The sequence below is a fragment of the Aulonocara sp. 'chitande type north' Nkhata Bay genome, linkage group LG23 (genome assembly GCF_057382095.1).
Source record: "Aulonocara sp. 'chitande type north' Nkhata Bay isolate Kocher_YH1m ecotype deep benthic linkage group LG23, A_spYH_male_GT1.1, whole genome shotgun sequence".
Lineage (NCBI taxonomy): Eukaryota > Metazoa > Chordata > Actinopteri > Cichliformes > Cichlidae > Aulonocara > Aulonocara sp. 'chitande type north' Nkhata Bay.
Genome location: NC_141365.1, coordinates 922,593 through 994,681, shown reverse-complemented (window position 1 = coordinate 994,681; position 72,089 = coordinate 922,593). Strand labels below are relative to the sequence as shown.

The window sequence follows — 72,089 nt, the reverse complement described above, 5'->3', positions numbered from 1 at the left end:
TTCAAACTCTGTTTTGTACATTCTACTTCCGTTTTTCATTCAAACTCTGTTCTGTATATTCTAATTCTGTTGTTTTCATTCAAACTCTATTCTGTACATTCTAATTCCGTTGTTTTCATTCAAACTCTGTTCTGTACATTTCAATTCTGTTTTTTTATTCTAATTCTGTTGTTTTCATTCAAACTCTGTTCTGTACGTTCTAATTACGTTGTTTTCATTCAAACTCTGTTCTGTACATTCTAATTCCGTTTTTTTTCATTCAAACTCTGTTCTGTACATTCTAATTCCGTTGTTTTCATTCAAACTCTGTTCTCTACATTCTAATTCCGTTTTTTTCATTCAAACTCTGTTCTGTACATTCTAATTCCTTTGATATCATTCAAACTCTGTTCTGTACATTTTAATTCCGTTGTTTTCATTTAAAGTCTGTTCTGTACATTCTAATTCTCTTGTTTTCATTCAAATTCTGTTCTGTACATTCTAATTCCGTTGTTTTCATTCAAACTCTGTTCTCTACATTCTAATTCTGTTGTTTTCATTCAAATTCCATTGTTTTGATTCAAATTCAGTTCTGTTCATTCTAATTCTGTTGTTTTCATTCAAACTCTGTTCTGTACATTCTAATTCTGTTGTTTTGATTCAAATTCCATTGTTTTTCCATTGAACTGAATTTGAATGAAAACAATGGAATTTGAATGAAAACAACAGAATTAGAATGAAAACAATGGACTATTAATACATTCTAATTCCATTGTTTTCATTCAAACTCTGTTCTGTACATTTCAATTCTGTTTTTTTAATTCTAATTCTGTTGTTTTGATTCAAATTCAGTTCTGTTCATTCTAATTCTGTTGTTTTTTTCTAATTCCGTTGTTTTTTTATTCAAACTCTGTTCTGTACATTCTAATTCCGTTGTTTTCATTCAAACTGTTCTCTACATTCTAATTCTGTTGTTTTCATTCAAATTCCATTGTTTTGATTCAAATTCAGTTCTGTTCATTCTAATTCTGTTGTTTTCATTCAAACTCTGTTCTGTACATTCTAATTCTGTTGTTTTGATTCAAATTCCATTGTTTTTCCATTGAACTGAATTTGAATCAAAACAATGGAATTTGAATGAAAACAACAGAATTAGAATGAAAACAATGGACTATTAATACATTCTAATTCCGTTGTTTTCATTCAAACTCTGTTCTGTACATTCTAATTCTGTTTTTTTCATTCAAACTCTGTTCTGTACATTCTAATTCCGTTTTTTTTCATTCAAACTCTGTTCTGTACATTTCAATTCTGTGGTTTTGATTCAAATTCCATTGTTTTCTTTCAAATTCTGTTCTCTACTCTAATTCCGTTGTTTTCATTCTAATTCTGTTGTTTGTTTTAATATTCCATTGTTTTCATTCTAATTCTGTTGTTTTCATTCAAATTCCGTTTTTTTCATTCAAACTTTGTTCTATACATTTCAATTCTCTTGTTTTGATTCAAATTCCATTGTTTTCTTTCAAATTCTGTTCTCTACATTCTAATTCCGTTGTTTTCATTCAAACTCTGTTCTGTACATTCTAATTCCGTTGTTTTCATTCAAACTCTGTTCTGTACATTCTAATTCTCTTGTTCTCATTCAAATTCCGTTTTTTTCATTCAAACTCTGTTCTATACATTTCAATTCTCTTGTTTTGATTCAAATTCCATTGTTTTCTTTCAAATTCTGTTCTCTACATTCTAATTCCGTTGTTTTCATTCAAACTCTGTTCTGTACATTCTAATTCCGTTGTTTTCATTTAAACTCTGTTCTGTACATTCTAATTCCGTTGTGTTCATTCAAACTCTGTTCTGTACATTCTATTTCCGTTGTTTTCATTCAAACTCTGTTGTGTACATTCTAATTCCGTTGTTTTCATTCAAATTCCATTGTTTTGATTCAAATTCAGTTCTGTTCATTCTAATTTCGTTGTTTTCATTCAAACTCTGTTCTGTACATTCTAATTCTCTTGTTCTCATTCAAATTCCGTTTTTTTCATTCAAACTCTGTTCTATACATTTCAATTCTCTTGTTTTGATTCAAATTCCATTGTTTTCTTTCAAATTCTGTTCTCTACATTCTAATTCCGTTGTTTTCATTCAAACTCTGTTCTGTACATTCTAATTCCGTTGTTTTCATTCAAACTCTGTTCTGTACATTCTAATTCTGTTGTGTTCATTCAAACTCTGTTCTGTACATTCTAATTCCGTTGTTTTCATTCAAACTCTGTTCTCTACATTCTAATTCTGTTGTTTTCATTCAAATTCCATTGTTTTGATTCAAATTCAGTTCTGTTCATTCTAATTCTGTTGTTTTCATTCAAACTCTGTTCTGTACATTCTAATTCTGTTGTTTTGATTCAAATTCCATTGTTTTTCCATTGAACTGAATTTGAATCAAAACAATGGAATTTGAATGAAAACAACAGAATTAGAATGAAAACAATGGACTATTAATGGTCCGTGTACTTTTCGGTATTTGAAGTTTTGTTTCAGAAACCAAAACGAAAAAACGATATTTAAAAGAATTTTCATTTTTTAAATTTTTGATAAAGAATAAAATGGGCGAAAATAACTTGTTTTTTCATTCGGTGGTAACAAATAGCCATCATACACTTAAAATTAGACGTGCTTTTTTGGATTTCTTCGTGATTCAAATAATGAAAGTATACTAGCGCAAAAACAAAAAAATAGACGCATTTTCAATGTCTGAAACGGGAAGTACTTCTTCTGCGCGTTTTTTTATGGCGCGCGCACACCGTCCCCCACACAAGAGATCGACGGCCTTAAAGTTACACTGGAATAAACAGAGGATGGACCATTACGTTGTTTTTAGGAAAACTAAGAGAGTGACACTCCGGGACGAAGACATGACTGCAGAAAAACTGGGTCGCATCTTTCAGGTAGATATGTAAACTTCGCAAACTTTGCTTTCAGCAGTTTTTTTTATGAACGTTATTGTTCTTCCTTACTGCGGAACGGCTAACGTTAACATTTGGTGATTTCATGTAGGCCTACTTTTACTAATACTATGTCTAGCCGTCTTCATTGTGCTAATATGTGAATTGTGCACATGTGCTAATGTGTAAATAGTTATTCATTGACTTTTACCGGCTACTAGCTAATAAGTAAGCCTTTAGAGCCTATTAACCGTGTGCACAGGAGTAACACGTTAGCAGAGCAACGTGATTTACGGAAACTTTTCTTAAACAGGTATCCGCGCATACTCTGTACATCACGGATGATTCAAACGTGGCTATGTTCCCCGGTGCGGTCTCTGGTGTTTTCAGCGCATTAGACCTTACACCCAGAGGTCACTATGAAGTCCACGGAGAAGACATGGAGTCAATTCCAACAGCAGGTTCCAGCGGGCAGCGTTTTGCATTTATGCGAGCACCAGCTGTGGCAGCGTCTGCACCTTCACGTTCACAGCAGGCTACTTCAAGTTCCCCTATGTCCTCCAAAACATTTCAGAGGTAGGATGAGTCTGTGTTCTTGAATATTAAATTACAGAACAGGCAAAATAAAAAGAAACATAAGGTGCATGGATAGTTGAATTGTTAAGAATAGCAAAGCTGTTTTAGTACAATTTGCCTATAGCAATCACTGAATGGATTTGTGGCCTGCTGTCTTTTACAAGATATGTAAAATTATTATGTTTTGTTTTACAGATCAGTGTACTTTGCAGATGTAGTTGGTGGGAGGTTGATTCCCAATAGAATGGTGGTTGTACGATTCCTGGAGTCTGAGGCTACGCTTCAAGGGATAGTAGGAAAAGTGCAAGATGCCATTGGTAATTACAACCCAATAATTTTGACAGATGCACAGGGCAATGCAATTCTGGAGTCGGAGGGCACAACAGGTGAGCCATAATATTACAGCTAAAGCCCATATCTTATGGAGAGACATGTCTTACCAGACTCTTTGTAATATTTATTGGGTAATATGGTATTGGCTTCTAAACAGGTTTCTTTGGTTTTGTTTTTCATCTGTAGGGTCACAGTACTGGAGACAAAATGCACGAAAAATTCTTGCTGTGCCTGAACAAGACTTTAATTGCCTCCAGGGAACAAAGAGGAAGAAACTGAGGTATGTGAATAAATATGTATATACTATAGGATGAACATCAATATAGAAGAATTAATTTGATTTAAATCCTATAATAGCAGTAAGACATCACTACATAAATCATCATCTATCAGTAAGTGATGTGATGTTTCTTTAAGCCAGTAAGTAGCTTTGACATCTGATTATCCATTTTTATTTGTAGCAGCCATAAAGATGATGACAGTGCCAGTTTGGGAGAAGTGAGTGACAAAATAGAAGAGTTGGTGTTGGCATCTCAAAGTCTGCCAGCTGTCACAGCAGCAATCAAAGAGCTCACTGATCTTGCAGTTGCCCAGAAAGTCACAACCCCCAAGCTGCAGACACTCAAGGAGGGATTTAGCTGCGTGGTTTGTATGAGTATGTTCAAATGTTGCTTAGTAAATACATTACATCTACACTAACATTTTAATTACAATTAAAACAATGTCAAACCACATTCAATCATTACTTTGGACAAACATTTTTTTACCAAACATAGGCTCTTTATTCAGCAGTGTCCATTTAAATACTTAGGCACAGACAATCAAGATGCAGGTCTACTGTAACATAACATTCAAAAGTTTACATGCACATTTAATTTGGGTTCTCCTTGCAATCTTGACTATGAAAGTATAGCTTTTCAAATTGATTACAATGTCAGTATGGGTGACGGTACACTGTTCACAGTAATGTAAAACTAAAAAGTTCACATTTAAAATGGGACTGTAGTTGCATATATTGAATCAAGTACCTGTAACTTTTTCATTTTTCTTGCTTGCTAATTGAGAAAATGTACTGATTTTGCCCCTCATCAATTATAGACAAAAATATAGACAGGGACTTTCTCAGAACAGCGTGAACAAGAGGAATTACAGAATAACCAAAAATATTCTGCATGCTGTCTGTAAATTTATGTCAAGACTGACTTTGAACCTATAGTTTGAACTAAATTCAACATAAATGGATAACAGTCTCACTTATCTGATTTACTTTTGCAGACATCATTGAGGATCCAGTGTTCTCACTGTGCTGCAGAAGCATTATTGGCTGCAAGACATGTGTGGAACAGTGGCAAGAGACATCACAGCACTGTGCAAAATGCAGGGAGAGTAACAACGGAGTTCTACAAATTACTGGTCTAACAGCTGCATTTTCTGTATTGAAATCTTTTTTTGCAGAGGAGTAATGTAGTGTGTACACACAAATGTTTACAGTCAGTTGATTTTTTTTTTTGTCTGTTCTGTACAGTTTACAGATGCAGTGGTTCATACATTTCTCTGAGTTATGTTTATGAGACAGAGCAGAGCTTCTTTGTATGGCATAAAGTCACCATTTACGGCTCTAAAAAACAAATGTGAAATATCAGGATATTTTTCTGCAAAATGACTCTCTGTTCTAAGTTTGTCCTGTTCGGTTGTGAAGGGATCAACTCCAAAAGTCGAATATTCTTTGAGTGCAGATCCCAAGTGCTGCCTGTAAAGGTCTGCTGCTTCAAGTGCATTTGGCAAGAGCTCTGGAGAAATTCTTCTTTTACACCCATGTTCTGCAAAGTGATTTGGTATGCCTTTTCCTGTAAAAAATAGAGGAGGTGTTTAAATGTTCATTATCAGGGTTGTAAGCAATCTGACTTTTTTTTTTTTTTTTTTTTACCTGGGATTCTATGAGCATTCCATGATTCTACCACACTTGCAAGACCAATGTTACACAGCTGACAGGTTAGATTGGACACACAGTATCGCACAAGGTTATCCTCCATATCTATCTCCTCCTGGTCCATCAGCTGGAGTAGGGCAGTTTTTAGTGGGTAGTTGACACGGTTGTTGATTTCAGGCCAAATCCTTTCAACTGTGTGGTTCTAAAAGAGTTAAAAGAAACATGTCTTAAATGTACGTAGTAGTACACGTAATAGTATAAGAATTTCAGCTGATGTTAATGGTACTTAAATCTTACTCTTGTGGATGAGGTCTGTAAATAAGGCAGTCTCTCCTGATTGAAGCGATGATGTGACAGCATCTCTTGCATGAACAGTGTTAAATAAAATTCCTTTCCATGGTCTACTCGCACCTGGTCCCACATACCATAGGTGATCACTGCAGGTCTGGTACAGGAAAAATAAAGAACATTTATTAACTATTTTGCTTTAAGACCAGCAAAGGTGTTATTATTTTGAATGTATTCATTCATGTTTTTTTTGGGTAATATTTTAGTTGTAGTAGGACAACATATATTTCTTAAGTTTCTTTGCAATGTCACTGTCATGCTCAGACTTTAGATGTATGTCAGAACAATTGAAAGATATGTGGAAATCCAAGAACCTTGTTCCATTCATAAATGAACACTGATTAATTGCAATAAAGTAGTTAAATGATTCATGTGCAATTCCATTTTATTTATTTTTACATTAATAGAAAATGTTGATCAAAATGTTTGGTAAGTTCTTAATATATTATATTCAGGAACATAACCAGACCCATCTGTTGCATGTCTAATTTAAATTCAAATATTGTAAATTTGGGTGCAGCTCATGTCCAATATGACTAACATGTCCATCAAAACACTTAAGATGAAATAAATGGTTTGAGAGGTTGTATTACCTGAAAACATATTCATAGATGCTCAAGTTGTTTTTGATTGGCATTGTGGAATGACTCACAATCTTTTTACTGAATCCATCTACAGCTAAAACATGGGTGACTCCAAACATTACAAGTTTCTCGTTTTGGTCCAGGTGAACCTTGTGCCCCATGCATTCAGCATGGTACGGTGTGGGATTAAGATTCCGAGCTCCCTTACAAAAAAATCACAAAAATAAATGACAGCTGACTGGATAAAGGCAGATTTGATCATACGTTTGAGGAAGAGTCAAGTAACTGTTAAAGCAGGGCGTACATCTGTTAAACAGAATTAGGCCCTACCATTACATGATGTATATCACAAATATGACAAAGAACATTGGAATACAGTTCTAGTGGAAGATTAAATAACATAGGCTACCTGGCGTCTTGCTTCATGATAAGGTTGATGCACCTCTCTTAAAATTGACCCAATTCGTCCCTCTGCAGCATGTACCCCTTTTGTGGACAGATAGCCCTTCATCATTTTGCGGCCATATGTTGGGCCCACCTGTTTAAAATAAAAGATCATGCTACTACTAGAACAACAAATGTAAAGTAGCTTATTCTGAAAGCAAATGTGTAAAGCTAAAGTATTGTGCTAATTAACTGTACAAATACCAGTGAGAGACATCTTTAAAATAACTAACGTTACCCACCACCCGCAAGACGCTAAAACGCGCGGGCGCGCGCACACAGTCTAGACTAACCCCCTTACAACCCAGTTAAGACAACCATACACAGTCATAAGGTGAAGGAAGAAAGTACCTTACCTCATTTATAGCTTGTGTCACCTCAAGCTCCAACCGTGTGTCCGAGAGTCGACAGCTAGTGATTTGCTCAGCACAAAACTTTCTAACATTTCTCGCAGAAAATCCTCTCACTTCCCCGTGTTCATATGACAGACGCTCTGATATAATTTCCGATGACAGGCCTTGTTTTGCCATCTCCATGATCACGTCTGAGTATTTTTCCAACGTCATGATGTCCACACTACAGTGTTTGCCATAAGTTTGCGCATCACTTGTACAGGTTGTTGACCTACTAAAACTTCCGGTTCAGACAAAATAAATAAAGGGCCCTTTCTCGTTCTTTTTTCTTGGGTTTTTCGTTTCTGATGTGCGAAAGGACAAAATGAAAAAAACAATTGTTTTACGTTTTTCATTTTAGCTTTTTAAGTTGAGAATTAAATAAGTGTCTCATTTTCTTTTTTAAATTATACTTTCTGAAACGAAACTTCAAATACCGAAAAGTACACGGACCATTAATACATTCTAATTCCGTTGTTTTCATTCAAACTCTGTTCTGTACATTTCAATTCAGTTTTTTTTATTCTAATTCCATTGTTTTCATTCAAACTCTGTTCTGTACATTCTAATTCTGTTTTTTTCATTCAAACTCTGTTCTGTACATTCTAATTCCGTTTTTTTCATTCAAACTCTATTCTGTACATTCTAATTCCGTTGTTTTCATTCAAACTCTGTTCTGTACATTTCAATTCTGTTTTTTTTATTCTAATTCTGTTTTTTTCATTCAAACTCTGTTCTGTACATTCTAATTCCGTTTTTTTCATTCAAACTCTGTTCTGTACATTTCTATTCTGTTGTTTTGATTCAAATTCCATTGTTTTTATTCAAACTCTGTTTTGTACATTCTACTTCCGTTGTTTTCATTCAAACTCTGTTGTGTACATTCTAATTCCGTTGTGTTCATTCAAACTCTGTTCTGTACATTCTAATTCCGTTGTTTTCATTCAAACTCTGTTCTCTACATTCTAATTCTGTTGTTTTCATTCAAATTCCATTGTTTTGATTCAAATTCAGTTCTGTTCATTCTAATTCTGTTGTTTTCATTCAAACTCTGTTCTGTACATTCTAATTCTGTTGTTTTGATTCAAATTCCATTGTTTTTCCATTGAACTGAATTTGAATCAAAACAATGGAATTTGAATGAAAACAACAGAATTAGAATGAAAACAATGGACTATTAATACATTCTAATTCCGTTGTTTTCATTCAAACTCTGTTCTGTACATTTCAATTCAGTTTTTTTTATTCTAATTCCATTGTTTTCATTCAAACTCTGTTCTGTACATTCTAATTCTGTTTTTTTCATTCAAACTCTGTTCTGTACATTCTAATTCCGTTTTTTTCATTCAAACTCTATTCTGTACATTCTAATTCCGTTGTTTTCATTTAAACTCTGTTCTGTACATTTCAATTCTGTTTTTTTTATTCTAATTCTGTTTTTTTCATTCAAACTCTGTTCTGTACATTCTAATTCCGTTTTTTTCATTCAAACTCTGTTCTGTACATTTCTATTCTGTTGTTTTGATTCAAATTCCATTGTTTTTATTCAAACTCTGTTTTGTACATTCTACTTCCGTTGTTTTCATTCAAAATCTGTTCTGTACATTCTAATTCCGTTGTTTTCATTCAAATTCCATTGTTTTGATTCAAATTCAGTTCTGTTCATTCTAATTTCGTTGTTTTCATTCAAACTCTGTTCTGTACATTCTAATTCTCTTGTTCTCATTCAAATTCCGTTTTTTTCATTCAAACTCTGTTCTATACATTTCAATTCTCTTGTTTTGATTCAAATTCCATTGTTTTCTTTCAAATTCTGTTCTCTACATTCTAATTCCGTTGTTTTCATTCAAACTCTGTTCTGTACATTCTAATTCCGTTGTTTTCATTCAAACTCTGTTCTGTACATTCTAATTCCGTTGTGTTCATTCAAACTCTGTTCTGTACATTCTAATTCCGTTGTTTTCATTCAAACTCTGTTCTCTACATTCTAATTCTGTTGTTTTCATTCAAATTCCATTGTTTTGATTCAAATTCAGTTCTGTTCATTCTAATTCTGTTGTTTTCATTCAAACTCTGTTCTGTACATTCTAATTCTGTTGTTTTGATTCAAATTCCATTGTTTTTCCATTGAACTGAATTTGAATCAAAACAATGGAATTTGAATGAAAACAACAGAATTAGAATGAAAACAATGGACTATTAATACATTCTAATTCCGTTGTTTTCATTCAAACTCTGTTCTGTACATTTCAATTCAGTTTTTTTTCTTCTAATTCCCTTGTTTTCATTCAAACTCTGTTCTGTACATTCTAATTCTGTTTTTTTCATTCAAACTCTGTTCTGTACATTCTAATTCCGTTTTTTTCATTCAAACTCTATTCTGTACATTCTAATTCCGTTGTTTTCATTCAAACTCTGTTCTGTACATTTCAATTCTGTTTTTTTTTATTCTAATTCTGTTTTTTTCATTCAAACTCTGTTCTGTACATTCTAATTCCGTTTTTTTCATTCAAACTCTGTTCTGTACATTTCTATTCTGTTGTTTTGATTCAAATTCCAGTGTTTTTATTCAAACTCTGTTTTGTACATCCTACTTCCGTTTTTCATTCAAACTCTGTTCTGTATATTCTAATTCTGTTGTTTTCATTCAAAGTCTGTTCTGTACATTCTAATTCCGTTGTTTTCATTCAAACTCTGTTCTGTACATTCTAATTCCGTTGTTTTCATTCAAACTCTATTCTGTACATTCTAATTCCGTTGTGTTCATTCAAACTCTGTTCTGTACATTCTATTTCCGTTGTTTTCATTCAAACTCTGTTCTGTACATTCTAATTCCGTTGTTTTCATTCAAACTCTATTCTGTACATTCTAATTCCGTTGTTTTCATTCAAACTCTGTTCTGTACATTTCAATTCTGTTTTTTTTATTCTAATTCCGTTGTTTTCATTCAAACTCTGTTCTGTACATTCTAATTCCGTTTTTTTCATTCAAACTCTGTTCTGTACATTTCTATTCTGTTGTTTTGATTCAAATTCCATTGTTTTTATTCAAACTCTGTTTTGTACATTCTACTTCCGTTTTTCATTCAAACTCTGTTCTGTACATTCTAATTCCGTTGTTTTCATTCAAAGTCTGTTCTGTACATTCTAAATCCGTTGTTTTCATTCAAACTCTGTTCTGTATGTTCTAATTCCCTTGTTTTCATTCAAACTCTGTTCTGTACATTCTAATTCCGTTGTTTTCATTCAAACTCTGTTCTGTACATTTCAATTCATTTTTTTTTCTAATTCCATTGTTTTCATTCAAACTCTGTTCTGTACATTCTAATTCTGTTTCTTTTTTTCATTCAAACTCTGTTCTGTACATTCTAATTCTGTTGTTTTCATTCAAAGTCTGTTCTGTACATTCTAATTCCGTTGTTTTCATTCAAACTCTGTTCTGTATATTCTAATTCCCTTGTTTTCATTCAAACTCTGTTCTGTACATTCTAATTCCGTTGTTTACATTCAAACTCTGTTCTGTACATTCTAATTCCGTTGTTTACATTCAAACTCTGTTCTGTACATTCTAATTCCATTGTTTTCATTCAAACTCTGTTCTGTACATTCTAATTCTGTTGTTTTCATTCAAATTCTGTTCTGTACATTCTAATTCCGTTGTTTTCATTCAAACTCTTGTTAAGGTTCAAAATATTGGGGATGGACACCAGAGCAAAACCCCACAATAATAATACTGATCCGGCCGGGTTGAGTCAAACGATGATTTAATGATCACACACGTGGGAGATGGACACTGTATGCAGACAGTCTCAGATCTCGTCTCAAAAAACACATCACCATAGTTTCATGAAATCAGGGTATTAGAACGCCCCTTCATGCGTAGTGACAGGTGTAATACAATCAATGTTGACAATTTTATTTAACACAAAGAATAACATTGTCTCCTTCCCGAGGGCAGACGCTGACTGCCCCCGTCTCCTGGAACCGTCTGTACCCTGCTAAGACACAACATGGCAGCTACAAGGACTCTCTCATTTATTAAGACCATCAGTGTGTATTGCTCTAAATCAAGTATATAATATTAACTGAATATTGCTGGATCAGCTATTTCTACTTAAAACATATTAAAACATGACTAAGCACAAAATCACCAAGAATAACATCTTATAAGTGCTGTGTAAGCGCGTGCGGCCTTCCAAGCTCAAAGCCTTTGCCCTCCATAGATCAGCCAGACTCGCGCTGGCTGTAGCTTTTAACCTTTAATTAACTTGAGCACAACTCTAGAATAAGCAACGAACTGCAATGTGTATGGAATGATCATGGTTACATCTGCAATGGAAAATCATGTTATTATTCTGGTACCTGTAAGGAAAAGATCAAACTAAAGTTATAACAATCACTGTAATGCAAAGGATAATGTAAGGTCAATTTATGTTTAATGCAAAGCTGGTTATATACTTCTGATGAACTAATAATGCCATATTAAAATATTAAATGATAATGAGAAAAACATCCCCTCCTTATTCTACAATTCCCTCTGTTGACCTCTGGAGAATCCAGAGGTCACAAACAGTTGTGTCCCTCCTTGGCCTACACATTCAGTTCTACATGCATCATTGACATCATGGACATTGGAGTAATGACTCCAGGGTCCACTGCCCTCACAGACATACTTTTGACCATTCTTCTGGCACAAGGGATGAGACAACAACAACAAATAACCATAATACCCACCACAACAGACAAAGAAAACATGACCGAAGCGATAACCCCCTTCCACCGTCCGAACACTGAGGTCAGCCAGCCTTCCAACGGACTATCAACACCGGAGTGATCATGCATAGTTTCAGAAAGGCTCTTTAGGCCCTCCAGAGCCTTGGTTACGACTCATCTGGAGCAGTGTTATTTGGAATAAAGGTGCAACACTGATCGGCAAACATAGAACAAATGCCCCCTTTTTCCGCTAACAACATATCAAGGGCCATTCTATTCTGCACTCCCATTAACGAGGTCGGACCCACCTGCTCCGCCAACCCCTCCATGCCGTCTCTGGTCAGGTTCGAGAGTCTCAGTACATTATAGTGAACATAATTGATCCTATCTACGTTCTTGCGTTCTTAACCCTTTTGGATCAACCCCCGCTGTTTCCACCCCCAGAACCAAATACATAGATTGTTTGCGATGCCAATTCCCCAATGATAAGGTTAACGCGTTTCCAGAGGGGCTAAAATCCCTCTGTAGTTTAGTTTAAGCTCGTTTTCTGATCCTAATTCTAACGGTTCCCAATTTTGCCCAGTATAACCCCTTACCTGGTCCCAATTACGGCACCAGCTGTCATATGGACGATTTCCCCTCTCACAGTGCATACTCACTGAATAATCCCAACAGAGCCACACATTATATCCCCTCCAGGCCCTACAATTAACAACATCACACAGATCAAACATAAAAGAAATTGTGGGGCCAATAACATAATCTAATTCTAAACCACCATATGTGCTGAGACACTCATCCTTTTTACCAGAGACCTCGCGCTTCACTCTTGCCCACAGCTTTAAATCACTATAGATCACGCGTGATATAATTTGTGTATCAAACAACGCCGGACTGGCATGGCCTCCGTGCTCAGACTGGTTTCCCGGGTCGGTCTGCAACAAACAAATCAAAAAACAAATAGCCATGATTAGCAACATAATTGACATCAAACTCATAATAATTTTGAACATTGTGATGGCTTTTGAAACTCTTCTTTCATCACCAGTGTCTGATTGTTGTGATGGCATGGTTGTATGTGAATGTTATGGTGTAGTAAAAAGTTCAAAGCCCTTTATCAGAGCCTCTCTCTTGTTCTAGGTGTTCAGTGTGGTACCGCTCCTTTTCGTTGGCGCGGCGATCTCCTCCTAGGCTGCTCTTCTTTCTTCGACCTTCCGGGTAGACCACCGGTCGGCCCGTTGCACAGGTGTGAGGGTTTATTCTGCCTCTCAATTTCACCTGTGATGGGTGGAGATTGATCCTTCCCCACCAAGCCCTCGTGCGCGGCCGCGCACTGCGTCCAGTGATACCAGGTGTCGCCTTTCCCCTTCAGTTGGACCGCTGTCGCCGTCCGAGCCGATACCTCATATGGCTCAATCCAGCGGGGTTCCTTCCACTTGCGTTTGATGACTCTCAGCCACACTGTTTTCGCGTCCGGGACCTCTCCTTCTCCTGTGGGCCCTTTTACAAGCCGCCTGTTTTGTGAAATTGGACACAAGCGCCTTTAACTCGTTCCAGTAGTCTGCGTGGGACCGGTTCCCCTTTTTGTCCCGTTCAACCGAGCCCACCGTCCAAGGTGCCGGAAACTGTCTCCCTGTTTGCAGCTCATATGGTGTAAAACCTGTGGATTAATTAGCAGAACATCTTATGGTCATCAACGCAACCGGCAGGGCTGCGACCCAATTTAGCCCTGTTTGCGCGCAGATTTTTGCCAATTTGTTTTTCAAATTTAGGTTCATTCTTTCTACTTTTCCCTGAGACTGAGGATGATAGACCGTTCCAAATTTATGCTGGACGCCCAACATTTTTCTACTTTTGCCAAATCTTGATTTTTAAAATGGGTTCCATTATCTGATCTAATTCTTTTGGAGAACCCATGACGGGGAATGTAATGATTGATTAAACACTTAATGACAGTCTTAGCATCCTCCTTTTTTGTAGCCCAGGCCTCTGGCCAGCCGGTCAGAGCATCAACACACACTAACAAATATCTTACACCGCCAGGCCCGGAATCAATCATATCAGTGAAATCAATAACAATCTCCTTTCCCGGCCTCTCAGGGGGCCGAAACTTACCCACTTCCGGTTTTACTGCTGGCTTAGGCTTGTGTGCCCCACAGATTAAGCACATCCTGGCTTTTTCTCTTATCATTCCTCGCAGCTCAGGATGCCACCAATGACACAAGTTTCTCTCCATCTGGGCAATCCCCACGTGGGCGAGTCCGTGGGCTTCATCCACCTTCTGTTCTGCCATTTTGGCTGTCAGCACGGGGCGCCCGTCTGGCCCCCTCCACAAATGTCCATCCTGCCAGGCTCCTTTGTTTTTCCACACCCCCTTTTCCTCTGGGGATGCCTCCTCCTGGGCCTGTTTGACTTCCCCAATCAGGTCAACAGATATCTCCTCTTCTGGAGTTACCTGTATCATTTGTCTCCGTCCTTTGTAGCCTGCGGCCTCCTTCGCGGCTTCGTCTGCTCTCTGGTTTCCTTTTTCCACCATGCTGGTTCCTTGGGAGTGAGCTTTGCATTTTATAATACTCACCTCCTCTGGGTCAGCCAAGGCCTTTTCCAGTTCCTCCATTTCATGTTTGTGGGAAATAGGTGCATTGGTTGCTGTTCTGAATCCTGCTCTTTTCCACTGAGGCAGCTCCACATGCGCTGCTCCAAATGCATATGCCGAGTCGGTGTAGATGTTCACTCTCCTATTCTTGGCTAATCTCAAAGCTCGAGCAAGGGCTATCACTTCAGCTCTCTGGGCCGACTGCTTTCCCTCAATCCTTCCTGACTCTCTGACCTGATAATCTCCTTCTACTCTGCAAACCACCGCGTACCCTGCTTTCAGTCCTCCTTCGTCTCGGTGGCAACATCCATCGGTGAACCAGTCCTCAGTTCCCGGTATGGGTTCAGCCTTCAGGTCCTCTCTAATCTTTTCCTCAATCTGTGCTCTTTTGGCGCAGTCATGTGGTTCCCCTACTCCCATTAAATCTGCCATGTTAATTCCTTCATGTGTGAATGTCAAATTTTGGGGCCTCTAAGACTTTGCTCAGTCTCTGTTGTGCCCGTGGTGACATACAAAATGCTTGTGAATTCACGTATGCCACTATGCTATGTGTAGTAAGTATTTTTAGTAGGTGTTCTCTCACTACATGTGCTGTTTTTTGGATAATTCTAGCGACCCCTGCTGCATGTTGTGTGCATGTAGGATGCTTTGCTTCTGTTGGATGTAGTTTTACACTAACATACATGAGCACCTCTCTACCCCCCCCCCCCTTTTTTTCTGAAACAACACTCCATTTACAATTGAGTGTGTTTCAGAAACATCCAATTAGAATGGCTCATCATAATTGGGTGTGGCTAAATCTGAGGCCCTTGACAAATCCTGTTTTACCCTAATAAATGCGGCTTCAGCTTCAGGCGTCCAAGGCAGCTCAGCCTTAAGGTTTCGAATGCCAACTTGCTTCATTAGGCCCCTTAAAGGGGCAGTTTTGCCTGCATAATCCGGAATGAACTGCCTGCTGTAACCTGTTAAACCAAGAAAAGAAAGCATTTCTCTCACAGTTCGCGGTTTTGGGTGTGTCAGAATTTGGTCTCTGTGTGTGTTCATCAAACCCACTGATTTGTGTGTGATTACCCGGCCCAAAAAGGTCACTTCAGGGCAAACTAACTGCAGCTTGTCTTTACTTACTTTAAAGCCGCACTCCACCAACCTATTCAACACAACGAACGACGCCGCTGTACAATCCGCTGCTGACGGGGCTGCAATGAGAAGATCATCAACATATTGTATTAATGTACAATCATCAGGCAAATTACATGACGACAGGGCGTCGTTGAGCACCTGATTAAAATGCCTGGAGAAAGTGCAAAGCCTTGTGTCAACCGTGTGTATCTGAGTTGTTGGCCTCTGTATGTGAATGAAAAAATGTCTCTGAGTGACTCATGCAGAGGAAGACAAAAGAATGCATTTGCCAGGTCAATGCACGTGAACCACTTTTGGCCACATGTGATAGCTGATAAAGCTGTGTATGGATTTGGTACTGGTGCAGTGGTGGAGAGTAATATTTCATTAATGGCTCTCAAGTCATGTGCCATGTGGTATCTTCCTGTTCCATGTTTCTCCACTGGTAGAATTGTTGTGTTCCACAGTGAGGGAGAGGGCTCTAACACCCCGGCCCTTAACAGGCCTTCTATTGTTTCTGTAATTCCTTCCTCTGCTTCAGGTTTGTGTTTATACTGTGGTCTATTGATTGGTGTGTGTGACTTGAGCTGGAACAAAACAGGAGGACACTTAGCTAGGCCAACGTCCGTGGGCCCTTTTGACCATAGACTGTCGGGCAGATTTGACAGTCCAGCAACTGCGTGAGGATGATCTACTCTCTCCTCACCATGTGTTTTTGAAATTTCTTTATGTTCCAAGATCACTGTATCATCACAGGCACAAGTTATGCGATAGGTTTTACAATTTCGAGCATAAGATAAGTTAGGAATTTGGGTTCTTTGCCACCCTGTGTCGTCCAGTGCTCGCCTGACCATCGGACCTAGATCACCTGCACCATGACCTTGGTGGATCGCCAATGTAATGTGAGGGGTTGAATTTTCTTCCACATTGTACCAAAGCAGTTGTTCATCAGTTAATTTCACAGCCGCGGCTACACCTGTCATGGTTGGCTGTGTGGCAGGCGTGCAAGCAGGAGTGGTGGATCCAAAATGCAGGACTCAGACACAGAAGTTCAACTTAAAGCGCAGCTTTATTGCTGGAAACCCTCTTACTAACTAAAGGCATCAAAAGACAAACAAAAACGCTGGTGGACTAAAACACTGAAGCAGAAAACACTGAACTGGAACTGGAAACAAAACACTGGTAACACGGCGGCAAAACACACACAGCTTGTTGAGGGTACGACGCCACACTGACACAGAGAAACACAGGGTCTAAATACACTGGGAAGTAATGAGGAGAATGAGACACAGAAGGAGAGCACAGCTGGGGGAAATTAGAACTGACGAGACAAGCAAGGCAGGACACATTCACATAAGTCACGGACCTTCAAAGTAAAACAGGAAGGATCACACAGAGACGCGAACTTGACACAGTGGAGACAGCAACTAAGAAACACAGAGACATAAACCATAAGGCAGAGGACTCTAAGAACCGAGAGGCACAGAGGGGAACTCAAACATGCAGACACAGACTTACACAGAACAGAGGGGACATAGAGAAACATGAAGGGCAAGGGATCGAAACTAGAAACTCACACCAAGTACAATAATACAAAAATCACAAAGAACTAAAACGCTGGGTCAGGAGACCCAGGACCCTGACAACACCTTCTGGTCCGATGTAGATGTCATGTGTTTGCACATTCAGAATCAGAATCAGAATACTTTATTGATCCCTGGGGGAAATTATTTTTTTGTTACAGTGCTCCATTTTAAACCAACATTAAGACAAGACAGACAATACGCTAACTAAGAATAGTACAATATATACATATATATACATACATACATACATAAGTCACTTATAAATAAATATTTGGAAAAGAAACGTGTAGTTGTAGCAGCAAACAGTGTGTTAAGTGGATGCGTTGTACAGGGAGATGGCCACAGGCAGGAATGATTTCCTGTGTCGTTCAGTGGCGCTTTTCGGTAATCTCAGTCTCTCACTGAACGAGCTCCTGTGACTGACCAACATGTCATGGAGTGGGTGGGAGGTGTTATCCAACATTGTCTTTATCTTGGACAGCATCCGCCTCTCCGACACCACCTTGAGGGAGTCCAGCTCCATCCCCACAACATTGCTGGCCTTACGGATCAGTTTATTAAGTCTGTTGGCATCTGCGACCCTCAGCCTGCTCCCCCAGCATGCAACAGCATAGAGGATCGCACTGGCCACCACAGACTCATAGAAAATCCTCAGCATTTTCTGGCAGATGTTGAAGGACCTCAGTCGCCTCAAAAAATAGAGACGACTCTGGCCCTTCCTGTAAAGTGCTGTGGTGTTTTTAGCCCAGTCCAGTTTATTGTCAATGTGTACTCCAAGGTATTTATAGTCCTCCACAATGTCAACACTGATCCCCTGGATTGAAACAGGGGTCAAGTGTTTCCTGGTCTTCCTGAAGTCCACGATCAGTTCCTTGGTCTTTGCCACGTTGAGCTGCAGATGATTCTGCTCACACCACGTGACAAAGGAGTCGACCACAGCCCGGTACTCTGTCTCATCATCCCTGCTGATGCATCCAACCACCGCAGAGTCATCAGAAAACTTCTGAAGATGGCAGGTCTCTGTGCAGTGGCTGAAGTCTGTGGTGTAGAGGGTGAAGAGGAAGGGGGAGAGGACAGTCCCCTGTGGTGCCCCTGTGTTGCTAATCACCTTGTCAGACACACACTGTGGGAGACGTACATATTGTGGTCTTCCTGTCAGGTAATCAACAATCCAGGACACCAGAGAAGCATCCACCTGCATCACTGCTAACTTATCACCCAGGAGGGTCGGCCTGATGGTGTTGAAAGCACTGGAAAAGTCAAAAAACATGACCCTCACAGTGCTCGCTGGCTGGTCCAGATGGGTGTAGACACGATTGAGCAGGTAGATGATGGCGTCCTCTGTTCCGAGACGAGGCTGATAAGCGAACTGAAGGGGATCCAGATGTGGTCTTACTATGGGTCGCAGCTGGTCCAGGATGAGCCTTTCCAGGGTCTTCACGTCTGACCCTCAAGATCAGACTGAAATAATTCACGATAGGTGTCGTCACTATCTTTATCATAAAACAGATTGACTTGGTAGGGTTCGCGCGGAGGGAGGTAAACTGCCAAGCTCATTATCAAGGGTCTCCACAACTGAAATTGCCTCAGAACATCCTCTTTCACTACTCTCCCCCAGTACATGTCGGCTTTTGCTCTCTCACAGTCTTGAAGCAGATATTGAGTCTTTGAATTTGTTCCCAGGCACGGGAAATGCTGGCCCCCTGGCAAAGTCACAGATAATCCATCTGCTGAACATGTGATTGTAGCGCCCAACTTCACGAGCAGGTCCCTGCCCATGAGATTTACTGGCGCTTGCGATGACACCACATAGTTGTGTTTCAAAGTCTGCTTGCCCAGCTTTGTCAAAGCTGGGTCAGTCACTGGCAGAGTGATTGGGATCCCGGAAAAACACACCACGTTCACTGTGTGGCAGGACAACTTTGCACTGTCTGGTGCTGCTCTCAAGGTTGAATAGGTTGCTCCAGTGTCCACTAAGAAGGGCAATTCTGTCCCTTCTACAGTCATTGACAGCATGGGATCTGCCATTTCCATGCTGTTTGGTCCCTCCGGGTCCCTTCAGTACTGGTCCTCCCTCCAGTCAGACACTGGATACTGCGCGGCTGGTGCTGCACTCGGGTTTGGGGCCTGATATGCTCCCCTATAGCCATCTCTTGCTCTTGGAGCTCCACGTGCCTGGGATTGGTAGCCTCTTCTTTGATTGTTCTGACGACGTTCTGGGCAATTTCTGCTCCAATGACCCTCTGCTCCACACCTCCAACAGACATTCCAAGGCACACTGCTGAGATTCCCCGTGTTACGAGCTCTTAGTACTCCCTCCGCTGAGCCACCACGCCCTCTGTACGATCCACCGGTTCCCCAATTCCCTGTGGGTTGGTTCTGCCTTGGTGCATTGGCGGGCCATCCGTCATTAGTGCAGGGACCCGGGCCACTATCTGGCCATTCAGGCCCAGGACCAGGCTGGGTCGCAACTATCATCATTTTTTCTGTTTTTTCTTTCTCCTCTTTTTTCTTTTCGCAGGCTTTGTTTCTGGCCTCCGCCAACTGTAGTTTGAGCAGAGACGCTTGTGCCTCCCCCAACTCTTTTTTCTGCTTGTTCGCCCTGTCCTGCTCCAGCTGTAAACGATGTGAGACGTGTCTTTCCCACTGCACCGAATCTGCTACGGCAAAATCTGGATTTTTCTGTAGATCTTCTATGACCTGGTTTGGCAGCCCTGCCAGCACCGCTGAGCGAAACCATGCCCGATGCTCACCTTCCCTACTCCCACTCAGGGACTGACATTTAACTGTCATAGGCCCTTCATTATGAAACACCAGTGGTACCCTGGTGTATTCAACATCAGCTACTCCTCCTACAACCACTGCAGTCTGTCCATTTGGGCCCTGAACTTGTCCTCCCCTAAGGGTCATTACAGGCATGACATGTTGTCGTCCTACAGCATTAGATGTTAATGTGGCCCAAGGAAGTATCTCTGCTGTGTGATACTTGTTAGCATCTCCTGGTTTTGGAATCCAGTTCTTCATTTGGTCTTCCAGCTTCTTATTTTGCTTTTTCCGTTGTTTCAAAGCCTCCACTATGCTCTCCATATCTTCTGTTTCAGCTGTGTCATCCTCCTCCATCCAGGAAGATGCTCCGTTCCACAAGAACATCCACTTGCAACACTTTGCATGAGTTTGCTGTATTTTCTTGATTTGTTGGTTAATTCTCCAGTTAATTGAACGTTTCTCTGCCTCGTCATCCAGCCCTCTCTGTTGGGAAGCAATAAGCTTGCTTAGCTCAGCTTCCATTGCTTTGCATTCCTTCTCAGCTAATTTTAAAGATCCAGGAGAAGCTAAACGAATGGCTCTTTTTAACTGTTCCTGCTGCTCCTTCAGAGGCTTATAGCCTCTGTGCCCAGTAGGTGTCATGGTTGGGCTGTCAGCCATTATCCTAGAACACAGGCTTACCTCCCTTTTTGTGACGTTATACGGCTCCTCCCCTTGGGTCACCCCACAGCGTCTGCCTGTTAACATTCCGGAACTCTGAACATTTTGGAATGTTCGGAATTCCGGAATTCTGAACATTCCGGAATTCCGAACATTCCGGAACCTTGGTGCATTCCGGAACTCTGAACAGTCCGGAACTTTGGTGCATTCCGGAACTCTGAACATTCCGGAATTCCGAACATTCCGGAACATTGGTGCATTCCGGAACCTTGGTGCATTCCGGAATTCCGAACATTCCGGAACCTTGGTGCATTCCGGAACTCTGAACATTCCGGAACTCTGAACATTCCGGAACTCTGAACATTCCGGAATTCCGAACATTCCAGAACCTTGGTGCATTCCGGAACTCTGAACATTCCGGAACTCTGAACATTCCGGAACTCTGAACATTCCGGAATTCCGAACATGTTCGGAATTCCGGAATGTTCGGAATTCCGGAATGTACCAAGGTTCCGGAATGTTCGGAATTCCGGAATGTTCAGAGTTCCGGAATGTTTGGAGTTCCGGAATGCACCAAGGTTCCGGAATGTTAAGAGTTCCGGAATGCACCAAGGTTCCGGAATGTTCGGAATTCCGGAATGTTCAGAGTTCCGGAATGTTCAGAGTTCCGGAATGTTCAGAGTTCCGGAATGCACCAAGGTTCCGGAATGTTCGGAATTCCGGAATGCACCAAGGTTCCGGAATGTTCGGAATTCCGGAATGTTAAGAGTTCCGGAATGCACCAAGGTTCCGGAATGTTCGGAATTCCGGAATGTTCAGAGTTCCGGAATGTACCAAGGTTCCGGAATTCAGAGTTCCGGAATGCACCAAGGTTCCGGAATGCACCAAGGTTCCGGAATGTTCAGAGTTCCGGAATGCACCAAAGTTCCGGACTGTTCAGAGTTCCGGAATGCACCAAGGTTCCGGAATGTTCGGAATTCCGGAATGTTCAGAATTCCGGAATTCCGAACATTCCAAAATGTTCAGAGTTCCGGAATGTTAACAGGCAGACGCTGTGGGGTGACCCAAGGGGAGGAGCCGTATAACGTCACAAAAAGGGAGGTAAGCCTGTGTTCTAGGATAATGGCTGACAGCCCAACCATGACACCTACTGGGCACAGAGGCTATAAGCCTCTGAAGGAGCAGCAGGAACAGTTAAAAAGAGCCATTCGTTTAGCTTCTCCTGGATCTTTAAAATTAGCTGAGAAGGAATGCAAAGCAATGGAAGCTGAGCTAAGCAAGCTTATTGCTTCCCAACAGAGAGGGCTGGATGACGAGGCAGAGAAACGTTCAATTAACTGGAGAATTAACCAACAAATCAAGAAAATACAGCAAACTCATGCAAAGTGTTGCAAGTGGATGTTCTTGTGGAACGGAGCATCTTCCTGGATGGAGGAGGATGACACAGCTGAAACAGAAGATATGGAGAGCATAGTGGAGGCTTTGAAACAACGGAAAAAGCAAAATAAGAAGCTGGAAGACCAAATGAAGAACTGGATTCCAAAACCAGGAGATGCTAACAAGTATCACACAGCAGAGATACTTCCTTGGGCCACATTAACATCTAATGCTGTAGGACGACAACATGTCATGCCTGTAATGACCCTTAGGGGAGGACAAGTTCAGGGCCCAAATGGACAGACTGCAGTGGTTGTAGGAGGAGTAGCTGATGTTGAATACACCAGGGTACCACTGGTGTTTCATAATGAAGGGCCTATGACAGTTAAATGTCAGTCCCTGAGTGGGAGTAGGGAAGGTGAGCATCGGGCATGGTTTCGCTCAGCGGTGCTGGCAGGGCTGCCAAACCAGGTCATAGAAGATCTACAGAAAAATCCAGATTTTGCCGTAGCAGATTCGGTGCAGTGGGAAAGACACGTCTCACATCGTTTACAGCTGGAGCAGGACAGGGCGAACAAGCAGAAAAAAGAGTTGGGGGAGGCACAAGCGTCTCTGCTCAAACTACAGTTGGCGGAGGCCAGAAACAAAGCCTGCGAAAAGAAAAAAGAGGAGAAAGAAAAAACAGAAAAAATGATGATAGTTGCGACCCAGCCTGGTCCTGGGCCTGAATGGCCAGATAGTGGCCCGGGTCCCTGCACTAATGACGGATGGCCCGCCAATGCACCAAGGCAGAACCAACCCACAGGGAATTGGGGAACCGGTGGATCGTACAGAGGGCGTGGTGGCTCAGCGGAGGGAGTACTAAGAGCTCGTAACACGGGGAATCTCAGCAGTGTGCCTTGGAATGTCTGTTGGAGGTGTGGAGCAGAGGGTCATTGGAGCAGAAATTGCCCAGAACGTCGTCAGAACAATCAAAGAAGAGGCTACCAATCCCAGGCACGTGGAGCTCCAAGAGCAAGAGATGGCTATAGGGGAGCATATCAGGCCCCAAACCCGAGTGCAGCACCAGCCGCGCAGTATCCAGTGTCTGACTGGAGGGAGGACCAGTACTGAAGGGACCCGGAGGGACCAAACAGCATGGAAATGGCAGATCCCATGCTGTCAATGACTGTAGAAGGGACAGAATTGCCCTTCTTAGTGGACACTGGAGCAACCTATTCAACCTTGAGAGCAGCACCAGACAGTGCAAAGTTGTCCTGCCACACAGTGAACGTGGTGTGTTTTTCCGGGATCCCAATCACTCTGCCAGTGACTGACCCAGCTTTGACAAAGCTGGGCAAGCAGACTTTGAAACACAACTATGTGGTGTCATCGCAAGTGCCAGTAAATCTCATGGGCAGGGACCTGCTCGTGAAGTTGGGCGCTACAATCACATGTTCAGCAGATGGATTATCTGTGACTTTGCCAGGGGGCCAGCATTTCCCGTGCCTGGGAACAAATTCAAAGACTCAATATCTGCTTCAAGACTGTGAGAGAGCAAAAGCCGACATGTACTGGGGGAGAGTAGTGAAAGAGGATGTTCTGAGGCAATTTCAGTTGTGGAGACCCTTGATAATGAGCTTGGCAGTTTACCTCCCTCCGCGCGAACCCTACCAAGTCAATCTGTTTTATGATAAAGATAGTGACGACACCTATCGTGAATTATTTCAGTCTGATCTTGAGGGTCAGACGTGAAGACCCTGGAAAGGCTCATCCTGGACCAGCTGCGACCCATAGTAAGACCACATCTGGATCCCCTTCAGTTCGCTTATCAGCCTCGTCTCGGAACAGAGGACGCCATCATCTACCTGCTCAATCGTGTCTACACCCATCTGGACCAGCCAGCGAGCACTGTGAGGGTCATGTTTTTTGACTTTTCCAGTGCTTTCAACACCATCAGGCCGACCCTCCTGGGTGATAAGTTAGCAGTGATGCAGGTGGATGCTTCTCTGGTGTCCTGGATTGTTGATTACCTGACAGGAAGACCACAATATGTACGTCTCCCACAGTGTGTGTCTGACAAGGTGATTAGCAACACAGGGGCACCACAGGGGACTGTCCTCTCCCCCTTCCTCTTCACCCTCTACACCACAGACTTCAGCCACTGCACAGAGACCTGCCATCTTCAGAAGTTTTCTGATGACTCTGCGGTGGTTGGATGCATCAGCAGGGATGATGAGACAGAGTACCGGGCTGTGGTCGACTCCTTTGTCACGTGGTGTGAGCAGAATCATCTGCAGCTCAACGTGGCAAAGACCAAGGAACTGATCGTGGACTTCAGGAAGACCAGGAAACACTTGACCCCTGTTTCAATCCAGGGGATCAGTGTTGACATTGTGGAGGACTATAAATACCTTGGAGTACACATTGACAATAAACTGGACTGGGCTAAAAACACCACAGCACTTTACAGGAAGGGCCAGAGTCGTCTCTATTTTTTGAGGCGACTGAGGTCCTTCAACATCTGCCAGAAAATGCTGAGGATTTTCTATGAGTCTGTGGTGGCCAGTGCGATCCTCTATGCTGTTGCATGCTGGGGGAGCAGGCTGAGGGTCGCAGATGCCAACAGACTTAATAAACTGATCCGTAAGGCCAGCAATGTTGTGGGGATGGAGCTGGACTCCCTCAAGGTGGTGTCGGAGAGGCGGATGCTGTCCAAGATAAAGACAATGTTGGATAACACCTCCCACCCACTCCATGACATGTTGGTCAGTCACAGGAGCTCGTTCAGTGAGAGACTGAGATTACCGAAAAGCACCACTGAACGACACAGGAAATCATTCCTGCCTGTGGCCATCTCCCTGTACAACGCATCCACTTAACACACTGTTTGCTGCTACAACTACACGTTTCTTTTCCAAATATTTATTTATAAGTGACTTATGTATGTATGTATGTATATATATGTATATATTGTACTATTCTTAGTTAGCGTATTGTCTGTCTTGTCTTAATGTTGGTTTAAAATGGAGCACTGTAACAAAAAAATAATTTCCCCCAGGGATCAATAAAGTATTCTGATTCTGATTCTGATTCTGAATGTGCAAACACATGACATCTACATCGGACCAGAAGGTGTTGTCAGGGTCCTGGGTCTCCTGACCCAGCGTTTTAGTTCTTTGTGATTTTTGTATTATTGTACTTGGTGTGAGTTTCTAGTTTCGATCCCTTGCCCTTCATGTTTCTCTATGTCCCCTCTGTTCTGTGTAAGTCTGTGTCTGCATGTTTGAGTTCCCCTCTGTGCCTCTCGGTTCTTAGAGTCCTCTGCCTTATGGTTTATGTCTCTGTGTTTCTTAGTTGCTGTCTCCACTGTGTCAAGTTCGCGTCTCTGTGTGATCCTTCCTGTTTTACTTTGAAGGTCCGTGACTTATGTGAATGTGTCCTGCCTTGCTTGTCTCGTCAGTTCTAATTTCCCCCAGCTGTGCTCTCCTTCTGTGTCTCATTCTCCTCATTACTTCCCAGTGTATTTAGACCCTGTGTTTCTCTGTGTCAGTGTGGCGTCGTACCCTCAACAAGCTGTGTGTGTTTTGCCGCCGTGTTACCAGTGTTTTGTTTCCAGTTCCAGTTCAGTGTTTTCTGCTTCAGTGTTTTAGTCCACCAGCGTTTTTGTTTGTCTTTTGATGCCTTTAGTTAGTAAGAGGGTTTCCAGCAATAAAGCTGCGCTTTAAGTTGAACTTCTGTGTCTGAGTCCTGCATTTTGGATCCACCACTCCTGCTTGCACGCCTGCCACACAGCCAACCATGACAGGTGTAGCCGCGGCTGTGAAATTAACTGATGAACAACTGCTTTGGTACAATGTGGAAGAAAATTCAACCCCTCACATTACATTGGCGATCCACCAAGGTCATGGTGCAGGTGATCTAGGTCCGATGGTCAGGCGAGCACTGGACGACACAGGGTGGCAAAGAACCCAAATTCCTAACTTATCTTATGCTCGAAATTGTAAAACCTATCGCATAACTTGTGCCTGTGATGATACAGTGATCTTGGAACATAAAGAAATTTCAAAAACACATGGTGAGGAGAGAGTAGATCATCCTCACGCAGTTGCTGGACTGTCAAATCTGCCCGACAGTCTATGGTCAAAAGGGCCCACGGACGTTGGCCTAGCTAAGTGTCCTCCTGTTTTGTTCCAGCTCAAGTCACACACACCAATCAATAGACCACAGTATAAACACAAACCTGAAGCAGAGGAAGGAATTACAGAAACAATAGAAGGCCTGTTAAGGGCCGGGGTGTTAGAGCCCTCTCCCTCACTGTGGAACACAACAATTCTACCAGTGGAGAAACATGGAACAGGAAGATACCACATGGCACATGACTTGAGAGCCATTAATGAAATATTACTCTCCACCACTGCACCAGTACCAAATCCATACACAGCTTTATCAGCTATCACATGTGGCCAAAAGTGGTTCACGTGCATTGACCTGGCAAATGCATTCTTTTGTCTTCCTCTGCATGAGTCACTCAGAGACATTTTTTCATTCACATACAGAGGCCAACAACTCAGATACACACGGTTGACACAAGGCTTTGCACTTTCTCCAGGCATTTTAATCAGGTGCTCAACGACGCCCTGTCGTCATGTAATTTGCCTGATGATTGTACATTAATACAATATGTTGATGATCTTCTCATTGCAGCCCCGTCAGCAGCGGATTGTACAGCGGCGTCGTTCGTTGTGTTGAATAGGTTGGCGGAGTGCGGCTTTAAAGTAAGTAAAGACAAGCTGCAGTTAGTTTGCCCTGAAGTGACCTTTTTGGGCCGGGTAATCACACACAAATCAGTGGGTTTGATGAACACACACAGAGACCAAATTCTGACACACCCAAAACCGCGAACTGTGAGAGAAATGCTTTCTTTTCTTGGTTTAACAGGTTACAGCAGGCAGTTCATTCCGGATTATGCAGGCAAAACTGCCCCTTTAAGGGGCCTAATGAAGCAAGTTGGCGTTCGAAACCTTAAGGCTGAGCTGCCTTGGACGCCTGAAGCTGAAGCCGCATTTATTAGGGTAAAACAGGATTTGTCAAGGGCCTCAGATTTAGCCACACCCAATTATGATGAGCCATTCTAATTGGATGTTTCTGAAACACACTCAATTGTAAATGGAGTGTTGTTTCAGAAAAAAGGGGGGGGGGGGGGGTAGAGAGGTGCTCATGTATGTTAGTGTAAAACTACATCCAACAGAAGCAAAGCATCCTACATGCACACAACATGCAGCAGGGGTCGCTAGAATTATCCAAAAAACAGCACATGTAGTGAGAGAACACCTACTAAAAATACTTACTACACATAGCATAGTGGCATACGTGAATTCACAAGCATTTTGTATGTCACCACGGGCACAACAGAGACTGAGCAAAGTCTTAGAGGCCCCAAAATTTGACATTCACACATGAAGGAATTAACATGGCAGATTTAATGGGAGTAGGGGAACCACATGACTGCGCCAAAAGAGCACAGATTGAGGAAAAGATTAGAGAGGACCTGAAGGCCGAACCCATACCGGGAACTGAGGACTGGTTCACCGATGGATGTTGCCACCGAGACGAAGGAGGACTGAAAGCAGGGTACGCGGTGGTTTGCAGAGTAGAAGGAGATTATCAGGTCAGAGAGTCAGGAAGGATTGAGGGAAAGCAGTCGGCCCAGAGAGCTGAAGTGATAGCCCTTGCTCGAGCTTTGAGATTAGCCAAGAATAGGAGAGTGAACATCTACACCGACTCGGCATATGCATTTGGAGCAGCGCATGTGGAGCTGCCTCAGTGGAAAAGAGCAGGATTCAGAACAGCAACCAATGCACCTATTTCCCACAAACATGAAATGGAGGAACTGGAAAAGGCCTTGGCTGACCCAGAGGAGGTGAGTATTATAAAATGCAAAGCTCACTCCCAAGGAACCAGCATGGTGGAAAAAGGAAACCAGAGAGCAGACGAAGCCGCGAAGGAGGCCGCAGGCTACAAAGGACGGAGACAAATGATACAGGTAACTCCAGAAGAGGAGATATCTGTTGACCTGATTGGGGAAGTCAAACAGGCCCAGGAGGAGGCATCCCCAGAGGAAAAGGGGGTGTGGAAAAACAAAGGAGCCTGGCAGGATGGACATTTGTGGAGGGGGCCAGACGGGCGCCCCGTGCTGACAGCCAAAATGGCAGAACAGAAGGTGGATGAAGCCCACGGACTCGCCCACGTGGGGATTGCCCAGATGGAGAGAAACTTGTGTCATTGGTGGCATCCTGAGCTGCGAGGAATGATAAGAGAAAAAGCCAGGATGTGCTTAATCTGTGGGGCACACAAGCCTAAGCCAGCAGTAAAACCGGAAGTGGGTAAGTTTCGGCCCCCTGAGAGGCCGGGAAAGGAGATTGTTATTGATTTCACTGATATGATTGATTCCGGGCCTGGCGGTGTAAGATATTTGTTAGTGTGTGTTGATGCTCTGACCGGCTGGCCAGAGGCCTGGGCTACAAAAAAGGAGGATGCTAAGACTGTCATTAAGTGTTTAATCAATCATTACATTCCCCGTCATGGGTTCTCCAAAAGAATTAGATCAGATAATGGAACCCATTTTAAAAATCAAGATTTGGCAAAAGTAGAAAAATGTTGGGCGTCCAGCATAAATTTGGAACGGTCTATCATCCTCAGTCTCAGGGAAAAGTAGAAAGAATGAACCTAAATTTGAAAAACAAATTGGCAAAAATCTGCGCGCAAACAGGGCTAAATTGGGTCGCAGCCCTGCCGGTTGCGTTGATGACCATAAGATGTTCTGCTAATTAATCCACAGGTTTTACACCATATGAGCTGCAAACAGGGAGACAGTTTCCGGCACCTTGGACGGTGGGCTCGGTTGAACGGGACAAAAAGGGGAACCGGTCCCACGCAGACTACTGGAACGAGTTAAAGGCGCTTGTGTCCAATTTCACAAAACAGGCGGCTTGTAAAAGGGCCCACAGGAGAAGGAGAGGTCCCGGACGCGAAAACAGTGTGGCTGAGAGTCATCAAACGCAAGTGGAAGGAACCCCGCTGGATTGAGCCATATGAGGTATCGGCTCGGACGGCGACAGCGGTCCAACTGAAGGGGAAAGGCGACACCTGGTATCACTGGACGCAGTGCGCGGCCGCGCACGAGGGCTTGGTGGGGAAGGATCAATCTCCACCCATCACAGGTGAAATTGAGAGGCAGAATAAACCCTCACACCTGTGCAACGGGCCGACCGGTGGTCTACCCGGAAGGTCGAAGAAAGAAGAGCAGCCTAGGAGGAGATCGCCGCGCCAACGAAAAGGAGCGGTACCACACTGAACACCTAGAACAAGAGAGAGGCTCTGATAAAGGGCTTTGAACTTTTTACTACACCATAACATTCACATACAACCATGCCATCACAACAATCAGACACTGGTGATGAAAGAAGAGTTTCAAAAGCCATCACAATGTTCAAAATTATTATGAGTTTGATGTCAATTATGTTGCTAATCATGGCTATTTGTTTTTTGATTTGTTTGTTGCAGACCGACCCGGGAAACCAGTCTGAGCACGGAGGCCATGCCAGTCCGGCGTTGTTTGATACACAAATTATATCACGCGTGATCTATAGTGATTTAAAGCTGTGGGCAAGAGTGAAGCGCGAGGTCTCTGGTAAAAAGGATGAGTGTCTCAGCACATATGGTGGTTTAGAATTAGATTATGTTATTGGCCCCACAATTTCTTTTATGTTTGATCTGTGTGATGTTGTTAATTGTAGGGCCTGGAGGGGATATAATGTGTGGCTCTGTTGGGATTATTCAGTGAGTATGCACTGTGAGAGGGGAAATCGTCCATATGACAGCTGGTGCCGTAATTGGGACCAGGTAAGGGGTTATACTGGGCAAAATTGGGAACCGTTAGAATTAGGATCAGAAAACGAGCTTAAACTAAACTACAGAGGGATTTTAGCCCCTCTGGAAACGCGTTAACCTTATCATTGGGGAATTGGCATCGCAAACAATCTATGTATTTGGTTCTGGGGGTGGAAACAGCGGGGGTTGATCCAAAAGGGTTAAGAACGCAAGAACGTAGATAGGATCAATTATGTTCACTATAATGTACTGAGACTCTCGAACCTGACCAGAGACGGCATGGAGGGGTTGGCGGAGCAGGTGGGTCCGACCTCGTTAATGGGAGTGCAGAATAGAATGGCCCTTGATATGTTGTTAGCGGAAAAAGGGGGCATTTGTTCTATGTTTGCCGATCAGTGTTGCACCTTTATTCCAAATAACACTGCTCCAGATGAGTCGTAACCAAGGCTCTGGAGGGCCTAAAGAGCCTTTCTGAAACTATGCATGATCACTCCGGTGTTGATAGTCCGTTGGAAGGCTGGCTGACCTCAGTGTTCGGACGGTGGAAGGGGGTTATCGCTTCGGTCATGTTTTCTTTGTCTGTTGTGGTGGGTATTATGGTTATTTGTTGTTGTTGTCTCATCCCTTGTGCCAGAAGAATGGTCAAAAGTATGTCTGTGAGGGCAGTGGACCCTGGAGTCATTACTCCAATGTCCATGATGTCAATGATGCATGTAGAACTGAATGTGTAGGCCAAGGAGGGACACAACTGTTTGTGACCTCTGGATTCTCCAGAGGTCAACAGAGGGAATTGTAGAATAAGGAGGGGATGTTTTTCTCATTATCATTTAATATTTTAATATGGCATTATTAGTTCATCAGAAGTATATAACCAGCTTTGCATTAAACATAAATTGACCTTACATTATCCTTTGCATTACAGTGATTGTTATAACTTTAGTTTGATCTTTTCCTTACAGGTACCAGAATAATAACATGATTTTCCATTGCAGATGTAACCATGATCATTCCATACACATTGCAGTTCGTTGCTTATTCTAGAGTTGTGCTCAAGTTAATTAAAGGTTAAAAGCTACAGCCAGCGCGAGTCTGGCTGATCTATGGAGGGCAAAGGCTTTGAGCTTGGAAGGCCGCACGCGCTTACACAGCACTTATAAGATGTTATTCTTGGTGATTTTGTGCTTAGTCATGTTTTAATATGTTTTAAGTAGAAATAGCTGATCCAGCAATATTCAGTTAATATTATATACTTGATTTAGAGCAATACACACTGATGGTCTTAATAAATGAGAGAGTCCTTGTAGCTGCCATGTTGTGTCTTAGCAGGGTACAGACGGTTCCAGGAGACGGGGGCAGTCAGCGTCTGCCCTCGGGAAGGAGACAATGTTATTCTTTGTGTTAAATAAAATTGTCAACATTGATTGTATTACACCTGTCACTACGCATGAAGGGGCGTTCTAATACCCTGATTTCATGAAACTATGGTGATGTGTTTTTTGAGACGAGATCTGAGACTGTCTGCATACAGTGTCCATCTCCCACGTGTGTGATCATTAAATCATCGTTTGACTCAACCCGGCCGGATCAGTATTATTATTGTGGGGTTTTGCTCTGGTGTCCATCCCCAATATTTTGAACCTTAACAAGAGTTTGAATGAAAACAACGGAATTAGAATGTACAGAACAGAATTTGAATGAAAACAACAGAATTAGAATGTACAGAACAGAGTTTGAATGAAAACAATGGAATTAGAATGTACAGAACAGAGTTTGAATGTAAACAACGGAATTAGAATGTACAGAACAGAGTTTGAATGTAAACAACGGAATTAGAATGTACAGAACAGAGTTTGAATGAAAACAAGGGAATTAGAATATACAGAACAGAGTTTGAATGAAAACAACGGAATTAGAATGTACAGAACAGACTTTGAATGAAAACAACAGAATTAGAATGTACAGAACAGAGTTTGAATGAAAAAAAGAAACAGAATTAGAATGTACAGAACAGAGTTTGAATGAAAACAATGGAATTAGAAAAAAAAATGAATTGAAATGTACAGAACAGAGTTTGAATGAAAACAACGGAATTAGAATGTACAGAACAGAGTTTGAATGAAAACAAGGGAATTAGAACATACAGAACAGAGTTTGAATGAAAACAACGGATTTAGAATGTACAGAACAGACTTTGAATGAAAACAACGGAATTAGAATGTACAGAACAGAGTTTGAATGAAAAACGGAAGTAGAATGTACAAAACAGAGTTTGAATAAAAACAATGGAATTTGAATCAAAACAACAGAATAGAAATGTACAGAACAGAGTTTGAATGAAAAAAACGGAATTAGAATGTACAGAACAGAGTTTGAATGAAAACAACGGAATTAGAATAAAAAAAACAGAATTGAAATGTACAGAACAGAGTTTGAATGAAAACAACGGAATTAGAATGTACAGAATAGAGTTTGAATGAAAACAACGGAATTAGAATGTACAGAACAGAGTTTGAATGAAAACAACGGAAATAGAATGTACAGAACAGAGTTTGAATGAACACAACGGAATTAGAATGTACAGAATAGAGTTTGAATGAAAACAACGGAATTAGAATGTACAGAACAGAGTTTGAATGAAAACAACGGAATTAGAATGTACAGAACAGACTTTGAATGAAAACAACAGAATTAGAATATACAGAACAGAGTTTGAATGAAAAACGGAAGTAGGATGTACAAAACAGAGTTTGAATAAAAACACTGGAATTTGAATCAAAACAACAGAATAGAAATGTACAGAACAGAGTTTGAATGAAAAAAACGGAATTAGAATGTACAGAACAGAGTTTGAATGAAAAAAACAGAATTAGAATAAAAAAAAACAGAATTGAAATGTACAGAACAGAGTTTGAATGAAAACAACGGAATTAGAATGTACAGAATAGAGTTTGAATGAAAAAAACGGAATTAGAATGTACAGAACAGAGTTTGAATGAAAAAAACAGAATTAGAATGTACAGAACAGAGTTTGAATGAAAACAAGGGAATTAGAAGAAAAAAAACTGAATTGAAATGTACAGAACAGAGTTTGAATGAAAACAACGGAATTAGAATGTATTAATAGTCCATTGTTTTCATTCTAATTCTGTTGTTTTCATTCAAATTCCATTGTTTTGATTCAAATTCAGTTCAATGGAAAAACAATGGAATTTGAATCAAAACAACAGAATTAGAATGTACAGAACAGAGTTTGAATGAAAACAACAGAATTAGAATGAACAGAACTGAATTTGAATCAAAACAATGGAATTTGAATGAAAACAACAGAATTAGAATGTAGAGAACAGAGTTTGAATGAAAACAACGGAATTAGAATGTACAGAACAGAGTTTGAATGAACACAACAGAATTAGAATGTACAGAACAGAGTTTGAATGAAAACAACGGAATTAGAATGTACAGAACAGAGTTTGAATGAAAACAACGGAATTAGAATGTAGACAACAGAATTTGAAAGAAAACAATGGAATTTGAATCAAAACAAGAGAATTGAAATGTATAGAACAGAGTTTGAATGAAAAAAACGGAATTTGAATGAGAACAAGAGAATTAGAATGTACAGAACAGAGTTTGAATGAAAACAACGAAATTAGAATGAACAGAACTGAATTTGAATCAAAACAATGGAATTTGAATGAAAACAACGGAATTAGAATGTACACAACAGAGTTTGAATGAAAACAACGGAAATAGAATGTACAGAACAGAGTTTGAATGAACACAACGGAATTAGAATGTACAGAACAGAGTTTAAATGAAAACAACGGAATTAGAATGTACAGAACAGAGTTTGAATGAAAACAACGGAATTAGAATGTAGAGAACAGAATTTGAAAGAAAACAATGGAATTTGAATCAAAACAAGAGAATTGAAATGTATAGAACAGAGTTTGAATGAAAAAAACGGAATTTGAATGAGAACAAGAGAATTAGAATGTACAGAACAGAGTTTGAATGAAAACAACGGAATTAGAATGTACAGAACAGAGTTTGAATGAAAACAACGGAATTAGAATGTAGAGAACAGAATTTGAAAGAAAACAATGGAATTTGAATCAAAACAAGAGAATTGAAATGTATAGAACAAAGTTTGAATGAAAAAAACGGAATTTGAATGAAAACAACAGAATTAGAATGAAAACAATGGAATATTAAAACAAACAACAGAATTAGAATGAAAACAACGGAATTAGAGTAGAGAACAGAATTTGAAAGAAAACAATGGAATTTGAATCAAAACCACAGAATTGAAATGTACAGAACAGAGTTTGAATGAAAAAAAACGGAATTAGAATGTACAGAACAGAGTTTGAATGAAAAAAACAGAATTAGAATGTACAGAACAGAGTTTGAATGAAAACAACGGAATTAGAATGTATTAATAGTCCATTGTTTTCATTCTAATTCTGTTGTTTTCATTCAAATTCCATTGTTTTGATTCAAATTCAGTTCAATGGAAAAACAATGGAATTTGAATCAAAACAACAGAATTAGAATGTACAGAACAGAGTTTGAATGAAAACAACAGAATTAGAATGAACAGAACTGAATTTGAATCAAAACAATGGAATTTGAATGAAAACAACAGAATTAGAATGTAGAGAACAGTTTGAATGAAAACAACGGAATTAGAATGTACAGAACAGAGTTTGAATAAAAAAACAACGGAATTAGAAAAAAACAACAGAATTAGAATGAACAGAACTGAATTTGAATCAAAACAACAGAATTAGAATTAAAAAAACAGAATTGAAATGTACAGAACAGAGTTTGAATGAAAACAATGGAATTAGAATGTATTAATAGTCCATTGTTTTCATTCTAATTCTGTTGTTTTCATTCAAATTCCATTGTTTTCATTCAAATTCAGTTCAATGGAAAAACAATGGAATTTGAATCAAAACAACAGAATTAGAATGTACAGAACAGAGTTTGAATGAAAAAAACGGAATTTGAATGAGAACAAGAGAATTAGAATGTACAGAACAGAGTTTGAATGAAAACAACGAAATTAGAATGAACAGAACTGAATTTGAATCAAAACAATGGAATTTGAATGAAAACAACGGAATTAGAATGTACACAACAGAGTTTGAATGAAAACAACGGAAATAGAATGTACAGAACAGAGTTTGAATGAACACAACGGAATTAGAATGTACAGAACAGAGTTTAAATGAAAACAACGGAATTAGAATGTACAGAACAGAGTTTGAATGAAAACAACGGAATTAGAATGTAGAGAACAGAATTTGAAAGAAAACAATGGAATTTGAATCAAAACAAGAGAATTGAAATGTATAGAACAGAGTTTGAATGAAAAAAACGGAATTTGAATGAGAACAAGAGAATTAGAATGTACAGAACAGAGTTTGAATGAAAACAACGGAATTAGAATGTACAGAACAGAGTTTGAATGAAAACAACGGAATTAGAATGTAGAGAACAGAATTTGAAAGAAAACAATGGAATTTGAATCAAAACAAGAGAATTGAAATGTATAGAACAAAGTTTGAATGAAAAAAACGGAATTTGAATGAAAACAACAGAATTAGAATGAAAACAATGGAATATTAAAACAAACAACAGAATTAGAATGAAAACAACGGAATTAGAGTAGAGAACAGAATTTGAAAGAAAACAATGGAATTTGAATCAAAACCACAGAATTGAAATGTACAGAACAGAGTTTGAATGAAAAAAAACGGAATTAGAATGTACAGAACAGAGTTTGAATGAAAAAAACAGAATTAGAATGTACAGAACAGAGTTTGAATGAAAACAACGGAATTAGAATGTATTAATAGTCCATTGTTTTCATTCTAATTCTGTTGTTTTCATTCAAATTCCATTGTTTTGATTCAAATTCAGTTCAATGGAAAAACAATGGAATTTGAATCAAAACAACAGAATTAGAATGTACAGAACAGAGTTTGAATGAAAACAACAGAATTAGAATGAACAGAACTGAATTTGAATCAAAACAATGGAATTTGAATGAAAACAACAGAATTAGAATGTAGAGAACAGTTTGAATGAAAACAACGGAATTAGAATGTACAGAACAGAGTTTGAATAAAAAAACAACGGAATTAGAAAAAAACAACAGAATTAGAATGAACAGAACTGAATTTGAATCAAAACAACAGAATTAGAATTAAAAAAACAGAATTGAAATGTACAGAACAGAGTTTGAATGAAAACAATGGAATTAGAATGTATTAATAGTCCATTGTTTTCATTCTAATTCTGTTGTTTTCATTCAAATTCCATTGTTTTCATTCAAATTCAGTTCAATGGAAAAACAATGGAATTTCAATCAAAACAACAGAATTAGAATGTACAGAACAGAGTTTGAATGAAAACAACAGAATTAGAATGAACAGAACTGAATTTGAATCAAAACAATGGAATTTGAATGAAAACAACAGAATTAGAATGTAGAGAACAGAGTTTGAATGAAAACAACGGAATTAGAATGTACAGAACAGAATTTGAATGAAAACAAGAGAATTAGAATGTACAGAACAGACTTTAAATGAAAACAACGGAATTAAAATGTACAGAACAGAGTTTGAATGATATCAAAGGAATTAGAATGTACAGAACAGAGTTTGAATGAAAAAAACGGAATTAGAATGTAGAGAACAGAGTTTGAATGAAAACAACGGAATTAGAATGTACAGAACAGAGTTTGAATGAAAAAAAACGGAATTAGAATGTACAGAACAGAGTTTGAATGAAAACAACCGAATTAGAACGTACAGAACAGAGTTTGAATGAAAACAACAGAATTAGAATAAAAAAACAGAATTGAAATGTACAGAACAGAGTTTGAATGAAAACAACGGAATTAGAATGTACAGAATAGAGTTTGAATGAAAACAACAGAATTAGAATATACAGAACAGAGTTTGAATGAAAAACGGAAGTAGAATGTACAAAACAGAGTTTGAATAAAAACAATGGAATTTGAATCAAAACAACAGAATAGAAATGTACAGAACAGAGTTTGAATGAAAAAAACGGAATTAGAATGTACAGAACAGAGTTTGAATGAAAACAATGGAATTAGAATAAAAAAAACTGAATTGGAATGTACAGAACAGAGTTTGAATGACAACAACGGAATTAGAATGTATTAATAGTCCATTGTTTTCATTCAAATTCCATTGTTTTGATTCAAATTCAGTTCAATGGAAAAACAATGGAATTTGAATCAAAACAACAGAATTAGAATGTACAGAACAGAGTTTGAATGAAAAAAACGGAATTAGAATGTACGGAACAGAGTTTGAATGAAAACAAGAGAATTAGAATAAAAAAAACTGATTTGTACAGAACAGAGTTTGAAAGAAAACAACGGAATTAGAATGTACAGAACAGAGTTTGAATTAAAACAACGGAATTAGAATGTACAGAACAGACTCTGAATGAAAACAACGGAATTATGATGTACAGAACAGAGTTTGAATAAAAAAAACAACGGAATTAGAATGAAAAAAAGCAGAATTAGAATGAACAGAACTGAATTTGAATCAAAACAATGGAATTTGAATGAAAACAACAGAATTAGAATGTAGAGAACAGAGTTTGAATGAAAACAACGGAATTAGAATGTACAGAACAGAATTTGAATGAAAACAAGAGAATTAGAATGTACAGAACAGACTTTAAATGAAAACAACGGAATTAAAATGTGGAGAACAGAGTTTGAATGAAAACAACGGAATTAGAATGTACAGAACAGAGTTTGAATAAAAACAATGGAATTTGAATGAAAACAACAGAATTGAAATGTACAGAACAGAGTTTGAATGAAAAAAAACGGAATTAAAATGTACAGAACAGAGTTTGAATGAAAACAGAATTAGAATGAAAACAATGGAATATTGAAACAAACAGAATTAGAATGAAAACAACGGAATTAGAATGTACAGAACAGAGTTTGAATGAAAACAACGGATTTGAATGTACAGAACAGAGTTTGAATGAAATCAAAGGAATTAGAATGTACAGAACAGAGTTTGAATGAAAACAACGGAATTAGAATAAAAAAAACTGAATTGAAATGTACAGAACAGACTTTGAATGAAAACAACGGAATTAGAATGTACAGAACAGACTTTGAATGAAAACAAAAGAATTAGAATGTACAGAACAGAGTTTGAATGAAAACAATGGAATTAGAATGTACAGAACAGAGTTTGAATGTAAACAACGGAATTAGAATGTACAGAACAGAGTTTGAATGAAAACAATGGAATTTGAATCAAAACAACAGAATTTAAATGTATACAACAGAGTTTGAATGAAAAAAAAACGGAATTTGAATGAGAACAAGAGAATTAGAATGTACAGAACAGAGTTTGAATGAAAACAACGGAATTAGAATGTATTAGTAGTCGATTGTTTTCATTCTAATTCTGTTGTTTTCATTCAAATTCCATTGTTTTCATTCAAATTCAGTTCAATGGAAAAACAATGGAATTTGAATCAAAACAACAGAATTAGAATGAACAGAACAGAGTTTGAATGAAAACAACGGAATTAGAATGAACAGAACAGAGTTTGAATGAAAACAACGAATTTAGAATGTACAGAACAGAGTTTGAATGAAAACAACGGAATTAGAATGTACAGAACAGAGTTTGAATGAAAACAACGGAATTAGAATGTACAGAACAGAGTTTGAATGAAAAACGGAAGTAGAATGTACAGAACAGAGTTTGAATGAAAACAATGGAATTAGAATAAAAAAAACAGAATTGAAATGTACAGAACAGAGTTTGAATGAAAACAACGGAATTGGAATGTACAGAACAGAGTTTGAATGAAAACAACGGAATTAGAATGTACAGAACAGAGTTTGCATGAAAAACGGAAGTAGAATGTACAAAACAGAGTTTGAATAAAAACAATGGAATTTGAATCAAAACAACAGAATAGAAATGTACAGAACAGAGTTTGAATGAAAAAAACGGAATTAGAATGTACAGAACAGAGTTTGAATGAAAAAAACAGAATTAGAATGTACAGAACAGAGTTTGAATGAAAACAATGGAATTAGAATAAAACAAACTGAATTGAAATGTACAGAACAGAGTTTGAATGACAACAACGGAATTAGAATGTATTAATAGTCCATTGTTTTCATTCTAATTCTGTTGTTTTCATTCAAATACCACTGTTTTGATTCAAATTCAGTTCAATGGAAAAACAATGGAATTTGAATCAAAACAACAGAATTAGAATGAACAGAACTGAATTTGAATCAAAACAATGGAATTTGAATGAAAACAACGGAATTAGAATGTACAGAACAGAATTTGAATGAAAACAACAGAATTAGAATGTACAGAACAGAGTTTGAATGAAAACAACGGAATTAGAATGTACAGAACAGACTTTGAATGAAAACAACAGAATTAGAATGTACAGAACAGAGTTTGAATGAAAACAATGGAATTAGAATGTACAGAACAGAGTTTCAATGTAAAGTCGTTTGTTCGTTTGTGTTGTTGTTGTGTTTGCACATCTCTGTTGCTTGTGGGGCTCGCACACAAGAATTTCACTCGCATGTGCTGTGCCAGTGTGCCTGCACATGTGATGTGACAATAAAAGTGATTTGATTTGATTTGATTTGAACAATGGAATTAGAATGTACAGAACAGAGTTTGAATGAAAACAACGGATTTAGAATGTACAGAACAGACTTTGAATGAAAACAACGGAATTAGAATGAACAGAACTGAATTTGAATCAAAACAACGGAATTAGAATAAAAAAACAACAGAATTAGAATGAAAACAATGGACTATTAAAACAAACAACGGAATTAGAATGAAAACAACGGAATTTGAATGAAAACAACAGAATTAGAATGTACAGAACAGAGTTTGAATGAAAACAACACAATTAGAATGTACAGAACAGAGTTTGAATGAAAACAATGGAATTAGAATGTACAGAACAGAGTTTGAATGTAAACAACGGAATTAGAATGTACAGAACAGAGTTTGAATGATATCAAAGGAATTAGAATGTACAGAACAGAGTTTGAATGAAAACAAGGGAATTAGAATATACAGAACAGAGTTTGAATGAAAATAACGGAATTAGAATGTACAGAACAGACTTTGAATGAAAACAACGGAATTAGAATGTACAGAACAGAGTTTGAATGGAAACAACGGAATTAGAATGTACAGAACAGAGTTTGAATGAAAACAATGGAATTAGAATAAAAAAAACTGAATTGAAATGTACAGAACAGAGTTTGAATGAAAACAACGGAATTAGAATGTACAGAACAGAGTTTGAATGAAAACAACGGATTTAGAATGTACAGAACAGACTTTGAATGAAAACAACGGAATTAGAATGTACAGAACAGAGTTTGAATGAAAACAACGGAATTAGAATGTACAGAACAGAATTTGAATGAAAAAAACGGAATTAGAATGTACAGAACAGAGTTTGAATGAAAACAACGGAATTAGAATGTACAGAACAGAGTTTGAATGAAAACAAGGGAATTAGAACATACAGAACAGAGTTTGAATGAAAAAAACGGAATTAGAATGTACAGAACAGACTTTAAATGAAAACAACGGAATTAGAATGTACAGAACAGAGTTTGAATGAAAGAAAACGGAATTAGAATGTACAGAACAGAGTTTGAAAGTAAACAACAGAATTTGAATGTACAGAACAGAGTTTGAATGAAAACAACGGAATTAGAATAAAAAAAACAGAATTGAAATGTACAGAACAGAGTTTGAATGAAAACAACGGAATTAGAATGTACAGAATAGAGTTTGAATGAAAACAACGGAATTAGAATGTACAGAACAGAGTTTGAATGAAAACAACGGAATTAGAATGTACAGAACAGACTTTGAATGAAAACAACAGAATTAGAATATACAGAACAGAGTTTGAATGAAAAACGGAAGTAGAATGTACAAAACAGAGTTTGAATAAAAACAATGGAATTTGAATCAAAACAACAGAATAGAAATGTACAGAACAGAGTTTGAATGAAAAAAACGGAATTAGAATGTACAGAACAGAGTTTGAATGAAAAAAACAGAATTAGAATAAAAAAAACAGAATTGAAATGTACAGAACAGAGTTTGAATGAAAACAACGGAATTAGAATGTACAGAATAGAGTTTGAATGAAAAAAACGGAATTAGAATGTACAGAACAGAGTTTGAATGAAAAAAACAGAATTAGAATGTACAGAACAGAGTTTGAATGAAAACAAGGGAATTAGAAGAAAAAAAACTGAATTGAAATGTACAGAACAGAGTTTGAATGAAAACAACGGAATTAGAATGTATTAATAGTCCATTGTTTTCATTCTAATTCTGTTGTTTTCATTCAAATTCCATTGTTTTGATTCAAATTCAGTTCAATGGAAAAACAATGGAATTTGAATCAAAACAACAGAATTAGAATGTACAGAACAGAGTTTGAATGAAAACAACAGAATTAGAATGAACAGAACTGAATTTGAATCAAAACAATGGAATTTGAATGAAAACAACAGAATTAGAATGTAGAGAACAGAGTTTGAATGAAAACAACGGAATTAGAATGTACAGAACAGAGTTTGAATGAACACAACGGAATTAGAATGTACAGAACAGAGTTTGAATGAAAACAACGGAATTAGAATGTACAGAACAGAGTTTGAATGAAAACAACGGAATTAGAATGTAGAGAACAGAATTTGAAAGAAAACAATGGAATTTGAATCAAAACAAGAGAATTGAAATGTATAGAACAGAGTTTGAATGAAAAAAACGGAATTTGAATGAGAACAAGAGAATTAGAATGTACAGAACAGAGTTTGAATGAAAACAACGAAATTAGAATGAACAGAACTGAATTTGAATCAAAACAATGGAATTTGAATGAAAACAACGGAATTAGAATGTACAGAACAGATTTTGAATGAAAACAACGGAAGTAGAATGTACAAAACAGAGTTTGAATAAAAACAATGGAATTTGAATCAAAACAACAGAATAGAAATGTACAGAACAGATTTTGAATGAAAACAACGGAATTAGAATGTACAGAACAGAGTTTGAATGAAAAAAACAGAATTAGAATAAAAAAAACTGAATTGAAATGTACAGAACAGAGTTTGAATGAAAACAACGGAATTAGAATGTATTAATAGTCAATTGTTTTCATTCTAATTCTGTTGTTTTCATTCAAATTCCATTGTTTTGATTCAAATTCAGTTCAATGGAAAAACAATGGAATTTGAATCAAAACAACAGAATTAGAATGTACAGAACAGAGTTTGAATGAAAACAACAGAATTAGAATGAACAGAACTGAATTTGAATCAAAACAATGGAATTTGAATGAAAACAACAGAATTAGAATGTAGAGAACAGAGTTTGAATGAAAACAACGGAATTAGAATGTACAGAACAGAGTTTGAATGAACACAACGGAATTAGAATGTACAGAACAGAGTTTGAATGAAAACAACGGAAGTAGAATGTACAAAACAGAGTTTGAATAAAAACAATGGAATTTGAATCAAAACAACAGAATAGAAATGTACAGAACAGAGTTTGAATGAAAAAAACGGAATTAGAATGTACAGAACAGAGTTTGAATGAAAAAAACAGAATTAGAATAAAAAAAACAGAATTGAAATGTACAGAACAGAGTTTGAATGAAAACAACGGAATTAGAATGTACAGAATAGAGTTTGAATGAAAAAAACGGAATTAGAATGTACAGAACAGAGTTTGAATGAAAAAAACAGAATTAGAATGTACAGAACAGAGTTTGAATGAAAACAATGGAATTAGAATAAAAAAACTGAATTGAAATGTACAGAACAGAGTTTGAATGAAAACAACGGAATTAGAATGTATTAATGGTCCGTGTACTTTTCGGTATTTGAAGTTTCGTTTCAGAAAGTATAATTTAAAAAAGAAAATGAGACACTTATTTAATTCTCAACTTAAAAAGCTAAAATGAAAAACGTAAAACAATTGTTTTTTTCATTTTGTCCTTTCGCACATCAGAAACGAAAAACCCAAGAAAAAAGAACGAGAAAGGGCCCTTTATTTATTTTGTCTGAACCGGAAGTTTTAGTAGGTCAACAACCTGTACAAGTGATGCGCAAACTTATGGCAAACACTGTAGTGTGGACATCATGACGTTGGAAAAATACTCAGACGTGATCATGGAGATGGCAAAACAAGGCCTGTCATCGGAAATTATATCAGAGCGTCTGTCATATGAACATGGGGAAGTGAGAGGATTTTCTGCGAGAAATGTTAGAAAGTTTTGTGCTGAGCAAATCACTAGCTGTCGACTCTCGGACACACGGTTGGAGCTTGAGGTGACACAAGCTATAAATGAGGTAAGGTACTTTCTTCCTTCACCTTATGACTGTGTATGGTTGTCTTAACTGGGTTGTAAGGGGGTTAGTCTAGACTGTGTGCGCGCGCCCGCGCGTTTTAGCGTCTTGCGGGTGGTGGGTAACGTTAGTTATTTTAAAGATGTCTCTCACTGGTATTTGTACAGTTAATTAGCACAATACTTTAGCTTTACACATTTGCTTTCAGAATAAGCTACTTTACATTTGTTGTTCTAGTAGTAGCATGATCTTTTATTTTAAACAGGTGGGCCCAACATATGGCCGCAAAATGATGAAGGGCTATCTGTCCACAAAAGGGGTACATGCTGCAGAGGGACGAATTGGGTCAATTTTAAGAGAGGTGCATCAACCTTATCATGAAGCAAGACGCCAGGTAGCCTATGTTATTTAATCTTCCACTAGAACTGTATTCCAATGTTCTTTGTCATATTTGTGATATACATCATGTAATGGTAGGGCCTAATTCTGTTTAACAGATGTACGCCCTGCTTTAACAGTTACTTGACTCTTCCTCAAACGTATGATCAAATCTGCCTTTATCCAGTCAGCTGTCATTTATTTTTGTGATTTTTTTGTAAGGGAGCTCGGAATCTTAATCCCACACCGTACCATGCTGAATGCATGGGGCACAAGGTTCACCTGGACCAAAACGAGAAACTTGTAATGTTTGGAGTCACCCATGTTTTAGCTGTAGATGGATTCAGTAAAAAGATTGTGAGTCATTCCACAATGCCAATCAAAAACAACTTGAGCATCTATGAATATGTTTTCAGGTAATACAACCTCTCAAACCATTTATTTCATCTTAAGTGTTTTGATGGACATGTTAGTCATATTGGACATGAGCTGCACCCAAATTTACAATATTTGAATTTAAATTAGACATGCAACAGATGGGTCTGGTTATGTTCCTGAATATAATATATTAAGAACTTACCAAACATTTTGATCAACATTTTCTATTAATGTAAAAATAAATAAAATGGAATTGCACATGAATCATTTAACTACTTTATTGCAATTAATCAGTGTTCATTTATGAATGGAACAAGGTTCTTGGATTTCCACATATCTTTCAATTGTTCTGACATACATCTAAAGTCTGAGCATGACAGTGACATTGCAAAGAAACTTAAGAAATATATGTTGTCCTACTACAACTAAAATATTACCCAAAAAAAACATGAATGAATACATTCAAAATAATAACACCTTTGCTGGTCTTAAAGCAAAATAGTTAATAAATGTTCTTTATTTTTCCTGTACCAGACCTGCAGTGATCACCTATGGTATGTGGGACCAGGTGCGAGTAGACCATGGAAAGGAATTTTATTTAACACTGTTCATGCAAGAGATGCTGTCACATCATCGCTTCAATCAGGAGAGACTGCCTTATTTACAGACCTCATCCACAAGAGTAAGATTTAAGTACCATTAACATCAGCTGAAATTCTTATACTATTACGTGTACTACTACGTACATTTAAGACATGTTTCTTTTAACTCTTTTAGAACCACACAGTTGAAAGGATTTGGCCTGAAATCAACAACCGTGTCAACTACCCACTAAAAACTGCCCTACTCCAGCTGATGGACCAGGAGGAGATAGATATGGAGGATAACCTTGTGCGATACTGTGTGTCCAATCTAACCTGTCAGCTGTGTAACATTGGTCTTGCAAGTGTGGTAGAATCATGGAATGCTCATAGAATCCCAGGTAAAAAAAAAAAAAAAAAAAAGTCAGATTGCTTACAACCCTGATAATGAACATTTAAACACCTCCTCTATTTTTTACAGGAAAAGGCATACCAAATCACTTTGCAGAACATGGGTGTAAAAGAAGAATTTCTCCAGAGCTCTTGCCAAATGCACTTGAAGCAGCAGACCTTTACAGGCAGCACTTGGGATCTGCACTCAAAGAATATTCGACTTTTGGAGTTGATCCCTTCACAACCGAACAGGACAAACTTAGAACAGAGAGTCATTTTGCAGAAAAATATCCTGATATTTCACATTTGTTTTTTAGAGCCGTAAATGGTGACTTTATGCCATACAAAGAAGCTCTGCTCTGTCTCATAAACATAACTCAGAGAAATGTATGAACCACTGCATCTGTAAACTGTACAGAACAGACAAAAAAAAAAATCAACTGACTGTAAACATTTGTGTGTACACACTACATTACTCCTCTGCAAAAAAAGATTTCAATACAGAAAATGCAGCTGTTAGACCAGTAATTTGTAGAACTCCGTTGTTACTCTCCCTGCATTTTGCACAGTGCTGTGATGTCTCTTGCCACTGTTCCACACATGTCTTGCAGCCAATAATGCTTCTGCAGCACAGTGAGAACACTGGATCCTCAATGATGTCTGCAAAAGTAAATCAGATAAGTGAGACTGTTATCCATTTATGTTGAATTTAGTTCAAACTATAGGTTCAAAGTCAGTCTTGACATAAATTTACAGACAGCATGCAGAATATTTTTGGTTATTCTGTAATTCCTCTTGTTCACGCTGTTCTGAGAAAGTCCCTGTCTATATTTTTGTCTATAATTGATGAGGGGCAAAATCAGTACATTTTCTCAATTAGCAAGCAAGAAAAATGAAAAAGTTACAGGTACTTGATTCAATATATGCAACTACAGTCCCATTTTAAATGTGAACTTTTTAGTTTTACATTACTGTGAACAGTGTACCGTCACCCATACTGACATTGTAATCAATTTGAAAAGCTATACTTTCATAGTCAAGATTGCAAGGAGAACCCAAATTAAATGTGCATGTAAACTTTTGAATGTTATGTTACAGTAGACCTGCATCTTGATTGTCTGTGCCTAAGTATTTAAATGGACACTGCTGAATAAAGAGCCTATGTTTGGTAAAAAAATGTTTGTCCAAAGTAATGATTGAATGTGGTTTGACATTGTTTTAATTGTAATTAAAATGTTAGTGTAGATGTAATGTATTTACTAAGCAACATTTGAACATACTCATACAAACCACGCAGCTAAATCCCTCCTTGAGTGTCTGCAGCTTGGGGGTTGTGACTTTCTGGGCAACTGCAAGATCAGTGAGCTCTTTGATTGCTGCTGTGACAGCTGGCAGACTTTGAGATGCCAACACCAACTCTTCTATTTTGTCACTCACTTCTCCCAAACTGGCACTGTCATCATCTTTATGGCTGCTACAAATAAAAATGGATAATCAGATGTCAAAGCTACTTACTGGCTTAAAGAAACATCACATCACTTACTGATAGATGATGATTTATGTAGTGATGTCTTACTGCTATTATAGGATTTAAATCAAATTAATTCTTCTATATTGATGTTCATCCTATAGTATATACATATTTATTCACATACCTCAGTTTCTTCCTCTTTGTTCCCTGGAGGCAATTAAAGTCTTGTTCAGGCACAGCAAGAATTTTTCGTGCATTTTGTCTCCAGTACTGTGACCCTACAGATGAAAAACAAAACCAAAGAAACCTGTTTAGAAGCCAATACCATATTACCCAATAAATATTACAAAGAGTCTGGTAAGACATGTCTCTCCATAAGATATGGGCTTTAGCTGTAATATTATGGCTCACCTGTTGTGCCCTCCGACTCCAGAATTGCATTGCCCTGTGCATCTGTCAAAATTATTGGGTTGTAATTACCAATGGCATCTTGCACTTTTCCTACTATCCCTTGAAGCGTAGCCTCAGACTCCAGGAATCGTACAACCACCATTCTATTGGGAATCAACCTCCCACCAACTACATCTGCAAAGTACACTGATCTGTAAAACAAAACATAATAATTTTACATATCTTGTAAAAGACAGCAGGCCACAAATCCATTCAGTGATTGCTATAGGCAAATTGTACTAAAACAGCTTTGCTATTCTTAACAATTCAACTATCCATGCACCTTATGTTTCTTTTTATTTTGCCTGTTCTGTAATTTAATATTCAAGAACACAGACTCATCCTACCTCTGAAATGTTTTGGAGGACATAGGGGAACTTGAAGTAGCCTGCTGTGAACGTGAAGGTGCAGACGCTGCCACAGCTGGTGCTCGCATAAATGCAAAACGCTGCCCGCTGGAACCTGCTGTTGGAATTGACTCCATGTCTTCTCCGTGGACTTCATAGTGACCTCTGGGTGTAAGGTCTAATGCGCTGAAAACACCAGAGACCGCACCGGGGAACATAGCCACGTTTGAATCATCCGTGATGTACAGAGTATGCGCGGATACCTGTTTAAGAAAAGTTTCCGTAAATCACGTTGCTCTGCTAACGTGTTACTCCTGTGCACACGGTTAATAGGCTCTAAAGGCTTACTTATTAGCTAGTAGCCGGTAAAAGTCAATGAATAACTATTTACACATTAGCACATGTGCACAATTCACATATTAGCACAATGAAGACGGCTAGACATAGTATTAGTAAAAGTAGGCCTACATGAAATCACCAAATGTTAACGTTAGCCGTTCCGCAGTAAGGAAGAACAATAACGTTCATAAAAAAAACTGCTGAAAGCAAAGTTTGCGAAGTTTACATATCTATCTGAAAGATGCGACCCAGTTTTTCTGCAGTCATGTCTTCGTCCCGGAGTGTCACTCTCTTAGTTTTCCTAAAAACAACGTAATGGTCCATCCTCTGTTTATTCCAGTGTAACTTTAAGGCCGTCGATCTCTTGTGTGGGGGACGGTGTGCGCGCGCCATAAAAAAACGCGCAGAAGAAGTACTTCCCGTTTCAGACATTGAAAATGCGTCTATTTTTTTGTTTTTGCGCTAGTATACTTTCATTATTTGAATCACGAAGAAATCCAAAAAAGCACGTCTAATTTTAAGTGTATGACGGCTATTTGTTACCACCGAATGAAAAAACAAGTTATTTTCGCCCATTTTATTCTTTATCAAAAATTTAAAAAATGAAAATTCTTTTAAATATCGTTTTTTCGTTTTGGTTTCTGAAACAAAACTTCAAATACCGAAAAGTACACGGACCATTAATAGTCCATTGTTTTCATTCTAATTCTGTTGTTTTCATTCAAATTCCATTGTTTTGATTCAAATTCAGTTCAATGGAAAAACAATGGAATTTGAATCAAAACAACAGAATTAGAATGTACAGAACAGAGTTTGAATGAAAACAACAGAATTAGAATGAACAGAACTGAATTTGAATCAAAACAATGGAATTTGAATGAAAACAACAGAATTAGAATGTAGAGAACAGAGTTTGAATGAAAACAACGGAATTAGAATGTACAGAACAGAGTTTGAATGAACACAACAGAATTAGAATGTACAGAACAGAGTTTGAATGAAAACAACGGAATTAGAATGTACAGAACAGAGTTTGAATGAAAACAACGGAATTAGAATGTAGAGAACAGAATTTGAAAGAAAACAATGGAATTTGAATCAAAACAAGAGAATTGAAATGTATAGAACAGAGTTTGAATGAAAAAAACGGAATTTGAATGAGAACAAGAGAATTAGAATGTACAGAACAGAGTTTGAATGAAAACAACGAAATTAGAATGAACAGAACTGAATTTGAATCAAAACAATGGAATTTGAATGAAAACAACGGAATTAGAATGTACACAACAGAGTTTGAATGAAAACAACGGAAATAGAATGTACAGAACAGAGTTTGAATGAACACAACGGAATTAGAATGTACAGAACAGAGTTTAAATGAAAACAACGGAATTAGAATGTACAGAACAGAGTTTGAATGAAAACAACGGAATTAGAATGTAGAGAACAGAATTTGAAAGAAAACAATGGAATTTGAATCAAAACAAGAGAATTGAAATGTATAGAACAGAGTTTGAATGAAAAAAACGGAATTTGAATGAGAACAAGAGAATTAGAATGTACAGAACAGAGTTTGAATGAAAACAACGGAATTAGAATGTACAGAACAGAGTTTGAATGAAAACAACGGAATTAGAATGTAGAGAACAGAATTTGAAAGAAAACAATGGAATTTGAATCAAAACAAGAGAATTGAAATGTATAGAACAAAGTTTGAATGAAAAAAACGGAATTTGAATGAAAACAACAGAATTAGAATGAAAACAATGGAATATTAAAACAAACAACAGAATTAGAATGAAAACAACGGAATTAGAGTAGAGAACAGAATTTGAAAGAAAACAATGGAATTTGAATCAAAACCACAGAATTGAAATGTACAGAACAGAGTTTGAATGAAAAAAAACGGAATTAGAATGTACAGAACAGAGTTTGAATGAAAAAAACAGAATTAGAATGTACAGAACAGAGTTTGAATGAAAACAACGGAATTAGAATGTATTAATAGTCCATTGTTTTCATTCTAATTCTGTTGTTTTCATTCAAATTCCATTGTTTTGATTCAAATTCAGTTCAATGGAAAAACAATGGAATTTGAATCAAAACAACAGAATTAGAATGTACAGAACAGAGTTTGAATGAAAACAACAGAATTAGAATGAACAGAACTGAATTTGAATCAAAACAATGGAATTTGAATGAAAACAACAGAATTAGAATGTAGAGAACAGTTTGAATGAAAACAACGGAATTAGAATGTACAGAACAGAGTTTGAATAAAAAAACAACGGAATTAGAAAAAAACAACAGAATTAGAATGAACAGAACTGAATTTGAATCAAAACAACAGAATTAGAATTAAAAAAACAGAATTGAAATGTACAGAACAGAGTTTGAATGAAAACAATGGAATTAGAATGTATTAATAGTCCATTGTTTTCATTCTAATTCTGTTGTTTTCATTCAAATTCCATTGTTTTCATTCAAATTCAGTTCAATGGAAAAACAATGGAATTTGAATCAAAACAACAGAATTAGAATGTACAGAACAGAGTTTGAATGAAAACAACAGAATTAGAATGAACAGAACTGAATTTGAATCAAAACAATGGAATTTGAATGAAAACAACAGAATTAGAATGTAGAGAACAGAGTTTGAATGAAAACAACGGAATTAGAATGTACAGAACAGAATTTGAATGAAAACAAGAGAATTAGAATGTACAGAACAGACTTTAAATGAAAACAACGGAATTAAAATGTACAGAACAGAGTTTGAATGATATCAAAGGAATTAGAATGTACAGAACAGAGTTTGAATGAAAAAAACGGAATTAGAATGTAGAGAACAGAGTTTGAATGAAAACAACGGAATTAGAACGTACAGAACAGAGTTTGAATGAAAACAACAGAATTAGAATAAAAAAACAGAATTGAAATGTACAGAACAGAGTTTGAATGAAAACAACGGAATTAGAATGTACAGAATAGAGTTTGAATGAAAACAACAGAATTAGAATATACAGAACAGAGTTTGAATGAAAAACGGAAGTAGAATGTACAAAACAGAGTTTGAATAAAAACAATGGAATTTGAATCAAAACAACAGAATAGAAATGTACAGAACAGAGTTTGAATGAAAAAAACGGAATTAGAATGTACAGAACAGAGTTTGAATGAAAACAATGGAATTAGAATAAAAAAAACTGAATTGGAATGTACAGAACAGAGTTTGAATGACAACAACGGAATTAGAATGTATTAATAGTCCATTGTTTTCATTCAAATTCCATTGTTTTGATTCAAATTCAGTTCAATGGAAAAACAATGGAATTTGAATCAAAACAACAGAATTAGAATGTACAGAACAGAGTTTGAATGAAAAAAACGGAATTAGAATGTACGGAACAGAGTTTGAATGAAAACAAGAGAATTAGAATAAAAAAAACTGATTTGTACAGAACAGAGTTTGAAAGAAAACAACGGAATTAGAATGTACAGAACAGAGTTTGAATTAAAACAACGGAATTAGAATGTACAGAACAGACTCTGAATGAAAACAACGGAATTATGATGTACAGAACAGAGTTTGAATAAAAAAAACAACGGAATTAGAATGAAAAAAAGCAGAATTAGAATGAACAGAACTGAATTTGAATCAAAACAATGGAATTTGAATGAAAACAACAGAATTAGAATGTAGAGAACAGAGTTTGAATGAAAACAACGGAATTAGAATGTACAGAACAGAATTTGAATGAAAACAAGAGAATTAGAATGTACAGAACAGACTTTAAATGAAAACAACGGAATTAAAATGTACAGAACAGAGTTTGAATGAAAACAACGGAATTAGAATGTACAGAACAGAGTTTGAATAAAAACAATGGAATTTGAATGAAAACAACAGAATTGAAATGTACAGAACAGAGTTTGAATGAAAAAAAACGGAATTAAAATGTACAGAACAGAGTTTGAATGAAAAAAACAGAATTAGAATGTACAGAACAGAGTTTGAATGAAAACAATGGAATTAGAATAAAAAAAACTGAATTGAAATGTACAGAACAGAGTTTGAATGAAAACAGAATTAGAATGAAAACAATGGAATATTGAAACAAACAGAATTAGAATGAAAACAACGGAATTAGAATGTACAGAACAGAGTTTGAATGAAAACAACGGATTTGAATGTACAGAACAGAGTTTGAATGAAATCAAAGGAATTAGAATGTACAGAACAGAGTTTGAATGAAAACAACGGAATTAGAATAAAAAAAACTGAATTGAAATGTACAGAACAGACTTTGAATGAAAACAACGGAATTAGAATGTACAGAACAGACTTTGAATGAAAACAAAAGAATTAGAATGTACAGAACAGAGTTTGAATGAAAACAATGGAATTAGAATGTACAGAACAGAGTTTGAATGTAAACAACGGAATTAGAATGTACAGAACAGAGTTTGAATGAAAACAATGGAATTTGAATCAAAACAACAGAATTTAAATGTATACAACAGAGTTTGAATGAAAAAAAAACGGAATTTGAATGAGAACAAGAGAATTAGAATGTACAGAACAGAGTTTGAATGAAAACAACGGAATTAGAATGTATTAGTAGTCGATTGTTTTCATTCTAATTCTGTTGTTTTCATTCAAATTCCATTGTTTTCATTCAAATTCAGTTCAATGGAAAAACAATGGAATTTGAATCAAAACAACAGAATTAGAATGAACAGAACAGAGTTTGAATGAAAACAACGGAATTAGAATGAACAGAACAGAGTTTGAATGAAAACAACGAATTTAGAATGTACAGAACAGAGTTTGAATGAAAACAACGGAATTAGAATGTACAGAACAGAGTTTGAATGAAAACAACGGAATTAGAATGTACAGAACAGAGTTTGAATGAAAAACGGAAGTAGAATGTACAGAACAGAATTTGAATGAAAACAATGGAATTAGAATAAAAAAAACAGAATTGAAATGTACAGAACAGAGTTTGAATGAAAACAACGGAATTGGAATGTACAGAATAGAGTTTGAATGAAAACAACGGAATTAGAATGTACAGAACAGAGTTTGAATGAAAACAACGGAATTAGAATGTACAGAACAGAGTTTGAATAAAAACAATGGAATTTGAATGAAAACAACAGAATTGAAATGTACAGAACAGAGTTTGAATGAAAAAAAACGGAATTAAAATGTACAGAACAGAGTTTGAATGAAAAAAACAGAATTAGAATGTACAGAACAGAGTTTGAATGAAAACAATGGAATTAGAATAAAAAAAACTGAATTGAAATGTACAGAACAGAGTTTGAATGAAAACAGAATTAGAATGAAAACAATGGAATATTGAAACAAACAGAATTAGAATGAAAACAACGGAATTAGAATGTACAGAACAGAGTTTGAATTAAAACAACGGATTTGAATGTACAGAACAGAGTTTGAATGAAATCAAAGGAATTAGAATGTACAGAACAGAGTTTGAATGAAAACAACGGAATTAGAATAAAAAAAACTGAATTGAAATGTACAGAACAGACTTTGAATGAAAACAACGGAATTAGAATGTACAGAACAGAGTTTGAATGAAAACAACGGAATTAGAATGTACAGAACAGAGTTTGAATGAAAACAACGGAATTAGAATGTACAGAACAGAGTTTGAATGAAAAACGGAAGTAGAATGTACAGAACAGAATTTGAATGAAAACAATGGAATTAGAATAAAAAAAACAGAATTGAAATGTACAGAACAGAGTTTGAATGAAAACAACGGAATTGGAATGTACAGAATAGAGTTTGAATGAAAACAACGGAATTAGAATGTACAGAACAGAGTTTGAATGAAAACAACGGAATTAGAATGTACAGAACAGAGTTTGAATAAAAACAATGGAATTTGAATGAAAACAACAGAATTGAAATGTACAGAACAGAGTTTGAATGAAAAAAAACGGAATTAAAATGTACAGAACAGAGTTTGAATGAAAAAAACAGAATTAGAATGTACAGAACAGAGTTTGAATGAAAACAATGGAATTAGAATAAAAAAAACTGAATTGAAATGTACAGAACAGAGTTTGAATGAAAACAGAATTAGAATGAAAACAATGGAATATTGAAACAAACAGAATTAGAATGAAAACAACGGAATTAGAATGTACAGAACAGAGTTTGAATTAAAACAACGGATTTGAATGTACAGAACAGAGTTTGAATGAAATCAAAGGAATTAGAATGTACAGAACAGAGTTTGAATGAAAACAACGGAATTAGAATAAAAAAAACTGAATTGAAATGTACAGAACAGACTTTGAATGAAAACAACGGAATTAGAATGTACAGAACAGACTTTGAATGAAAAAAAACGGAATTAAAATGTACAGAACAGAGTTTGAATGAAAAAAACAGAATTAGAATGTACACAACAGAGTTTGAATGAAAACAACGGAATTAGAATGTACAGAACAGAGTTTGAATGAAAACAACGGATTTAGAATGTACAGAACAGAGTTTGAATGAAAACAACGGAATTAGAATGTACAGAACAGAGTTTGAATGAAAACAACGGAATTAGAATGTACAAAACAGAGTTTGAATAAAAAAAACAACGGAATTAGAATGAAAACAACGGAATTAGAATGAAAACATCGGAATTTGAATGAAAACAACAGAATTAGAATGAAAACAATGGAATATTAAAACAAACAACAGAATTTGAATGAAAACAACGGAATTAGAATGTACAGAACAGAGTTTGAATGAAAACAACGGAATTAGAATGTAGAGAACAGAGTTTGAATGAAAACAACGGAATTAGAATGTACAGAACAGAGTTTGAATGAAAACAACGGGATTAAAATGTACAGAACAGAGTTTGAATGAAAAACGGAAGTAGAATGTACAGAACAGAGTTTGAATGAAAACAACGGAATTAGAATGTACAGAACAGAGTTTGAATAAAAACAATGGAATTTGAATGAAAACAACAGAATTGAAATGTACAGAACAGAGTTTGAATGAAAAAAAAAAAGGAATTAAAATGTACAGAACAGAGTTTGAATGAAAAAAACAGAATTAGAATGTACAGAACAGAGTTTGAATGAAAACAACGGAATTAGAATGAACAGAACAGAGTTTGAATGAAAACAACGGATTTAGAATGTACAGAACAGAGTTTGAATGAAAACAACGGAATTAGAATGTACAGAACAGAGTTTCAATGAAAACAACGGAATTAGAATGTACAAAACAGAGTTTGAATAAAAAAAACAACGGAATTAGAATGAAAACAACGGAATTAGAATGAAAACATCGGAATTTGAATGAAAACAACAGAATTAGAATGAAAACAATGGAATATTAAAACAAACAACACAGTTTGAATGAAAACAACGGATTTAGAATGTACAGAACAGAGTTTGAATGAAAACAACGGAATTAGAATGTACAGAACAGAGTTTGAATGAAAACAACGGAATTAGAATGTACAAAACAGAGTTTGAATAAAAAAAACAACGGAATTAGAATGAAAACAACGGAATTAGAATGAAAACATCGGAATTTGAATGAAAACAACAGAATTAGAATGAAAACAATGGAATATTAAAACAAACAACAGAATTTGAATGAAAACAATGGAATTAGAATGTACAGAACAGAGTTTGAATGAAAACAACGGAATTAGAATGTAGAGAACAGAGTTTGAATGAAAACAACGGAATTAGAATGTACAGAACAGAGTTTGAATGAAAACAACGGGATTAAAATGTACAGAACAGAGTTTGAATGAAAAACGGAAGTAGAATGTACAGAACAGAGTTTGAATGAAAACAATGGAATTAGAATAAAAAAAAACAGAATTGAAATGTACAGAACAGAGTTTGAATGAAAACAACGGAATTGGAATGTACAGAATAGAGTTTGAATGAAAACAACGGAATTAGAATGTACAGAACAGAGTTTGAATGAAAACAATGGAATTTGAATCAAAACAACAGAATTGAAATGTACAGAACAGAGTTTGAATGAAAAAAACGGAATTAGAATGTACGGAACAGAGTTTGAATGAAAACAAGAGAATTAGAATAAAAAAAACTGATTTGTACAGAACAGAGTTTGAAAGAAAACAACGGAATTAGAATGTACAGAACAGAGTTTGAATTAAAACAACGGAATTAGAATGTACAGAACAGACTCTGAATGAAAACAACGGAATTATGATGTACAGAACAGAGTTTGAATAAAAAAAACAACGGAATTAGAATGAAAACAACGGAATTTGAATGAAAAAAAGCAGAATTAGAATGAACAGAACTGAATTTGAATCAAAACAATGGAATTTGAATGAAAACAACAGAATTAGAATGTAGAGAACAGAGTTTGAATGAAAACAACGGAATTAGAATGTACAGAACAGAATTTGAATGAAAACAAGAGAATTAGAATGTACAGAACAGACTTTAAATGAAAACAACGGAATTAAAATGTACAGAACAGAGTTTGAATGAAAACAACGGAATTAGAATGTACAGAACAGAGTTTGAATAAAAACAATGGAATTTGAATGAAAACAACAGAATTGAAATGTACAGAACAGAGTTTGAATGAAAAAAAACGGAATTAAAATGTACAGAACAGAGTTTGAATGAAAAAAACAGAATTAGAATGTACAGAACAGAGTTTGAATGAAAACAATGGAATTAGAATAAAAAAAACTGAATTGAAATGTACAGAACAGAGTTTGAATGAAAACAGAATTAGAATGAAAACAATGGAATATTGAAACAAACAGAATTAGAATGAAAACAACGGAATTAGAATGTACAGAACAGAGTTTGAATGAAAACAACGGATTTGAATGTACAGAACAGAGTTTGAATGAAATCAAAGGAATTAGAATGTACAGAACAGAGTTTGAATGAAAACAACGGAATTAGAATAAAAAAAACTGAATTGAAATGTACAGAACAGACTTTGAATGAAAACAACGGAATTAGAATGTACAGAACAGACTTTGAATGAAAACAAAAGAATTAGAATGTACAGAACAGAGTTTGAATGAAAACAATGGAATTAGAATGTACAGAACAGAGTTTGAATGTAAACAACGGAATTAGAATGTACAGAACAGAGTTTGAATGAAAACAATGGAATTTGAATCAAAACAACAGAATTTAAATGTATACAACAGAGTTTGAATGAAAAAAAAACGGAATTTGAATGAGAACAAGAGAATTAGAATGTACAGAACAGAGTTTGAATGAAAACAACGGAATTAGAATGTATTAGTAGTCGATTGTTTTCATTCTAATTCTGTTGTTTTCATTCAAATTCCATTGTTTTCATTCAAATTCAGTTCAATGGAAAAACAATGGAATTTGAATCAAAACAACAGAATTAGAATGAACAGAACAGAGTTTGAATGAAAACAACGGAATTAGAATGAACAGAACAGAGTTTGAATGAAAACAACGAATTTAGAATGTACAGAACAGAGTTTGAATGAAAACAACGGAATTAGAATGTACAGAACAGAGTTTGAATGAAAACAACGGAATTAGAATGTACAGAACAGAGTTTGAATGAAAAACGGAAGTAGAATGTACAGAACAGAATTTGAATGAAAACAATGGAATTAGAATAAAAAAAACAGAATTGAAATGTACAGAACAGAGTTTGAATGAAAACAACGGAATTGGAATGTACAGAATAGAGTTTGAATGAAAACAACGGAATTAGAATGTACAGAACAGAGTTTGAATGAAAACAACGGAATTAGAATGTACAGAACAGAGTTTGAATAAAAACAATGGAATTTGAATGAAAACAACAGAATTGAAATGTACAGAACAGAGTTTGAATGAAAAAAAACGGAATTAAAATGTACAGAACAGAGTTTGAATGAAAAAAACAGAATTAGAATGTACAGAACAGAGTTTGAATGAAAACAATGGAATTAGAATAAAAAAAACTGAATTGAAATGTACAGAACAGAGTTTGAATGAAAACAGAATTAGAATGAAAACAATGGAATATTGAAACAAACAGAATTAGAATGAAAACAACGGAATTAGAATGTACAGAACAGAGTTTGAATTAAAACAACGGATTTGAATGTACAGAACAGAGTTTGAATGAAATCAAAGGAATTAGAATGTACAGAACAGAGTTTGAATGAAAACAACGGAATTAGAATAAAAAAAACTGAATTGAAATGTACAGAACAGACTTTGAATGAAAACAACGGAATTAGAATGTACAGAACAGACTTTGAATGAAAAAAAACGGAATTAAAATGTACAGAACAGAGTTTGAATGAAAAAAACTGAATTAGAATGTACACAACAGAGTTTGAATGAAAACAACGGAATTAGAATGTACAGAACAGAGTTTGAATGAAAACAACGGATTTAGAATGTACAGAACAGAGTTTGAATGAAAACAACGGAATTAGAATGTACAGAACAGAGTTTGAATGAAAACAACGGAATTAGAATGTACAAAACAGAGTTTGAATAAAAAAAACAACGGAATTAGAATGAAAACAACGGAATTAGAATGAAAACATCGGAATTTGAATGAAAACAACAGAATTAGAATGAAAACAATGGAATATTAAAACAAACAACAGAATTTGAATGAAAACAACGGAATTAGAATGTACAGAACAGAGTTTGAATGAAAACAACGGAATTAGAATGTAGAGAACAGAGTTTGAATGAAAACAACGGAATTAGAATGTACAGAACAGAGTTTGAATGAAAACAACGGGATTAAAATGTACAGAACAGAGTTTGAATGAAAAACGGAAGTAGAATGTACAGAACAGAGTTTGAATGAAAACAACGGAATTAGAATGTACAGAACAGAGTTTGAATAAAAACAATGGAATTTGAATGAAAACAACAGAATTGAAATGTACAGAACAGAGTTTGAATGAAAAAAAAAAAGGAATTAAAATGTACAGAACAGAGTTTGAATGAAAAAAACAGAATTAGAATGTACAGAACAGAGTTTGAATGAAAACAACGGAATTAGAATGAACAGAACAGAGTTTGAATGAAAACAACGGATTTAGAATGTACAGAACAGAGTTTGAATGAAAACAACGGAATTAGAATGTACAGAACAGAGTTTCAATGAAAACAACGGAATTAGAATGTACAAAACAGAGTTTGAATAAAAAAAACAACGGAATTAGAATGAAAACAACGGAATTAGAATGAAAACATCGGAATTTGAATGAAAACAACAGAATTAGAATGAAAACAATGGAATATTAAAACAAACAACACAGTTTGAATGAAAACAACGGATTTAGAATGTACAGAACAGAGTTTGAATGAAAACAACGGAATTAGAATGTACAGAACAGAGTTTGAATGAAAACAACGGAATTAGAATGTACAAAACAGAGTTTGAATAAAAAAAACAACGGAATTAGAATGAAAACAACGGAATTAGAATGAAAACATCGGAATTTGAATGAAAACAACAGAATTAGAATGAAAACAATGGAATATTAAAACAAACAACAGAATTTGAATGAAAACAATGGAATTAGAATGTACAGAACAGAGTTTGAATGAAAACAACGGAATTAGAATGTAGAGAACAGAGTTTGAATGAAAACAACGGAATTAGAATGTACAGAACAGAGTTTGAATGAAAACAACGGGATTAAAATGTACAGAACAGAGTTTGAATGAAAAACGGAAGTAGAATGTACAGAACAGAGTTTGAATGAAAACAATGGAATTAGAATAAAAAAAAACAGAATTGAAATGTACAGAACAGAGTTTGAATGAAAACAACGGAATTGGAATGTACAGAATAGAGTTTGAATGAAAACAACGGAATTAGAATGTACAGAACAGAGTTTGAATGAAAACAATGGAATTTGAATCAAAACAACAGAATTGAAATGTACAGAACAGAGTTTGAATGAAAAAAACGGAATTAGAATGTACGGAACAGAGTTTGAATGAAAACAAGAGAATTAGAATAAAAAAAACTGATTTGTACAGAACAGAGTTTGAAAGAAAACAACGGAATTAGAATGTACAGAACAGAGTTTGAATTAAAACAACGGAATTAGAATGTACAGAACAGACTCTGAATGAAAACAACGGAATTATGATGTACAGAACAGAGTTTGAATAAAAAAAACAACGGAATTAGAATGAAAACAACGGAATTTGAATGAAAAAAAGCAGAATTAGAATGAACAGAACTGAATTTGAATCAAAACAATGGAATTTGAATGAAAACAACAGAATTAGAATGTAGAGAACAGAGTTTGAATGAAAACAACGGAATTAGAATGTACAGAACAGAATTTGAATGAAAACAAGAGAATTAGAATGTACAGAACAGACTTTAAATGAAAACAACGGAATTAAAATGTACAGAACAGAGTTTGAATGAAAACAACGGAATTAGAATGTACAGAACAGAGTTTGAATAAAAACAATGGAATTTGAATGAAAACAACAGAATTGAAATGTACAGAACAGAGTTTGAATGAAAAAAAACGGAATTAAAATGTACAGAACAGAGTTTGAATGAAAAAAACAGAATTAGAATGTACAGAACAGAGTTTGAATGAAAACAATGGAATTAGAATAAAAAAAACTGAATTGAAATGTACAGAACAGAGTTTGAATGAAAACAGAATTAGAATGAAAACAATGGAATATTGAAACAAACAGAATTAGAATGAAAACAACGGAATTAGAATGTACAGAACAGAGTTTGAATGAAAACAACGGATTTGAATGTACAGAACAGAGTTTGAATGAAATCAAAGGAATTAGAATGTACAGAACAGAGTTTGAATGAAAACAACGGAATTAGAATAAAAAAAACTGAATTGAAATGTACAGAACAGACTTTGAATGAAAAAAAACGGAATTAAAATGTACAGAACAGAGTTTGAATGAAAAAAACAGAATTAGAATGTACACAACAGAGTTTGAATGAAAACAACGGAATTAGAATGTACAGAACAGAGTTTGAATGAAAACAACGGATTTAGAATGTACAGAACAGAGTTTGAATGAAAACAACAGAATTAGAATGTACAGAACAGAGTTTGAATGAAAACAACGGAATTAGAATGTACAAAACAGAGTTTGAATAAAAAAAACAACGGAATTAGAATGAAAACAACGGAATTAGAATGAAAACATCGGAATTTGAATGAAAACAACAGAATTAGAATGAAAACAATGGAATATTAAAACAAACAACAGAATTTGAATGAAAACAACGGAATTAGAATGTACAGAACAGAGTTTGAATGAAAACAACGGAATTAGAATGTAGAGAACAGAGTTTGAATGAAAACAACGGAATTAGAATGTACAGAACAGAGTTTGAATGAAAACAACGGGATTAAAATGTACAGAACAGAGTTTGAATGAAAAACGGAAGTAGAATGTACAGAACAGAGTTTGAATGAAAACAACGGAATTAGAATGTACAGAACAGAGTTTGAATAAAAACAATGGAATTTGAATGAAAACAACAGAATTGAAATGTACAGAACAGAGTTTGAATGAAAAAAAAAAAACGGAATTAAAATGTACAGAACAGAGTTTGAATGAAAAAAACAGAATTAGAATGTACAGAACAGAGTTTGAATGAAAACAACGGAATTAGAATGAACAGAACAGAGTTTGAATGAAAACAACGGATTTAGAATGTACAGAACAGAGTTTGAATGAAAACAACAGAATTAGAATGTACAGAACAGAGTTTGAATGAAAACAACGGAATTAGAATGTACAAAACAGAGTTTGAATAAAAAAAACAACGGAATTAGAATGAAAACAACGGAATTAGAATGAAAACATCGGAATTTGAATGAAAACAACAGAATTAGAATGAAAACAATGGAATATTAAAACAAACAACACAGTTTGAATGAAAACAACGGATTTAGAATGTACAGAACAGAGTTTGAATGAAAACAACGGAATTAGAATGTACAGAACAGAGTTTGAATGAAAACAACGGAATTAGAATGTACAAAACAGAGTTTGAATAAAAAAAACAACGGAATTAGAATGAAAACAACGGAATTAGAATGAAAACATCGGAATTTGAATGAAAACAACAGAATTAGAATGAAAACAATGGAATATTAAAACAAACAACAGAATTTGAATGAAAACAATGGAATTAGAATGTACAGAACAGAGTTTGAATGAAAACAACGGAATTAGAATGTAGAGAACAGAGTTTGAATGAAAACAACGGAATTAGAATGTACAGAACAGAGTTTGAATGAAAACAACGGGATTAAAATGTACAGAACAGAGTTTGAATGAAAAACGGAAGTAGAATGTACAGAACAGAGTTTGAATGAAAACAATGGAATTAGAATAAAAAAAAACAGAATTGAAATGTACAGAACAGAGTTTGAATGAAAACAACGGAATTGGAATGTACAGAATAGAGTTTGAATGAAAACAACGGAATTAGAATGTACAGAACAGAGTTTGAATGAAAACAACGGAATTAGAATGTACAGAACAGAGTTTGAATAAAAACAATGGAATTTGAATGAAAACAACAGAATTGAAATGTACAGAACAGAGTTTGAATGAAAAAAAAACGGAATTAAAATGTACAGAACAGAGTTTGAATGAAAAAAACAGAATTAGAATGTACAGAACAGAGTTTGAATGAAAACAATGGAATTAGAATAAAAAAAACTGAATTGAAATGTACAGAACAGAGTTTGAATGAAAACAGAATTAGAATGAAAACAATGGAATATTGAAACAAACAGAATTAGAATGAAAACAACGGAATTAGAATGTACAGAACAGAGTTTGAATGAAAACAACGGAATTAGAATGTAGAGAACAGAGTTTGAATGAAAACAACGGAATTAGAATGTAGAGAACAGAGTTTGAATGAAAACAACGGAATTAGAATGTACAGAACAGAGTTTGAATGAAAACAACGGGATTAAAATGTACAGAACAGAGTTTGAATGAAAAACGGAAGTAGAATGTACAGAACAGAGTTTGAATGAAAACAACGGAATTAGAATGTACAGAACAGAGTTTGAATAAAAACAATGGAATTTGAATGAAAACAACAGAATTGAAATGTACAGAACAGAGTTTGAATGAAAAAAAAAAAACGGAATTAAAATGTACAGAACAGAGTTTGAATGAAAAAAACAGAATTAGAATGTACAGAACAGAGTTTGAATGAAAACAACGGAATTAGAATGAACAGAACAGAGTTTGAATGAAAACAACGGATTTAGAATGTACAGAACAGAGTTTGAATGAAAACAACAGAATTAGAATGTACAGAACAGAGTTTGAATGAAAACAACGGAATTAGAATGTACAAAACAGAGTTTGAATAAAAAAAACAACGGAATTAGAATGAAAACAACGGAATTAGAATGAAAACATCGGAATTTGAATGAAAACAACAGAATTAGAATGAAAACAATGGAATATTAAAACAAACAACACAGTTTGAATGAAAACAACGGATTTAGAATGTACAGAACAGAGTTTGAATGAAAACAACGGAATTAGAATGTACAGAACAGAGTTTGAATGAAAACAACGGAATTAGAATGTACAAAACAGAGTTTGAATAAAAAAAACAACGGAATTAGAATGAAAACAACGGAATTAGAATGAAAACATCGGAATTTGAATGAAAACAACAGAATTAGAATGAAAACAATGGAATATTAAAACAAACAACAGAATTTGAATGAAAACAATGGAATTAGAATGTACAGAACAGAGTTTGAATGAAAACAACGGAATTAGAATGTAGAGAACAGAGTTTGAATGAAAACAACGGAATTAGAATGTACAGAACAGAGTTTGAATGAAAACAACGGGATTAAAATGTACAGAACAGAGTTTGAATGAAAAACGGAAGTAGAATGTACAGAACAGAGTTTGAATGAAAACAATGGAATTAGAATAAAAAAAAACAGAATTGAAATGTACAGAACAGAGTTTGAATGAAAACAACGGAATTGGAATGTACAGAATAGAGTTTGAATGAAAACAACGGAATTAGAATGTACAGAACAGAGTTTGAATGAAAACAACGGAATTAGAATGTACAGAACAGAGTTTGAATAAAAACAATGGAATTTGAATGAAAACAACAGAATTGAAATGTACAGAACAGAGTTTGAATGAAAAAAAAACGGAATTAAAATGTACAGAACAGAGTTTGAATGAAAAAAACAGAATTAGAATGTACAGAACAGAGTTTGAATGAAAACAATGGAATTAGAATAAAAAAAACTGAATTGAAATGTACAGAACAGAGTTTGAATGAAAACAGAATTAGAATGAAAACAATGGAATATTGAAACAAACAGAATTAGAATGAAAACAACGGAATTAGAATGTACAGAACAGAGTTTGAATGAAAACAACGGATTTGAATGTACAGAACAGAGTTTGAATGAAATCAAAGGAATTAGAATGTACAGAACAGAGTTTGAATGAAAACAACGGAATTAGAATAAAAAAAACTGAATTGAAATGTACAGAACAGACTTTGAATGAAAACAACGGAATTAGAATGTACAGAACAGACTTTGAATGAAAACAAAAGAATTAGAATGTACAGAACAGAGTTTGAATGAAAACAACGGAAGTAGAATGTACAGAACAGAATTTGAATGAAAACAACAGAATTAGAATGTACAGAACAGAGTTTGAATGAAAACAACGGAATTAGAATGTACAGAACAGAGTTTGAATGATATCAAAGGAATTAGAATGTACAGAACAGAGTTTGTATGAAAACAACGGAATTAGAATGTAGATGTCATGTTTCGGCTGTGTGGCAGTCAGGAGAGGACCCAACCGCAAACTCACAGAGACAAAAGGTAAACTCAAAAAACACAGCTTTATTGCTGGCGTGGAGTGGGACACGAAAAACAATACAAAATAAACTAAACTGGAAAAACTAAAGCACAAGGAGCCACAGGGGAAAAATCACACAGCTATGATGGAGACTACGACACTGACAAAGAGAAACACAGGCTTAAATACACAGAGGGATAACGAGGGAATGAGACACAGAAGGGGAGCACAGCTGGGAGTAATCAGGCTGGACGAGACAGAGACGCAAAACTAGAAACACTCACATGAGGCATGGACCTACAAAGTAAAACAGGAAACACACTGACTGAATTCTAAACATGCAAACTTAACAGCAACAGGGGAGACATAACATGGAACACAGAGAAGCCATATGACAAAGCCAAAGAGCAAAACCTAAGATAACCATAACTGAGATCTAGGGAAACACGAAACAGTACCACAAAGGACTCAAAACATAAACCATGATATAAAAGCACAGGATCTCTTCCAAAAATAGGAAACATAATGAGACGCAGACATGATAACCGGAACTTAACAACGTAAGACACAGACATGAAACACATGAAGAGCAGGGGAGACTTAACATGGGTTGGAAACACAAGGGGGAACTAATAAGCAAATGAACATAGGAGGCCTAATGAGCTTAACATACTATACACATTAAGATGAACTAAAACTCAAAACACTGGGTCCTAAGACCCAGGACCGTGACAGAGCCCCCCCTTCAAGGGCGGATTCCAGACGCCCTAAAACCCGAAAAAGAAAACCAAAAACAACCCACCAACGGCGGGCGGTGGGGTCCAGGACGGAGGGCCAGAAACAAGGCCACAAAAACAAAATGTCCATCAAAAACACAGGAGCGCAGGGAACAGTTCATAACTCCTCAGGGGGCCGACCCGGAGGGTGACGGTCCAGAAGTCCATAGTTCATTTGATCAGGGGGCCGGCCCGGAGGGCGACAGCATAGCAGGTCAAAGTTCAAAGGTTCAGGGGGCCGACCCGGCGGTCGAGAGCACCACAGGTGGAACAGTTCAGGCGGCCGACCCCGATGGCAACGATGTCCAGCTGATGGCCCGGAAAGCGGCTGGCGATTCCGAAGGGCAAAACGTGGCGTGGGCGGCAGCAACACAGCCGCAGGACCAGGCGAGGCCGACATAGAAGCAGAGGCTGAAGCTGTACCAGACGAGGCAGACGCAGAGGCCGGACCAGACGAGACAGACGCAGAGGCCGGACGAGACGAGACAGACGCAGAGGCCTGACCAGGCGAAGCACAGGCAGAGGCCGGACCAGGCGAAGCACAGGCAGAGGCCGGACCAGGCGTAGACGATGAAGCAGAGGCGGCCACAGGTGGCGGCTGAACGGGCTCCTCGGGCCCTCCAGCAGAAGCAGTGGCAGGACCAGTAGGTGCCGAGACTACTGGCTGAACAAAAGGCTGAGCAGGTGATGGAGCAAATGACTGAGCTGCACAGTGGGCTAAGGGCTGAGCTAACGGAAGCACAGGAAAGTGAACTACGGACTGGGCTGCTAACAGAGCTAATGACTGAGCCATAGAGTGAAAAGCATGCAGTAGTGATGGTGGTGGACTGAATTCTCCTGAGCCTTCAGTAGAAACAGGAACGGGTGCAGGCACCTGCTGGACACTAGCCACTCCCACCCGAGGGGTAGGTACGGGTGCGGAGACGGGCTGTATCCTGGCTGACCTCACCCTGGGGACCGGAACAGGCACCGGCAACGGCTGGGCAACTGCCCTTCCCACCCGAGGAGCTGGTACGGGTGCAGAAAGGGACAGAGCCTCAGCCGACCTGGAAACCAGAGCGGGGACCAACTGGGCCTCAGCCTCCCCCACCCGAGGAACTGGTACGGGTGCAGAGGTACGCTGGGCCCGAGCTGCCACGGGAGGAGAAACACGAGCAGGAAAAGGAGCAGGCTCAGAAAAAACAGTCTTAGAAACGGCAGGCTCAGGGTCGACAAAAACAGATCTGTCAAAAATGAACCCGCCGTCCACTTTGTGTTTTGCAGACTTAGTATTAGCAGTCCTTGTTTTAATAGTTTTCGGAATCCTTGGGTTAACGGTCTTAGAGTGAGCTGACTTGGGGATGACTGAACCAGACTTAACAAAACCTGAACTGACAGAACCTGAACTGAGTGTTTGAGACCTGGAGACATTGCTCACAGTGTTTCCTTTAACAGCATTTACAGCCTTAGGCGAGTGCTTATTGTCTTTGATCTCTCCCCGTTCAGAGGGAGCGAAATGAAAAAACTTTTCCCAGTCTACGTCATCATCCAAAAGGGAGACTCCAACCGTGTCTGGGGTGAGTTTATTGTCCTTTTCAGTTATGGCTTCAGGTGGGATGTGTGAAAGGCAGTCATTATAACTCACCACCGGGAGTTGCTCAGCAAATGAAAAGTGACGGCGGCGTGAGCGTCGCCTCCTCTGAGGTGAGGAAGCTGACGGGGCATACAGCTGAGCCTCTGACGTGCGGGACGGCAATGCAGAGGCTGGAGCGTGAGCATCCGAAGAAAAACGGAGCACTCCCACCCGAAGCGGCCGAGGCTTGGGTGTGAGCGGGGCAACAGGCGGAGGCTCTTGGCAACTTCGGGGACCTCCAAAAGCCAACCGAGTTCCGCGGAATAAGTGCTCAAAATCCGGAGCGCGCCACGGCTTCCAGCGGAGCTCCTCCTCCAGCTGGGCAAGGGCTGCCTCCTGGCGCTCATACAGCTGACAGCGGTTTGCTGGGTCCATGTAATGGTCATAGTCTTCTGTCATGTTTCGGCTGTGTGGCAGGCAGGAGAGGACCCAACCGCAAACTCACAGAGACAAAAGGTAAACTCAAAAAACACAGCTTTATTGCTGGCGTGGAGTGGGACACGAAAAACAATACAAAATAAACTAAACTGGAAAAACTAAAGCACAAGGAGCCACAGGGAAAAATCACACAGCTATGATGGAGACTACGACACTGACAAAGAGAAACACAAGGCTTAAATACACAGAGGGATAACGAGGGAATGAGACACAGAAGTAAAACAGGAAACACACTGACTGAATTCTAAACATGCAACCTTAACAGCAACAGGGGAGACATAACATGGAACACAGGGAAGCCATATGACAAAGCCAAAGAGCAAAACCTAAGATAACCATAACTGAGATCTAGGGAAACACGAAATAGTACCACAAAGGACTCAAAACATAAACCATGATATAAAAGCACAGGATCTCTTCCAAAAATAGGAAACATAATGAGACGCAGACATGATAACCGGAACTTAACAACGTAAGACACAGACATGAAACACATGAAGAGCAGGGGAGACTTAACATGGGTTGGAAACACAAGGGGGAACTAATAAGCAAATGAACATAGGAGGCCTAATGAGCTTAACATACTATACACATTAAGATGAACTAAAACTCAAAACACTGGGTCCTAAGACCCAGGACCGTGACAGTAGAGAACAGAATTTGAAAGAAAACAATGGAATTTGAATCAAAACAACAGAATTGAAATGTACAGAACAGAGTTTGAATGAAAAAAAAAGAATTAGAATGTACAGAACAGAGTTTGAATGAAAACAACGGAATTAGAATGTACAGAACAGAGTTTGAATGAAAAACGGAAGTAGAATGTACAGAACAGAGTTTGAATAAAAACAATGGAATTTGAATCAAAACAACAGAATTGAAATGTACAGAACAGAGTTTGAATGAAAACAACGGAATTAGAATGTACAGAACAGAGTTTGAATGAAAACAACGGAATTAGAATGTACAGAACAGAGTTTGAATGAAAACAAGGGATTTAGAATATACAGAACAGAGTTTGAATGAAAACAACGGAAGTAGAATGTACACAACAGACTTTGAATGAAAACAACGGAATTAGAATGTACAGAACAGAGTTTGAATGAAAAACGGAAGTAGAATGTACAGAACAGACTTTGAATGAAAACAACGGAATTAGAATGTACAGAACAGAGTTTGAATGAAAAACGGAAGTAGAATGTACAGAACAGAGTTTGAATAAAAACAATGGAATTAGAATGTACAGAACAGACTTTGAATGAAAACAACGGAATTAGAATGTACAGAACAGAGTTTGAATAAAAAAACAACGGAATTAGAATGAAAACAACTGAATTAGAATGTACAGAACAGAGTTTGAATGAAAACAACGGAATTAGAATGTACAGAACAGAGTTTGAATGAAAACAACGGAATTAGAATGTACAGAACAGAGTTTGAATGAAAAACGGAAGTAGAATGTACAGAACAGAGTTTGAATAAAAACAATGGAATTAGAATGTACAGAACAGAGTTTGAATGAAAACAACGGAATTAGAATGTACAGAACAGAGTTTGAATGAAAAACGGAAGTAGAATGTACAGAACAGAGTTTGAATAAAAACAATGGAATTTGAATCAAAACAACAGAATTGAAATGTACAGAACAGAGTTTGAATGAAAACAACGGAATTAGAATGTACAGAACAGAGTTTGAATGAAAAACGGAAGTAGAATGTACAGAACAGAGTTTGAATAAAAACAATGGAATTAGAATGTACAGAACAGAGTTTGAATGAAAACAACGGAATTAGAATGTACAGAACAGAGTTTGAATAAAAACAATGGAATTAGAATGTACAGAACAGACTTTGAATGAAAACAACGGAATTAGAATGTACAGAACAGACTTTGAATGAAAACAACGGAATTAGAATGTACAGAACAGAGTTTGAATAAAAAAACAACGGAATTAGAATGAAAACAACTGAATTAGAATGTACAGAACAGAGTTTGAATGAAAACAACGGAATTAGAATGAAAACAACGGAATTAGAATGTAGAGAACAGAGTTTGAATGAAAACAACGGAATTAGAATGTACAGAACAGAGTTTGAATGAAAAGAACGGAATTAGAATGTACAGAACAGAGTTTGAATAAAAAAACAACGGAATTAGAATGTAGAGAACAGAATTTGAATCAAAACAATGGAATTTGAATCAAAACAACAGAATTAAAATGTACAGAACAGAGTTTGAATGAAAACAACGGAATTAGAATGTACAGAACAGAGTTTGAATGAAAACAAGGGAATTAGAATATACAGAACAGAGTTTGAATGGAATTCCGAACATTCCGGAACCTTGGTGCATTCCGGAATTCCGAACATTCCCGAACCTTGGTGCATTCCGGAACTCTGAACATTCCGGAATTCCGAACATTCCGGAACCTTGGTTCATTCCGGAACTCTGAACATTCCGGAATTCCGAACATTCCGGAACCTTGGTGCATTCCGGAACTCTGAACATTCCGGAACCTTGGTGCATTCCGGAACTCTGAACATTCCGGAACTCTGAACATTCCGGAACCTTTGTGCATTCCGGAACCTTGGTGCATTCCGGAACTCTGAACATTCCGGAATTCCGAACATTCCGGAACCTTGGTGCATTCCGGAATTCCGAACATTCCGGAACCTTGGTGCATTCCGGAACCTTGGTGCATTCCGGAATTCTGAATATTCCGGAACCTTGGTGCATTCCGGAACTCTGAACATTCCGGAACCTTGGTGCATTCTGGAACTCTGAACATTCTGGAATTCCGAACATTCCAGAACCTTGGTGCATTCCGGAACCCTGAACATTCCGGAATTCCGAACATTCCGGAACCTTGGTGCATTCCGGAATTCTGAACATTCCGGAACTCTGAACAATCCGGAATCCCGAACATTCCGGAACCTTGGTGCATTCCGGAACGCTGAACATTCCGGAATTCCGAACATTCCGGAACCTTGGTGCATTTTCGGAACTCGACCGAAACAAAGTATAGGTTTTCATTATGTGAATAACTTGGAAATCTTAGCTCAAACAGCTGCAAAACCTGTTTGCCCAGCACGGGAACCTTGAGTTCTATAAGATAAAGTCATAAACATGTGTATCCGAGTCTTCTATCAAAAGTTACAGCTATTCATATGAAGTTGTACAAAAACGCTTTCTTTCGCCAAGACAGTGCGTTTCTCACTGTTACATGCATTTGAATGGGGAACTCCACCGAAACAAAGTATAGGTTTTCATTATGTGAATAACTTGGAAATCTTAGCTCAAACAGCTGCAAAACCTGTTTGCCCAGCACGGAGACCTTGAGTTCTATAAGATAAAGCCATAAACATGTTTGTCTAAGTCTTCTATCAAAAGTTACAGCTATTTCTATGAAGTTGTACAAAAACGCTTTCTTTCGCCAAGACAGTGCGTTTCTCACTGTTACATGCATTTGAATGGGGAACTCGACCGAAACAAAGTATAGGTTTTCATTATGTGAATAACTTGGAAATCTTAGCTCAAACAGCTGCAAAACCTGTTTGCCCAGCACGGAGACCTTGAGTTCTATAAGATAAAGCCATAAACATGTGTATCCGAGTCTTCTATCAAAAGTTACAGCTATTTATATGAAGTTGTACAAAAACGCTTTCTTTCGCCAAGACAGTGCGTTTCTCACTGTTACATGCATTTGAATGGGGAACTCGACCGAAACAAAGTATAGGTTTTCATTATGTGAATAGCTTGGAAATCTTAGCTCAAACAGCTGCAAAACCTGTTTGCCCAGCACGGAGACCTTGAGTTCTATAAGATAAAGCCATAAACATGTGTATCCGAGTCTTCTATCAAAAGTTACAGCTATTTATATGAAGTTGTACAAAAACGCTTTCTTTCGCCAAGACAGTGCGTTTCTCACTGTTACATGCATTTGAATGGGGAACTCGACCGAAACAAAGTATAGGTTTTCATTATGTGAATAACTTGGAAATCTTAGCTCAAACAGCTGCAAAACCTGTTTTCCCAGCACGGAGACCTTGAGTTCTATAATATAAGGCCATAAACATGTTTGTCTGAGTCTTCTATCAAAAGTTACAGCTATTTCTATGAAGTTGTACAAAAACGTTTTCTTTCGCCAAGATAGTGCGTTTCTCACTGTTACATGCATTTTGAATGGGGAACTCGACCGAAACAAAGTATAGGTTTTCATTATGTGAATAACTTGGAAATCTTAGCTCAAACAGCTGCAAAACCTGTTTTCCCAGCACGTAGACCTTGAGTTCTATAATATAAGGCCATAAACATGTTTGTCTGAGTCTTCTATCAAAAGTTACAGCTAT

At 37.0% G+C, this 72,089-nt stretch overlaps 4 protein-coding genes across 5 annotated transcripts; 2 read left to right on the top strand and 2 right to left on the bottom strand.

Annotated features, from left to right (window-relative positions):
- Positions 1–2,699: 2,699 nt before the first annotated feature.
- Positions 2,700–6,208, top strand: LOC147300785 (uncharacterized). Its single transcript, XM_086283385.1, has 6 exons — positions 2,700–2,924; positions 3,235–3,497; positions 3,693–3,883; positions 4,017–4,110; positions 4,292–4,485; positions 5,106–6,208. Exons 1-6 carry the CDS (start codon positions 2,727–2,729, stop codon positions 5,291–5,293), a joined length of 1,128 nt encoding a protein of 375 aa, XP_086139511.1. The 5' UTR covers positions 2,700–2,726; the 3' UTR covers positions 5,294–6,208.
- Positions 4,317–7,970, bottom strand: LOC147300784 (uncharacterized). The gene is made up of 6 exons (XM_086283384.1): positions 7,493–7,970; positions 7,102–7,230; positions 6,702–6,895; positions 6,058–6,205; positions 5,758–5,962; positions 4,317–5,677 (listed from the first exon to the last, which is right to left on the bottom strand). Exons 1-6 carry the CDS (start codon positions 7,700–7,702, stop codon positions 5,373–5,375), a joined length of 1,191 nt encoding a protein of 396 aa, XP_086139510.1. The 5' UTR covers positions 7,703–7,970; the 3' UTR covers positions 4,317–5,372.
- Positions 7,971–43,570: 35,600 nt separating this feature from the next.
- LOC147300783 (uncharacterized) lies at positions 43,571–46,857 on the top strand. 2 transcript variants are annotated; one of them, XM_086283403.1, is made up of 6 exons: positions 43,571–43,681; positions 43,944–44,072; positions 44,279–44,472; positions 44,969–45,116; positions 45,212–45,416; positions 45,497–46,857. In XM_086283403.1, exons 2-6 carry the CDS (start codon positions 43,968–43,970, stop codon positions 45,799–45,801), a joined length of 957 nt encoding a protein of 318 aa, XP_086139529.1. In that variant the 5' UTR covers positions 43,571–43,681; positions 43,944–43,967; the 3' UTR covers positions 45,802–46,857. The 2 variants fall into 2 exon arrangements, with proteins under 2 accessions (XP_086139529.1, XP_086139528.1); XM_086283402.1 differs by having other exon boundaries at positions 43,571–44,072.
- LOC147300782 (uncharacterized) lies at positions 44,966–48,081 on the bottom strand. Its single transcript, XM_086283405.1, has 5 exons — positions 47,677–48,081; positions 47,291–47,481; positions 47,064–47,157; positions 46,689–46,882; positions 44,966–46,068 (listed from the first exon to the last, which is right to left on the bottom strand). Exons 1-5 carry the CDS (start codon positions 47,892–47,894, stop codon positions 45,881–45,883), a joined length of 885 nt encoding a protein of 294 aa, XP_086139531.1. The 5' UTR covers positions 47,895–48,081; the 3' UTR covers positions 44,966–45,880.
- Between the last annotated feature and the right edge of the window lie 24,008 nt (positions 48,082–72,089).

Bases quoted from the DNA above. Each gene is read 5' to 3' on its own strand.
- LOC147300785 (XM_086283385.1), top strand. From the start codon at position 2,727: ATGTCTGAAACGGGAAGTACTTCTTCTGCGCGTTTTTTTATGGCGCGC. The intron at 3,884-4,016 runs GTGAGCCATAAT...TTTCATCTGTAG, and splicing joins GGAGTCGGAGGGCACAACAG to GGTCACAGTACTGGAGACAA. The intron at 4,486-5,105 runs GTATGTTCAAAT...TTACTTTTGCAG, and splicing joins TAGCTGCGTGGTTTGTATGA to ACATCATTGAGGATCCAGTG.
- LOC147300784 (XM_086283384.1), bottom strand. From the start codon at position 7,702: ATGACGTTGGAAAAATACTCAGACGTGATCATGGAGATGGCAAAACAA. The intron at 6,896-7,101 runs GTAGCCTATGTT...TTTTTTTGTAAG, and splicing joins ATCATGAAGCAAGACGCCAG to GGAGCTCGGAATCTTAATCC. The intron at 5,963-6,057 runs GTAAGATTTAAG...TAACTCTTTTAG, and splicing joins TACAGACCTCATCCACAAGA to AACCACACAGTTGAAAGGAT.
- LOC147300783 (XM_086283402.1), top strand. From the start codon at position 43,923: ATGATCTTTTATTTTAAACAGGTGGGCCCAACATATGGCCGCAAAATG. The intron at 44,073-44,278 runs GTAGCCTATGTT...TTTTTTTGTAAG, and splicing joins ATCATGAAGCAAGACGCCAG to GGAGCTCGGAATCTTAATCC. The intron at 45,417-45,496 runs GTAAAAAAAAAA...TATTTTTTACAG, and splicing joins GAATGCTCATAGAATCCCAG to GAAAAGGCATACCAAATCAC.
- LOC147300782 (XM_086283405.1), bottom strand. From the start codon at position 47,894: ATGTTCCCCGGTGCGGTCTCTGGTGTTTTCAGCGCATTAGACCTTACA. The intron at 47,482-47,676 runs GTAGGATGAGTC...TTTGTTTTACAG, and splicing joins TCCTCCAAAACATTTCAGAG to ATCAGTGTACTTTGCAGATG. The intron at 46,883-47,063 runs GTATGTGAATAA...TTTTATTTGTAG, and splicing joins ACAAAGAGGAAGAAACTGAG to CAGCCATAAAGATGATGACA.